Source organism: Podarcis bocagei (assembly GCF_964188305.1).
Source record: "Podarcis bocagei genome assembly, chromosome: 2".
Taxonomy (NCBI): domain Eukaryota; kingdom Metazoa; phylum Chordata; class Lepidosauria; order Squamata; family Lacertidae; genus Podarcis; species Podarcis bocagei.
Window position 1 is genome coordinate 64,333,966 of NC_138126.1, and position 60,948 is coordinate 64,394,913.

At 42.2% G+C, this 60,948-nt stretch overlaps 1 protein-coding gene across 1 annotated transcript; it reads left to right on the forward strand.

Annotated features, from left to right (window-relative positions):
- The first annotated feature begins 25,951 nt into the window (after positions 1–25,951).
- LOC308582101 (serine protease inhibitor Kazal-type 5-like) lies at positions 25,952–57,710 on the forward strand. The gene is made up of 18 exons (XM_081184958.1): positions 25,952–26,097; positions 31,853–31,878; positions 33,391–33,521; positions 34,693–34,741; positions 38,028–38,158; positions 38,247–38,307; positions 40,256–40,392; positions 41,277–41,403; positions 46,655–46,755; positions 48,342–48,429; positions 49,411–49,440; positions 49,659–49,688; positions 51,436–51,563; positions 52,838–52,898; positions 53,426–53,547; positions 55,614–55,662; positions 55,954–56,005; positions 57,418–57,710. Exons 1-17 carry the CDS (start codon positions 26,046–26,048, stop codon positions 55,957–55,959), a joined length of 1,329 nt encoding a protein of 442 aa, XP_081041084.1. The 5' UTR covers positions 25,952–26,045; the 3' UTR covers positions 55,960–56,005; positions 57,418–57,710.
- The last annotated feature ends 3,238 nt before the right edge of the window (positions 57,711–60,948 follow it).

The window sequence follows — 60,948 nt, forward strand, 5'->3', positions numbered from 1 at the left end:
TGAACGAGTGTGGCACTAGCTGATGTAGGCACCTCCCCAAGATGGAAGTGGCAAATGGCAGTGGCATACCTGCAACGTTTTGTGGTCCTGTCTCTGCTTTGGCTTTTTAAGATGTGGCAGAGATTGGACATTATGCCACACACCTAACCTGAGGGATAGTTGGTAGAACAGCAGTCATTTTGTGACTGGCACCCACGGAGGCAGTAAGTTGTGTGTGCTCTTCTATGGTAATGCTGTGTATTTTCTTTCTGTGTGCATCCACTGGTATCAGCCAGCAACCAGCTGACCCATTTGCTTTATTGCAAGGAAAACAATTACCGTATTTTGCGCTCTATAACACGCACCCGACCATAACACGCACGTAGCTTTTAGAGGAGGAAAATCCGTAGGCATGCCACCCGTAGGCATTCCCTCTATAACACACACAGACATTTCCCCTTACTTTCTAGGAGGAAAAAAGTGAGTGTTATGGTGCAAAAAATACGGTAAGTCATACCCTTTACTTTGAAGGGAACAGCTGTGCTGCTGCTTTTGCCCTTAGTATTTCTTTGCCTGTTTGATAAATGTTAAGCCCTTGGTTTTTTTGCAAATCTCCAGAATCTGCCATTTATCACAATGCAATTTAGATTGTATATTTAGGAGACAAACATGTTTCAGATCAGAAAGGAAGTCTAGATCAGGTTTCTCTAAACCTTTAAGATGTTCAGGTATTTCCTTCAGTTCCTAAACCTTCAATCTTTCCATTTGTCTGGATATACAAATGGGGGGGGGGGATATGAAGGTTCAGTGAAATCATTGGCCGGCTTCTCCTGGAGTGGAATCCAGCAGTCCCACCTGGTTACATCTATCCTCATTTTATGGAAGATCAAGGTTGCAATCCTGGCCTACACATACTTCCCCTGGGAGTAAGCCCAATTGTACCTCTTAGTAGTCAAGTATAGGATTGCCCTGCCAGAAACAAGGATTTGGCCCAGACAACCTGCAGCCTATCAAATTGCATCATGGTCACTCATAGGCGAGGGGCTCACCTTCCTTCTGCTCTTTGTGCCAAAGTGTGCTTACCCTCAGACCATAATAGTTGCTGATGGACGTATGGAGATATGCAAAGAACAGCAAAGGTATTAGCTACTGAGAATTAAGAGAGCCAGGTATTAACATCACCAGGAGATGGCAGCAGGTGAATGAAAAAGAGATTACAGTATTATATTTTGAAAATATACAATGATCCATGCAAGTCAACAATGAAACATGAAACATTCGTACTAAACTGAACACAAGCTATCATAAGTTGTGCTTCTGTTTTTGGAAGTCTTCTACTTTCTTTGTCCCTGTAAGTTTTCCTTTCCTACATGCTTATTCTGAAGGAAAGAGTGGAACCATTTAATCCAGCATCTAGTTCTCACAATGACCAACCAGATGTCTTAGGAAACCTGCAAGCAGGATCTGAGCGCAACAGCACACAAATATGTAAGCATTAAGGCCCTCAAATTCTTCTCCAGCCTGGATTTTACTCTGGTAATCCTGCTAATGCTGCAGAAGACAGAATCAAGATTCAAGATGACCTTAACAGATTGGAGAACTGGGTCCAAACTAACAAACTGTATTTTATTAGGCACAAATATAAAGTTCTACACTTACGCAGGAATAACCATCTGCACAAATATAAGATAGATTGCCAGTAGTACAAGTGAAAAGGATCTAGAAGCCTTAGTAGATCACAACAGAGTGATGTAGCAGCAAAAAAGCTAATGCTGTTCTAGGCTGTATCAAAAGAAGTGTAGTGTCCAGATCAAGTGAAGTAATAGTACCACTCTCTTCTGCCTTTATCAGACCACATGTGGAGTACTGTGTCCAGTTCTGGGCATCATTTAATAAGGATGTTGACAAACTGGAACATGTGCAGAGGAGGGTGATCAGGTTTCTGGAAACCAAGCCTTATGAGAAATGGTTGAGGAAGTTGGGTATGTTAGCCTGGAAAAGAGGAGACCAAGAGGAGATATGATAGGTATTTTCAAATATCTCAAGGGTTGTCACATGGAAGATGGAGCAAGCTTGTTTTCTCCTGCTCAGGAGGTTAAGACCCGAACCAATGGATTCAAGTTACAAGAAAGGAAATTGCGACTAAACATCAGAATACCGTCAGACCTTTTTGACAGTAAGAGCTGTTTGAAAGTGGAATGGACTCCCTCAGAAGGTGATAGACTCCTTCCTTGGAGGTTTTAAAGCAGAGGCTGGATGGCCATTTGTCATAGATGCTTTAGATTCCTGCATTGCAGGGGGTTGGACTAGAAGACGCTTGCGTTCTCTTCCAACTTACAGTGATTCTGAATCAGAAAACAATCCCCCATCCTGCTAGTTCCCAAACCCACCCATCTCCCTTGACCCCCAGAAACTGCTTCCCCTTTTGACCCAATCTGACAGTAGCAAGCTGGAGGGAGGGAGGTATCTCCTGCCTCATCTCTTCAGGGTCTGGCATGTTGCTGCTACTCAACACACCAAACCACAAACAGCTCTTGGGAAATGTAACTCTCCCAAGGGCTGCCGCCATGTCAGCTGACCTTGGGCAGGGGAAAAACATTGCCCAAGGTGGACTTCTGGCCTGACATGCTGCCATGTATCATGTGAATATCATGTGAATATTCAACATCAATATTTGCAGAAGAGAAGTGTGAGAGTTGTTGAGAGCAAGTTTGCTTCAGCGCTAAAATGTCGCTCTCTGGGTGTTTTAATTAATCAGTTAAAGAAAACAGCCACTTATCTTGCAAAGTGAAGGAAAGAAAATCCCCACATTTCAACAACAGATTACACATAAGTTATTATTATTATTACAATTATTAATTGCCCTATAAACCACCATCTGAAGGCGATTGCCACATAATATAATTTAAAACACAAATATAATAAATGGACATCTGTTTCCCCTTGCATCACCCAGACCCAAAACCACGCTCACATATTGCTGTCTCATGACCCGATGGAAAATGACTAACACTGGTTTATATTATTCCCTCTGTGTGTTCCTCTGTTGTTACTTTACATCCCAGTTCCCGCCACCACCTGCCAGGAATTGCCTTGCAATCCCACCCTTTCAAGTGGTTGCTTCCCATTCCGAAAGAATCATTTTCCAGTTTCTGCTAGTCAGCTGCAGATTCCTCCATCAAAGCAAACAAGATGGGATAAACAGGATGTGGTGAAAGCATCAGGACCCTTGTCAAGAAGGAAGGATGTTGAATCAGCACCCCCTTGTTTGCGTTCAGCCTTCCAAGGCACACCTAAGCTGGAAGAAAATATGGAGACAATAAATAAATTCATGGCTGTGTAATATCCATGAGAAAACAAACACTGACCTACACCTGCTGTCTCTATGCAAACTGCTGTTGAAATAAATGCTTTACACTGCCTTTATAAGACTAAGACAGTGGAAGGGATTCCCCTAATGAACCCCATCCACAGAAGTCCCCCTCTCCTTCCCTTGCACCTCCTGAAATTAGCATGGGGAGCTGGGAATACCCCCATCAGAGCATGCAAGGGGAGAGAGATTGTTCTAGCTGGCATTTCTGGCTGAAACGCTTGCACAGGTGGAACATTTGTAACAGGGCAACATTAAATTCCACCCACTGTCCTTTAATATAGAGTAAGAGATGGTTGAGACTTCAGGTTCCCCAGGCCATGATGGTTGCAAAGTTTTGGCACGTTGGTTTCCGTGTCTTTGATTTTCCTAACCCAACACACCCAACACCCACACCTACAGGCAAGGATAGAAATTGCCATTCATCAGGATGCAAGCATTAAGACCCAAACCCACACTTTCTCAGACCCAATAGGATATTGAGCAATGCCTTTCCCAACTGCAATACGGTCGAAACAGTTTTCATCTTATGGTTCTCTGAGCCAATCATGTGGGGTTTACTTTCCAGATATATGATATATGTTGTTCATGATCCCGACCCTTCCAGATTGGAATGGGAGGGAGTGTGGAGGTGCAGGAATGGCACTGTATATGGCACCATTGTCAGGTTTATGCATCTTTATGATATAGGACCATGGAGTTGGAGGGTGGGTGGGTGGCCTTTTCATCATGGGGGTTTCTTTGCCTGGCTAGAGACACACCAGAAGGGATGACTGATTTCTATCTCAGAAAGACTTTTACACAGCCATCTAATTCCTTCCAGTAATGCAGGGTAAAGGGTAATGCAGTTGCACAAGTGCATTATTTTTACTTGATTTCAAGTTCTTATGAAAAACGTAGGAAAACCCCAGTGCCAATGGGACAGAAATATGGCAAATATCTCCTGATGGATTTCTTTGAGCTTATCTGTGGAGGTTCTGGGTGGGTGGCAAATGTATGAATTAAAAAGTAAACATTAAGTAAGATTAATGAGACCTGCCAATACTGCCAGATCACATCAGATCATTGGTCTGATGAAATGATAAAGTAAATAAATAGTACACCACATGCCAGCTGTGCTCATGGTGAAGTCCTTTTGAAACACGAGAGAAAGGAAATTTGTATTATTATTGCTAGTAGAAGTAGCAGTGTCTATACCACTTATATGCCAAAATGGCTTCTAAGCAACTGACAACTATAAAATCGAAACAGAATTAAAATGCACAATAAGCAGTCTGTTACGTCATTAAAACATCCTTTATTAAAATCTAAACTAAAACAATCAATTAAAAAGCATAACCATTAAAAAGTTTAAAAACAGATAAAACAGATTGTGGAGGAATGTGAAATTCAAAGGAAAATGGCATCCTGATCTATGTGTGAGTCCGTGAGTTGTGGATCAAATCAGTTTTTATCAGAATTCACCCCCAAAATATTAATAAATGAATTCCTCAAGTATCCTTACCAGCTATTTGATTGCTCAAAACTCACCCTTTCTTCCAAAACATACCACCCTAAAGAGAAAAGATGTGTGGTACCTATCTTTTCTATCAACACACTGTTGGCACATATCCCCATGGGTGCAGAAACTAAACCCTTCTAACAATGCATAGAGCATTCCCTCCAACATGTTGAGGTGAAAAACCAGGATGCGTTCCTGCATGAGTCATGTGACCCACGCAAAATTGTGGCCCCCAGAAAAGTGCTTTCTTTGGGGTGAGATCGCAATGCCCCAAATGACTGCCATGCTCTTGCACACAAAAAAGGAAAAAGGAATGCCCCACTTTTGCTGGGATAGCTGAGGGGTATGGTACAGAGACTTGCTAGTCCCAGATTTAGTAGGACTAGCAGAGAGGAAATGGCCTGTAGTCAAAAGAGGCAATCAGAACATTACTATTCTGTGAATGGTTGTTTTTCAATAGCAGGCACTTCCTCTCAGTCGTATGCAAATTGGTTTCCAGCTGCTTTAGCCTAAAAGGAAATACAATGAATAAAGAGTACTTAAGCAATAATACTGGGCAGCAAGGCCCACCCCACATTCCCAACCCAATCCATGATTTAATGGGTATCATTATAATTAGAGTATATTGTTTTCAGTTAAAGTCACAGAAATGTGATGCATATAATGGGTGTTTACTCTTCTTCTCTCATTTGACAAAGCAATTACAAGTGTTTTGAAGCTCAGTGGGTTAGCAATTTTCTCTTAGAATTGACTAGAATAGCTGGTGCACTTGAAAAATAGCCATTAACTCAGGCAATATTCCACCCACAAACTGGGCAGTTATTAAATACTGAGAACTGTGATCAACTGGCACACAGGTCATAGGGACCTAGATGCCCCTCTTTCCCACAGCCCACCATCACCAGAGATCTGGAAACCATTCCCTATTTGAATGCCTCTTCAGGCATTAAGGCCCAAGTCTGGGGGAGGAGGGTGCCCTATTCCATGCATAGCTACTTGACCTATGACCAAGAGTTGGAAGGACCAAACTACTTTTTGAGAGTAGTTGGCTGAATGGCTTAAAAGCCACCTCACAATCAGGAGACTTTTGACTTAAAAACTTCCTCACAATCAGGAATCCTGAGAGTGCAGCGTTTCAAATCTTTGGGAACATTTAGCTGAATGCTCTTAGAAGTCTGCTTCTGACCTTCCCAGTCAAGTCGAGAAGGTCAGGATTGAGTGTGCCCTCTGCATACAGGGATCTTGGGTGTAGGGTTGGGGTGTGAACCCCTCCTTGGAGCAACAATAAACTGTTTTTATAGGGTGAAGATAGGGCAGGGATATGGGGGACTTATGGTCCTTCAGTTGTTGTTGGACTACAACAGTTGGCCATGCTCTCTGGGGTTGATGGGAGCTTGAGTCTATCAACATCTAAAGGGCCAGATGTTCTCATCCCTGGATTAATGGATAGGCACAGAAGACCAACTCAAAAGACCAGGGATGTGATTTAAGAAAGCCAGAGAGGGTTATCCAAGGACAGAGGTAGCAATGGCCACAGGGGTTATCAAGTCCATTCCTACCACCATTTAGATAATGTATCCCAAAATAATAATGATAGATATGAATCTAGCTTCCTCTTGGCTCCTACCAGTTATCATTAAACAAGACAGGCAAGAAACTCAAGGGGAAAGCTTGAGCTTCTGGAGCAGGAGGGAGTGTGGATGAGAGGGAAGCAGAGATGCAACTGCTGCATTAAAGACAGCTTCAGTTGTGCCTGATTTCAGTTTTGATGTTTTCAGGGTTGATTAGTACAGTAATGTTATTTACTTGCAAACAGCAACCATGCAAATATAAATAGCAATTCATGACACCTAATTAAGGCCAGTCTCCTAAGTAAGGCCATCCCATTCAAGTTTGGAGATACTGCAAGTGAAGCACAACTGGTTGCCCCCCCCAACTGGTTGCCCCCCCCAGCCTTTAATAAGAAATGTGAATGGTAAGGGGAAGGTGTGGCCCCATCGGCAGCACTCTGGCACTTGCACTAAGTGATGGTGGCATCAGGCAATGAGCCTGCATGCTGTGCATCCTTGGAGTTTCCACCTGGATGGTATTCGAGTTAAAAGCAGCTTTAACATTTACAAGGTCCTTCAGCAGAATCAAAATTCTCTTAAGAGGTAAGTTGAGGATGATCTAGGCTGCAGCTATTGCAGTTAGGAGGACAGGCTAACCTTGCTAGAAATGATGGTTGGAGGGAACCCCCCGCGAAAGAAAGTGAAGGTGAAAAAAGGCCACTTCCTTCCCCTCCAATGTACCATGCTGTGTGCAGCCTCTCTCTAGCAGTTTCCTCATCAGTGGAACTACGCTTAACTTGCCTGGGGTGTGGAAAGGATTAATTAGTTTGATTTAGTAAATCACTTTGAAGATTTAAAAGTCTTAACTGCTAAGCATTATTGCTATTAATTATTAGAGATGGGTGGTGTCTGATGACAGTACAGAGCATGCCAGGAATGCACTTCTAAGCCTTTCCTTTCTCTGAAATGTTTGAGGTGAAAAGTTTCATCACAATGAGCTGGATTGTTGCACTTCAGAGAAGCCGTGAGGCTCAAAAGAGTGGGTCCTGGTGGTTGGACGAGGGAAAGTACAAGCTTAGTCTTCCACTCAGTGGGACTGTGCCATTGGTCACTTAATGGGTCCTCCCTTTGGAAGAATAGGAATGGCACATAATTTTATTTATTGATCTTGTTTAATGAAATGTACATGTCACTTCATTGCAAGGAAACCTCTAAGCCAGTGTTTCCCAAACTTGGGTCTCCAACTGTTTTTGAAAGACAACTCCCATCATCCCTAGCTAGCAGAACCAGTGGTCAGGGATGATGGGAATTGTAGCTCAAAAACAGCTGGAGCTCAGATATAAATCAGCGGTTCTCAACCTGTGGGTCCCCAGATGATGTTGGACTACAACTCCCATCATCCCTGATCTCTGGCCTTGCTAGCTACGGGTGATGGGAGTTGTAGTTCAACAACATCTGGGGACCCACAGGTTGAGAAAGGCTGATAACGAAGTTGAATTAAAGACATGACTTGAGCCTAATTGACTTCAACGGGAATGAAGTTCAACTAACTTAGTCTGGATCCAACCCAATGACACTGAAATAGTATAATGAAAAGTATGTCTTTAAAAATGTGAGCTGTTTGTATTCATGAGCAACTATGAAGGCAGCTTTGTTTGAAATGGCATTTATAAGGCAGATACAATGCCATCTTGCACAATGAGGGATTCTCTGTCAGGGGAGGAGTATGTGAATCCATGTGCCCAAAGCTGGAATGTGTTTTGGGATGTGAGTGACACATTGCAGATGGAGGCGGTAGTAGTTAAGAGTTGCAGTTAGCATGGGTGTGTGTCTGCCTACTCGGTCTTACTTAATAGGCTACAACATTAAGCAATATGTGAAGCAGGCTCTCTAAGCAAGTGAGTTGCCACCAATAGAGCTGTGATGTCTTTTAGATAACCTAGAAATGGTCCAAGCTGTAACAAGAGAAAACAACATTTTTTTCAAGGCATGTAGAATTCAAGGCACCACCTTGTTGCATGTGTTGATCTTGCCCATCACAGATGGCTTGACGCTCATCATCAGGTTAGCAACAAAGGAAGGATCATCCAATAATTAGATAGCAACCGCAGAGTCAGGAGACCACAGGCATTTGATGTGGACACACCCTTGAACCTTTATATATCTATGTCTATTGCAATGGACATGATGGTTTCACCCAGCAACTATGAGACTAGCTGTGTCCCAATGACTGCTTCATTAGTAACAAAGCTCAGACTCCTTACTTTGGAGAGGTTTCTCTTTGGGAATTAGGTGTATTCTCCATGGCAGAACACATGTATTGTTTGCAAAGGTCCCAGGTTCAATTCCTGGTGATTCCTGGAAGGGCTGGAAAAGACTCCAGTCTGTAAACCTGAGGAGCTGAAGTCAGTGTAAACCAGTGTAGACTACAAGTCCCATAATCCCTAACCACTGGCTGTGCTTGGTGGTGCTGGTGGGAGTTGAGCAATGTCTGGAGGGCTGCAGGTTCCCCAATTTTGTGGGATCTGTTTTGATAGCAAACATTTGGTTGGGGCGTTTCTCTGAAACTCAAGGCAGCAGAGAGTCTGTCTGAAGTTGGAAGTGGTTCCAAGCATAGTATTTCCCCAATCCCTAATCTCTTGCTCTGCCCTGCCATGCAGGTTTCACTCTCACTTCTTAGCTAGTAACTCAGGAGTCTGGATTTCATCCAGTGTCAGCTGCTTGCAACACAGCAGGTATGCACCTGTGCAGCCTGCTTGCTGCTTTTTGCCATGTCAAACAGACACCTCCGTAGTGATGAGCTCATGAACCTCCTAATCCCTCTCTGAAGTGTAGCTCATCTAATTTCCTACAAATTCCTCCTCAGCTTTCCCCCCTCATCTGTCTCAGCCACCATGGCCAATAGTCAGGAAAGATGAGCATTATATAGGGGTGTGCAGCCCACAAGATTAGTCTTGTATCTGTGCTTTAAAAACAAAACAAAACAAAACTGATCTCTTTTTGATTCACTCTATGCTGTTTCCATATGGATCTGGAATTTGGGCTCTAAACTGCTGTGTATAAAAATAAACTTTGCCCCCCCCCCCGTCATACATTACAATAGGGAGTCTAAAAATGGCTATAATCGTCTCTCTTTTTGACCAAAGTGAATGAAATTTACAGGCATGGGAAACTCTCCAAGTGGATTAATCCTGACAAATTACAGACAAATGAACCCAGGGGCTTTTTGTGGGTAAGGTAAAAGGGATTCGCTACCCTCCATAATCTTACCTGTCTGGACCCTTCTGGACAGGAAGGGTTATAAAGGGCTTTCTTCTTGGGCCGAGCATTTTCCTGATTAGCAATGATCTTTCTGGTGCATTTCTCTTATTCCTTAACAGAACTCCTGCTTCCTTGCTTTCCTCGGGCATCTGCCTCTGGCTGAGTCCCATCAAGCTGTAATACAGTGGTGCCCCGCAAGACGAAATTAATTCGTTCCGCAATTTTTGTTGTCTAGCGAATTTTTCGTCTTGCGAAGCACGAAATCCCATAGGAATGCATTGAAAATCAATTAATGCGTTCCTATGGTCAAAAAAAGTCGAAACAAAGCCAAATTTGGTACAACAACAGTTTATTAACTGCTCTTTAAAGTCACACATACTGTAAAGAGCAGTTCAAAAATTGAAGGGAAAATAAATTAACTTTATAAACAAAACATGTCTTTGTTTTTAGACAAAGGAAACAAAGCCGCGAGACGTTTTCGTCTTGCGAAGCAAGCCCATAGGGAAATTTCGTCTTGCGAGGCAAATCGAAAACGGAAAAACCTTTCGTCTAGCGAGTTTTTTGTCTTGCGAGGCATTCGTCTTGCGAGGTACCACTGTACTGGCTTTCATACCAGAAGTTAACCTAAGAAATGGGCCTTTCCTTTTCCTTTATCTGGCCCCAATCCCCCCTTTGACTCTTGTTTTCCTTAATCACAGCTTAGAGTTACATCTAAATCTAATAGTAGATAGGTAGCCGTGTTGGTCTGCCATAGTCAAAATAAAAAAATTCCTTCCAGTAGCACCTTAAAGACCAACTAAGTTAGTTCTTGGTATGAGCTTTCGTGTGCATGCACACTTCTTCAGATCTAAATCTAAATCATGGTTAATGTTAACTGGCTTCCCTCTTGACCAGGGTTTACAAATGCAGCTCAAACCCTCATTTGAAATTGGGGCCAGGATGAGATGCTGGGTAACAGTAGCCATAGGTAGCACTGGTATGAAAATAGTGCTAAAACTACAGCTCAGGCAAATATCTGTGCATTCTAAGTATTGACACAGGGGTGTTAAAATCAACACAAATATAAAGATATGTAGCTGCCTTGTCCAAGTAGGTCCCTCTAACCTATTAATGTTTGCTCTGAATGACAATGTTGTGGCAGAGTCTTTCTTTGGGATCTTTTAAAGTGCATCAAACATGAGGCTTCCTGCATCTGTTCTCCAGCTGATCTGAGGTCCCACTTGCAAATTCTGTGACTTTAATATCATTTGCATCAGCTAAGAAGATAAGGAGACAGACACTGACAGGCAGACGGTGAATTGTCTGGGATAAAATGGGAGCAAATTTACATAGGCGGCCTGTTCCTGCTCCCAACCCACTGGAATTTTTAAAAACTAGAACACCAGTGATTGAAATTGAGGTCTTCTGCATGCAAAGCATGTCCTCTAGCTACTGGTCTATGGTCCCACCCAAAGATTTGAACCTGGGGCTTCTCAGTTCACACTCTTAGTAATCTAAAGTAGAGTGAGTAGACAAGGGTGGAAGATTAGTAAGGTGTGGTGGAATGTGTAAGTAGGGAACTGAGATAAGTGAGCAGGTGGCATGATGGGCACAGCTAGGTGGCTGGACGAAGATGACTGATGACTCCATCTCCTTGTGGCTCCTGCTCAGTGGCTTTAAAATCAGCTGCATCAGCTGGAAATGGGGAGACAGGGACTGGGAAACAATGACTCAAGTCTGGACTAAACAAAAGGGAACAAATTTACATAGGCTGCCTACTCCTCCTCCACACCCCCTGCCTGTGTCCAGAGAAAGGAATGAGGGTGGGTGATCAATCAATTAGCTTTGTGAGCTATGCAGCAGAGACCAGGAGTCTGCACTTAATGAGAACAAGGAAGTACGTAAAAAGGAAACAGCATAGAGTCAAGTGTAAGAGACAGACAGGTGGCGTTGTCATGGAATTTTACTTACAGTGAATTTTGAAGATTGCTGCTTGGGTAAAACTTTGGAGGAGTTTCTCTTGCAGTAAAAGATGATTATAAAAAGCTTAGAGGAATCTTTCCAAGGGTTCTGCACAATTTGGAGATATCTTTAATAGCGAGATGTGGACCCAAGGGCCTGGAAGTACAATGACACACATGTACATACACGCAATACAGTAGATCACGGCTGTCAAACATAAGAGCTACATGTCTTTTCAAGTCCTTTGAGGTCCCTTAATGGATGGAAGAGAGGAATCTTGGCTGCTTTCTCATCTCTTCCACCCCAGGCATGTGCAAAACTAAGTGAAAGGAGAGTGTCCCAATGGCAGTGGAAATGGTAGGGCAGGTGGGGCTCCACCTCTTGTACTTTCACCGCTTCAGGCAGCTGCTTTACCCCATCACATGGATGGGTTGGTTCTGATCAAGATATTTTGCAGAGTATCAACAAACAACATACTGTACCGTAAGGGAAATACTGTAAAGGACATAGATCTGCAGCAGTTTCATGGGGGAGATCTGGGGTAGTTTATGGAAAGGACCCACCAGCACAAGCTGAAGACATTTCGCTGCCTAAGATGAAATACAAGAAGGCACCTGCTTGAAGATCATAAGAATGTAAACGGAGCACTACTGGATCACACGAAGGCCCATCTAGTCCAATATCCTGTTCCCACAGTAGCCAACCAGATGCCTATGAGAAGCCCACAAGGAGCATATGAACACAGCAGCATTCTCCCCAGCTGCAATTCCCAGCAGCTGGTATTCAGATGCTGGAGGGAAGTACATCGCCATTGTGACTAGTAGCCACCGATCACCTTCTCCTCCATAAATTTATCTAACCTATCTTTAAAGCCATTCAAATTGTTGACCATCACTTGTAGCTCATGTTGTGGCAGTGAATTCCATAGTTTAACTCTGTGTGGTGGAGATAGTCAAGCTAACTAAACTGGTAGTCAAATGGTTCATCACCACTGGAGAGGGAGCAACACCCTCTGTTGCTCCTGAGGAGAGCAGGCTAACTTAAGGGGTACAGAGCAGGTCACAAAGCACACACAGTTCTGCCTCCCAACACCTTGCTACCACTCTCCACCCTTCAGCAACTGCTGCCTGAGGTGGCCGCCTCGCTCTGCCAAATAGTAGGTTTGGCCCTGGGACCCACTTTCCTACAGAAAGTCCCGGACACTTCCACTGTCTCTCACAGAATAAAAGGCAGCTTGAGGATTGGAGAGAGTATTAGCTCTTCCACTACCACCTTCTGCCTCCACCTCTTTGGCCCCTTCATCGCCAGTGTGAATGCACACAGTCTGGGGTCCCAGGTTTGTCCCGGGGTACAGTACCCACATGTCTTGTCTCCGACATTGTGCGCTAGACAAACACCACTTTCTTGGACTGCTTACAGATGTGCAAGGAGCAGCTTTGTACTGATGCAATCAGAGTCCATCTAACATGACCGGCAGCCATTACTGAAAGTCCCAGGGGGGCAATCTGATATATGCAAGTCATGCTCTTTTCCTGCTGTGCCAATGTTATACCATGCAATTGATCTTGGTTTTGTAAATGTAGATGTTTTAATTATTGTGTCACATTTTATGCTTCCCACTGCCATGCACTCTTTAAGGGGGAAGGACAGTATATAAAAATGATTAATTATCATCTTCATCCTTTTCCTTTCAAAAGACTTTTTCAGCCTGGTTTTCTTTGAGGAACCATATTAAACATGAGATGAACACGATTCCTAACATGAAAACCACACCCTTTCCTTTCAAAGACACAACTGGCCTCTTCCAATAACAAGGAAACTGCTGAACTTCTTTCCCCCCTGCACTTTCTTTCTTTAGAAGACCTACAATATGATAGCTTAAAATCCTCTATTGAGGTATATTGAAATAACTTAACACTGGTGCCCCGCAAGACGAATGCCTCGCAAGACGGAAAACCCGCTAGACGAAAGGGTTTTCCGTTTTTTAGCTGCTTCGCAAGACAAATTTCCCTATGGGCTTGCTTCGCAAGACGAAAACGTCTTGCAAGTGTTCCGATTTTTTTTCGCTCCCCCCTTTCTAAGCCGCTAAGCCGCTAATAGCCTTTTAGCCGCTAATCCGCTAAGCCTTTAATAGCCGCTAAACCGCTAATAGCGCTAATCAGCTAAGCCGCTAATAGGGTTGCTTCGCAAGACGAAAAAACCACTAGATGAAGAGACTCGCGGAACGGATTAATTTCGTCTTGCGAGGCACCACTGTACTTGGAATCTCTGATATAGCTGGTGTTCACATTTGACACCAGCTGAAAATGACATAAGAAACCCTTTTCTTTCTAGGAAGAAAAGGCCTGGCTAATTTCATCTGATTTCCCCATACTCAAACTCTAATAAATTGTTATGAAATCAAAATAAAAAATAAAAAAATAAAAAAATGCTCTCCATCTGTTTTCACAACACTTTCCGAAACCAAAGCTTTTTCTCCAATGGCTGGCTAACACTGTGAAGAATATTCTGGAAGGCAATGTGAAACCACAACATCTGCAACATATGGTTGCTAGCCACAAACAATATGTATTGTATTAAAATGAAAGTGAAGATGAATATTTTAGTTAAACCCATATGATGACTTTCCTCCCTTCATTACTGGGCAGTGAGTGGGCTTGCACAATGGTTGCCTCAGGACTTGTGATCAAATGAGGCTGTAAAAACTCCACCCCTGAAATGCATGATCTCCATTTTATCTGTCATGAAGGTGACATCCTGGTTAAGCAAAGTCAGTAGGAGGTTTGGCTGTGAATGTAATTAAGTTAGGCTTTCCCCTATAATGTATGTTTCTCCCCCCCCCCAATGCATTTTCTCATCAAAGCAATAAAGGTTCTTTCACAATGAATAAAAAAGATGAGATGTGAAATTCCCATATTGCAAGGAAGCTCTGAAAATGCTTCCCTTCAATACTGGGACCATGTGACTCATGCGAGCTTCCCAGCAGGTGCATCACCGTTGCTGACCAGGAGGGGTGAGGCAGTGGGCAGGCCAGCATGGTGCAAACGCACCAGCAGAATAACCTCCCACCACCTCACCCCTCTATCTTATGGGAAGCTAGCGTAGCAGTTCCACCCCACCCAGTGAGCTGCTTCTGCTCACCTGCTCATTCTTTTGTGGGAAGTCAGTTGCATATTCCTAATCCAGTGCAATAATAATAATAACTCAGATTCCTTCCCCTGGAAAATTAGGAGGAGAGCAACAGAGGGAGAGGAGAAGGAGGGAGGGAAACACAGAAGATATGGGTTGCATCCGGAAAAGTCATCCCAAGGATGTTTGTCTGCACAACTGGACTGCCTCTCCTCTTCCATTGAACCTCCACACCCACCCAACCTAATCAACTCTAGAAGGTCTGAGGAAAACCCAGTTCGGTTCCAGCAGGCAGTGAACATAAGAGCCCATCTAGTCCAACATCATGTTCTCACAGTGGCCAACCGGATGCCTGGGGGGAACCCCCCAAGCAGGCTTTGAGCACAAGAGCATTCTCCCCACCTGTGGGTTCCAGCAAATACTATTCAGAGACATCACCGCCTCCACGACAACTGTGGTGCGTTTAGTAAATATTAGACTTCAGACTTAATGGATTCTCTTGTGTTTTAATGCCACTCAATATTGAGTCTGCGTTTCATTCTGCATCATTGATTGTCCGTTTCAGTTCTTGCCATTGTTTCAACAGCTTTCACTATATCGTTTTATTGCGATTGTCCACGCAGCGTCATAAATCTGTATATAAAACATTTTCAATAACTAATTGAATAAATCAAACTGTTGGGATTTCCCAAGGTATTAGTTTGAGGATTACTGATAGAATGTATGTGACTCACTTTGAAATTTGAATAATACTCTTTAAACCATAATAAAGGGTGAATTATTATTACTACTTATGTAAACATGACAAATGTTACATGAATATACTCTGCACGCAGTTCAATATAAAAGTATGACCAACAGGCTGTGACATGTGTTTGTTACACTGCTCATGGATTTATTAGGACCTCTTGATGAAGATTGTACCTATTCATTTCCGTAAGCCTGATCTTATTTCCTGTCCGCATAAACCTTATTGTAGACTTATGATTCTGTAGGTATATTTTGGTATATTTTTCATAAAGAGTTTTGGCCAGGGCTAGTTTTGGGGGGTGGGGGTGGGAAGGGTAAGCAATTGGCCAGCATTGTATATTATTTTCATAAAATCACATTCAAGCCATGTATTTCTTCCCAAAACATGTGTTATCCTAGATGTAATCTTGCCCCAGACTGCTGCAAGAGAAGTTAGTCAATAGTACATTCAGAATACAATCACAGCTGGAGAGAGTTATGCAATATGTAACTGTTGGGTATTTCTGAGTCTGAAATAAATTGGTGGCCTTAATCCAGCTTTTAAATTGAGTTACTTCCATTATATCCATTATATCTTGAGCTCTAGATGTAAGATTACATGGCAAGATGTTGTCTTCTTTCTTGAAGAAGGCAGCATCTTCCGTTGAGACTAGTTAGTCAGCCAGAGGTTAGTCCCTAAAGCCAACACAAAAAGACAATAGCCTGGGGATCAGAGGGCAATAGTTGTAGCTAAATTAAAATGGTTTAATCTCAGCACTTAATTGCATCTTGCACTGGAGTCAGACACTGGGGGTGAGGATGTCTCGCTTGATAATAGCTCAGGTGTGCCAAAGCTGAGTGTAAGCTGAGGTCAAATAAAGGTAAATAGATACCAGGAAGAAACAAAGGACCATTACTAAATTGTTCAAACTAGATGCCAAGGGGCTTAAGCACTGAATTTTTTTCCAAATAAATATTTACAAACATTCCAAATCTATGGTGTGATTCCTCATGTTGACATTTGGCGCTTTTAATAAAAATTCAAAACATGTTGTTTAAATGTAAAATCATTGACTCAGAAGTAGAATTAAAATGTTTTAGGCTTGTTGATATCTCTTGGTGGTTTTTATTACATTAGCTATGAAACTGCATGAACTATCAGCTATCAAATACTGCTCACCATTGCATGTGATCTACTAATACAATTAGTGGCAGAAGAAGATGTTGGACTTTCTGGAGCTGGCAGACCTTACTGGAAAAATCTGCGATCAGAAGGAGGAGAAATATCAAGAAGATTGGAAAAAATTTAAAGATTATCTAGCTAAATATTATAATATTTTATAAGTAGAAATACTTGTAAGTATTAAATTGGCCTAGGATTTAAGATATGTGGAATTGTGTAATATTATGGATTGAGAACATGATGAAAAGTAAGGAAGTTAGTAATTTCAATTAGGTTATTATATTAGAAAATGAATACTGGAAAATTGCTAAAATGAGACTTAATGAAAATCAGTCAGGAAGGATCTGAGGAAGTCACTTAACAATGGATATTAGGTTGGACTTGGATTGGAAGAATTTTTTTATGTTTGTTTGTTTTCTATATGCTTTGTTTTTTCTGTGTTATGTTGTATCTGTTAAAAATTTGGAAAATTAATAAAAAGAAATTTTGGGGGGGAAACTAATACAATTAGTTACACGACTGCCATCAAATATTACCTACTGCTCCATTCTGCTGCAGGTCAGTAGTCAAATATTGGCAAGTATGATATAGCCATGGTTTTCAAGCGATGTCCTGGATAAATTATTTGGAATCTTGTCAGTGGTTCGTTGAAAATAAACAGCTAAGGAAGAGCTTGCCCATAGCTACTGATTTACCTCTATAACATGAAGCCACAAGGGAATATCGGGGGTGTGAACCAGTGTGGTGTAGAGTGTGGTTGGATTGTTGGTTCAAATCCCCTCTCAGCCATGAAACTCACAGAGTGACCTTGAGCCAGTCTCAATCTCTCAGCCTAAACTACCTCACAGGGTTGTTGTGAAGATAAAATAAGGAAGAGAAGAACCATGTATGTCTTATTGATCTCCTTATAGGAAAGGTGGGATATAAATGTGATAAATAGATTCTAGCTTGAACACTCAGTTAAAACTTGGCGAGACAGCGAGACCCAACACTGATGCTCATGAAAACCACTGATATACAACTGAAAGGCAGCTATCGCAAATAGTAAATAGCAGTGTATGTTGACTACTGAGCACCATTAAGTATCAACTGTCAGATACCAAATATTGAAATAAACATCACTGGCTGTCAAATACAGGCATCAAATATTCAAAGACTTTAATAGTATGCAGACAATATTTTTTTGGGGGGGAATGATTTGTAAGCATTATTTAACACTTAAAAATGCAAAGCTATACATCTCACATGCATAAAGACTAATCAACTCAACTCTTACAACATGGCTATTATGTTCAATGCTACAATTTCTCTCTATCTAATCTGGTTCCAGTATTGTACAGATTCAAAAGGATCTCTCCTAGCTGCAAGGATGGACATTAAGATAACAAATGCAGTTCAAAGTAAGCAAGTGTAAATTGAAGCAGAATAAGGCAGAATAAATAAACCCCAACTTCTCATTTACATCGAAAGTGATTCACCAGGAAAAGAATCTTGGTTTTGTGGTGGAGAGGTAAATGAAAATGTTGACTCAATATGTGGCTGTTGTGAACAAGATGAATTCAGTGTTGGGAATTATTAGTAAAGGATCTTTTCTAATCCAGGTAGTGTATGGATCTTCTCTTTGCACAGCTGCTTATAACACATGAACTCACCCCCAGACATGATTTTCCAGATTCTTCTTCCCTCCAAATTTCCATAGGTGGAAAGTGAACTGTTTTCCATGCTTTCTCCCACAAAATCCTGTTTGTTGTTAACATATCAGTAAATAGCCATCATCACACATATGGGGAATACTTAATGTCAAAAAGTATTAAAAACATTTTCCAGGACAAATTTTGTTTGATTCAGCATTAATATTGGTTAGATTGCAATTTGTCTTCCAGAGGTGATGCATACAATCCCATTGACACTGATATGTGGTAAATCAGTCATTGGAAAAATATGTCACACATTACAATTTAAAGCTTACTTTCAGGCAAATTTAGGGAGGGAAATATTTAGGGAAATATAGATGGTTGCTTAGGCTGGACTTGGACACTGCTGAACATGCAGCTCAATACCTCCTCCATCTCTCCTTTTTCTCCTTTCACCTCCTCCATCTCTCCTTTCACCTCTGGCAACACCAGCTATTACAAAATGTGTGATTGATATCATTAGGTAGATAGCACTGGCAGACAATGAAGTTGAACCAGGGGTAGAGGCAAACTGCGCCATGTTGATTTCATGCTGCATATTCTGTAATAGTAGGTAGATGTTACAGAGAAGGGAGGGTTGCTGTTTTCGGTGGCAGACACAGAAGCTCTGGAATATCTAGGTCACCAGCACATACAAGATACATTGTCATATTTTGTAGAACCAATCATCTGAACTTCACATTAGGCAATAAAACCTGAGAAACTATTATTACTTTGACCTATTGAATACCCCACCTGTGGTGTATGATCTGATTAATACTTACTCTAATCATGGTCTAGAGCAAGGCTGAAGCCTTACACTAGGGATAGTTAACATGGTACCTTTCAGGTATCGTTGGACTCCAACTCCCATCAGCCCCAGCCAGCATGGCCTATGGCAAGGGTCGGCAACCTAAGCCCCATGGGCCACAAGCAGCCCACTGGGGTCGTTTAACCAGCCCACTAGCCGTCCCTGAACCAAGCTGCCAGCTTGGTGAGTCCCTGCACACTGTGCTAAACTGGCGCAGCATGGTGCGGGGACTCGCATCCGCGGTGCTGGAAATCGCGCCTGTGCATGCACAGAAGCCGGAAATTGCATCTGTGCAGATGCAAATGGCAGAAATCACAGGCATGCATGCAATTCAGCCCACAGAAGGATCTCCGCTGGAGTGAACCGGCCCAGGCGAGGTAAACCTTGCTGACCCCTGGCCTATGGTCAGGCATAATGGGCTTTGTGTTAACAGAGATCATAGAATCATAGAATCATAGAATCATAGAGTTGGAAGAGACCACAAGGGCCATCGAGTCCAACCCCCTGCCAAGCAGGAAACACCATCAGAGCACTCCTGACATATGGTTGTCAAGCCTCTGCTTAAAGACCTCCAAAGAAGGAGACTCCACCACACTCCTTGGCAGCAAATTCCACTGTCGAACAGCTCTTACTGTCAGGAAGTTCTTCCTAATGTTTAGGTGGAATCTTCTTTCTTGTAGTTTGGATCCATTGCTCCGTGTCCGCTTCTCGGAGATGTTGCCTTGGCTGAATACAAAAGCACTGCGACAGAACTGAGTGTCTCTGAGGATGGGTGGGTGGTTACTTGAGATTAAGAATGGCAAATACACCAATTTTGGTTTCTCTCAGTTTATCATTTTTCCAATCTTAAGCACACTTCTCCACATTTGCATATCAGTTTGCAAATCATGGGTGGAATTCAAGGTAGCACTAAGCGCAGGGAATGAGGTCTGCTTGCACAACGGGGCTTTCCACTTCTCCTTCCCCCATGTGTCCTCTAAAGGTTCACCAAGACTCCAGAGCAGATTTAGGAGTGTGAGGGCACATACAGGGAGGAGGCAGGGAAGTCCCATTGTGCAAGCACACCTCAGTCCAAGCACACAACTTAACTGAATCCTGCCCTCAAAAAAAGTCCTCATAAAATTCATCCAAATTTTAGTGTGACTTCCGCCTAATATACACATATAGGAATTTTGCCTAATATACCCACTTACACAAAACAATTTTCCTTAGTATAGTGCACTTTCATGTGTTATTTTCATTAATATATGCTTTTTATACAAGCTTTGTCCTAGGAAATGCATTTTTGTACACATTACTTACATGGAAACTTCAAAATTCAGAGAAGTGCGAATTTTGAAGAAAGGCTGTTATGACTTGTTTTGGAAAGTGTGAATTAGATAAATTTGCTTTTAAATACAAACTGATTTGAATTTCTCCACCATACCTACTTGACAAAGGGCCTTTTCAGTGGTTATGATCTTAGGATGGAGCTCCCTCTCTTGGTGCAATCACCTAGAGAGACTATGCGAGACAATATCTGTTACATCTTCCAGGGCCATTTTTTATTGCGGTTTCTACACTAGGCCAGAGGCACAGGGAGTTGCAAGTGGAAGGAAGCAAATCTTTTCTGGATGGTTGAAACAATATGGGAAGTGGCACTGGGGGCTGTGAAAGGAAGGTGGAATCAGCATTTTTTTTTAAAAAAAAAGATCTCCCCACTTCCTCCTGTGAACATTGTTTTCCTACCCACCCTGTTCTGCCATTAGAAGGTTTTGTTGGATCAGAATTCTTTCGCTTTGAGGCAAGGGCTGTTGCTCAGTGGCAGAACATTTGCTTTCCATGTAGAAGGTCCCAAGTCCAATCTCTGGTATTTCCAGGTATGGCTGAGAGAGAACCTTGTCTGGAACTCAGGAAAGCTAGTTTGGACAATACTGAGCTAGATGAAGCAACGGTCCAACTTGATATTTGACAGCTAGTTATGTTCCATGAAGAAAAGAAGAAATATAACTCATAACCCAAGCTAATGAGTCCAGTTTAGAAATAATGTTTCTCCTCCAGTAATCTGAAGTGGGACAATCCATTCTGTCACCTCAGCGCTTTATCCCTTCAGTTTTGTCTCATTCTGTTGCATGCATAGACTCTACCAAAATCTATGTCACATGGTTCTCCAATCACTTTACTACACTGTATATTTTCATTTCATTTCTGTTCTGTTCAGAAACCCAGACCCTTGGTGTGACTTTGCCATGCCTACATTTAAATGGCCCAGTTCTTTGACTAGCTTTGGGAGTTTCTATAAGTAAGTTTCAAAATGGCTGTACAGCACCCCAAGACAGTAAGTAAGAATAGGGTGTGGTGGCGATACCATTTTCTGAGACTTGCTTATATACAGATTGAATACATTTTGGCTTTCTGCCACTGCTTTAGATATGGTGATTGGCAGCTCAGCCTACACACAAACCTACACACAAATGATTGTTTTGTTTAAGGAGGTTTTCCATGGATAAAGCACCAATGATTGTGTAGAGAGGCAACCAGCGGAACATTTTCATTTGCCTTAAGGAGTGAATTGATCACACATGATGTTCCACAGCAGGACATGGAAGGGGAGAGGAAGAAGAGTCAGTTTCTTATCTTTTAGCTTGTTATTCACAACACTTCTTCCCAACACCATGACGTTAAGTTAAGAGTCAAGGGTAGGCCATGAGAAGCAGAAGTAAAAAGGAAGAGTCATCACCACTTCAGAAAAGTTGCACTAATTCACACACACACACAAAAACTTATCTCCTTGTCAGACTGTGCCAAGTGGCTCCAACCTCACAAGAAATGTTCAGCTAAAATTCTCCCCGTTGATGAAAGCCTGTCATTTTAGCCAATAGGTTATACACTTTTCATTTCCTTGAGGGGAAGGGGATAAGATCTAAAAAGGATCAAGATCAAGAATGGCAGAATGTTTATATTCTGGCCAGTTACCACTTCCCAGAAGTGCCCTCTACCTGATGTTCTGTGCATCATGCATAAAATACCCCAATGCGCTGGGAGGATTGTGCAATGCCATGAATGGAATGCAATCCCTTCTTAACCCCCACAGGCGATCAGTTTACGCCCTGAATTATGAGATTTTGATTACTCTTATCTAAGATACAGATGCTGTTAGATGCAATGAAATTAACCCACTCTTGCAAATGAGTCGGTAGTCTCCTGAGGCAGTGAATATTGCACACTGTCTAGATATTGCACTGATTTTTCTCAGAAACACTTATGTTTCATTCATAGCTGTGGCTGACTTTTATTCACAGGCATGTTCCAAAATTAGAGTGCCCCTAAACATTTTTAAAGAAAAAAAAACTGGTTCCTCAACAAGCTAGGAATACACACTTTATTTCTGCTTCAACACATATTGTCTCCCAGCTGAATCAGAACAATATTGTATATATATTATTTTCCTGCATGGGTTTAGAATTAGTATGGATTTCTTTGGTATCTTATAAATATGACGTAAATGTAAATATGAAAACAAATTATTTGGGCATCTCTGTCTCATCTCCATAGAATTTTGTGGAAGAATAGCATAGGGATGTATCATCCTAGTCTAGTTCTCACTGTTAGCCATTAGTACCTTGTAAAATATAATGTTACAGGATGTCCCTGGCATGTTTAAAGCCCATAATAATGCTGACTTACATATTTTCCTGAACGTCACCCCATCTCTGTCTCCATCAAAAATTGCATCACTCTGAACCAATAAAGTTGCAAATGACTGTTGTGAATTAGAACATGACAGTAGCCAAACCAAAATTAAAGTAGCATGAATGAACACTAATCAGTGGTTTTGCCTTTATTGGAAAGCTATTTTTTGCATGAAATCTGGATAGTAGGGGGCATACTCCTTAAGGCAAACCAGATTTTGGAGTGGTTCGCCACAACTGTAAGGTTGCTTCTGAACCTGAGTTGAGCTGATATACCATATGATTTGAACTTCTGCACATGGTTGCCAATAATCTGTGCTCATCAGATTCACCACCACTGATGATCTCAGAGTTTGGCAGACTAGTTCAACCACATTGAAGAGGTTGTGTGATTTAGTTCTAAGAAATTATAGTTTACATGTAATAAGAGGACTATCTCAGATCTGGCTACCTGCCCCCCCCCCCTTCAGCACAGAAAGCCTGCTCTTTATAGCTGAAGTGCAGCAAATGGCAATTCAGGTTTTCCATGGATAGCTGTTTGCTCCAATTCAGTGGCAAAGAACAAGTTTTTGCAGGGAAAGCTCCGGAGTGAAAAAAAGGAGAACTAGGATAGGGAACTTTAAAGTGTAGAGGAAAGTTAAGTGTAAATAAGCCCTTACTGATAGTGGCTCTTGGGGGTTTCAGACTGTTAGAATATGTTACAGCAGGAGCTCCTAAAACAAGGTTAAACACTTTTCAGTTTAGCTAGGTACTGAATGCAATGCCTTGGCATCCACACCTTTGCAAGGGAGGAAGAAAACCAGAACAGCTTGGCCCCACCCATGTGACTCCCCTTTGTTCCACCCATGTGGCCTTATTGGCCCTGCCTATATGACCTCCTTGGCCACAGGCCACCCCACAAAGTCCAGGGGCTACCAGCTGCCACCACAGGTAATGTCTGCAACATGATTGTTGTGTGAAACCATGGGGGGCTGCTTCCCACCATGTGCTTGTTCTCTTCTTTATTATCACAAAGTATTCCAACTAGAAATTTGTGTGGCAGACCACAACCCTCCATGCAGGTGAGTTGCAGTTGATCTATAAAGCACACTGTTGTAGCTGAAACAGATCACTGTGCAGAGCAGCTGCCCCACCAGCGCTATTTTGTTCATGCCTTCAGAATGCCATCACTTTGTTTGAGCCTGTGAGGAATGAAAGAAGTAAAGGGAGTGAAATCTGTTGGTGAAAGGAGTGTGCCTCCTTCCAAGCTGGGCAAAAATACAGTATGCGCCAGGGAAGAAAAATAGAAATTCAATTAGCTCTCAGCAATCAAAGAAGAAGAAGAAGAAAAATCAATGCTGGTTGCCAATGCACCTTTTAAAAATACAATTTTTAGATTGATCAGAAAGCATAGAGAGTTGCTATGGACAAAATTATATATAAGGATTTAATAGCCTTACTACTGGCTGCAGTTTGTCTGGAATTAGCCAAGCATTGGTGGTACAAAACTCCATTTTTGTTGCAGTGGTAGACCAAGGTCTAGGGCACAGCACTGGCTGAAAAACTTAAAAACTGAGTGTGTAGGGGAGCCAAACATAAAGATTTGTTTGCAAATATGTGTTATCCCCTATGTCTCTGGACAACATGGACTTTTGAAACTTCCAGAGACACAAAAATCATTTTGGTATTATTTATATCTGAAGTATTTGTGGTCTTAGCCTTATTCCAAATGAACACTGGACATTGTAATACGAGCTGGTGTGCATCTTTTTCCTATGTCAGTTTGAGCTTCCACTGGATATGTTTCACGATACAGCTGGTGTAGACTAAACTTTGAAACTCACTGGAACAGCAGTTTCTGAATATATTTCCATGCCAATGTTCTTCCACAATGGTATAAAGTATTGTACATTTCAACATAACAGCCCAAATTCTCATTTTTCAGTTTGTTAGTCGCAAGCTTGGACAGCAAAAGAAATGAAAATTGCACAGTGAGCCTCACCAGTTGTGCACTTAGCTGGTATTTCAAAACAGTGGTGATAGCTGTCAGTGTAGGAACCTGGAAGATAAGCAGATGTCATCCAGAAAAACATTTGATCATATTTATCTGTTTTTCAAATGGGAATAATACTTGGAGAGATCCGATATAGATTAGTTAGAACTTGGAAACCAGGAAGCCTTAAGTGCTATTATTATTGCTGTCATCATCCAAAGGCACTTAGACCAAACCTTGAGACATTCATCTGTCACTATTGTTCTCCTGATTCACATTTTCCCCAAACAAAATCAGCCATTCAGGAATCCTGCAAACAGCAGGCTAACTGAAGGGTGTATTGGTAGCTGGGATGAGACTAGCACTGCAATCCTGTCCTCGAGTTATGCCAGCTGGATGAAGATAGGCTTGCTCACTACTAAATCTATTGTACTGGTGGAACAAAAGGTTACAGCTGTATAATAGATTCTGTTCTGTTCCACCAATAATAGGTTATGCCAGAGTAGAGAGACTATTGTGCTGGCAATAGTCCTTTTTTAGCCTACCTGAAGATGCTGAGAATTGGAACCTGGGAATTTTGTATGCAAAGCATGTAGCTGAACTCTGTGCAGAAGCAATTTGTAAAGTCTGAAAAATACTGTCATGCTACTAGACTCACTATTGTTATATTTGAGAGCTCCCAGCTAGGAATGTAATTCCTTATTAGCAACATTATTAGCTTGGAGTTGTAGCCAACTAAATTCTGCTCAGACTCGCTGAAACTAAGGGCCCCAAGTTAGTCATTTCTACCAACTTAAATGGGTCTACTAGCATTGAATGCAGCCCACAAACTCCAGCAATGCTGAGCTATTCAGATATTGCATCTGGGTGGCTCTGTTTGCTGGTAGTAGAAGTATTTTTATACTGCCCTTCAGATACAGTCTCAGGAAGGTCTTTGATTTTAGCATACCTCTTGGATGCAGCATCCTACAGCCAGGATGCTCTGCTGCTGATGAAAAATGAGCTGACCGATTGGTAAATGTCTCATTTTAACAAAATCCAGGGTGTGGCTCCCAGCCAGTCCCATCCTGATGAAAGTTATGTTGAAGGAATCATTAGAATTCAAACCAGACTGGTTTTCATGGCTAATGATGGCTGTTCTGAAGGTTATGTCACAAGGAAGGCGGAGAAACCTGTCTCCTATATGTACATATGCAATCAGAGCTTCATCTGTGTGGCTTCTTGTGAGCAATGAGCTAAGAGAATCAAAACACGTTTACCACCATTATCCTTACCATGAAGGTAGCAGGGGTCTTTGTGGCCCTGGCACTTTTCAGCCACTTTGAAGGTAAGCTACATTTGTTATAACCAGTGTCTGTGGCGGGGGATGTCATATTTGCCTAAGGAGTGGGCACTATGTAGTCCTTTAAAACTAATGATAACTAAGACATTACCTAATAAGAGAACTAGCTTATTTGAAGAGAAAACTGAGGAAAGCCAAGGACTAGGAAATACCAAACACTTTTATTTCATTCATGATAATATCAATGTTTAAAAGATGATTTATGGAACTGGTGGTGGGCATACCTTTGTTGTTGTCAAATACCTTGAAGGTTTGCAAGTGAAGAAGGTAGAGAGCTTCCTTGTTTTGGCAAAAGCAATATCTATTTTCACCTATTTTGCCTTTTGGGTGGACAGTTCAAATGGACTGACTGATGAAATGACATTCTTTTGTCAAAACGTGGTTGAGTGTTTGTATCCATGCATAGGGCAGACTTGGAATTCTTCAACTCATTCAACAGAGTTGACATTAAACAGGAATGAAGATAAAGATAGGGTGATTCTGGAGAGAGAGAGAGAGAGAGAGAGAGAGAGAGAGAGAGAGAGCGCAAATATGGACCAACCAATCAGGGCTCAGTATGGCTGTTATTGTATGTATATATAAATAGAATTCTGTATTCATTGTCATAAAATCTAGAGAATCCTGCCATCTGCAAGTAGTTGAACTTAATGTGTCTGGAATTTTCCCCCTTGCTCTTTGAGTTGTTTATCCCAATGTCTATCAGTGCCTCTTGGGCAAGTTATTATCAGCTGGTTGATTTGCCAGAGGAATTGCAGAAGCAGTGGCTATAAGTGGCAGGATGTAACAATGGACAGCACTGGACAAGTCAGGTAGACTGATAGTGATCCAGTCTGAAGGACCTGTCACTTCCAGTGACATGCAGATTGGACATTCTGTGCTAGTTTTCAGTACAACTTGATTTGCTTTCAGTTCTCATTGGCATCAGGGGGTGTCTGCTGTCTGTGGCCTGTGGAGTCTCCTTATCTAGCAGACTTGTGGTGTGGAGGGGGGCAGCAAATTTCTCAGTGCAACCATTGCATCTTAACCGCTACAGCTTCCCAGGTGGTCCCAAAACTGTGGTAAGTGGCAAGATGTGCCCATCACAAAGTGACTTCAGAAGGAAGATGTCTTGACATTATTAACTGGACCAGCATAGGTCACCTCTGCTCCATGGACCAAAGTGGAAACAAGCAGTGGCACCAAAGATTGCTTACTGAGCTGGGGTGTTAAAGAGAGATGGCAATCTTCAGATCTGTGGCTTAGTTAGGGCAGGGATGAGGAACCTCTAGCCCTCCAGATGTGGGTAGACTTCAACTCCCACCATCCCTTATTATTAGCCACACTGGCAGGAAGGCCACAAACTCCCCACCCCTGAGTTAGGGTAATAATATTTCATATAGAGAGCTCCCTGCTTTATATTGACTTGTTGCTGTTGGCATCTGTCTGTCTTGATGGACAATGGAGAGCACCTTTGGGGCTGAAGTCAAACTGCTTCATTAGCAGCACCGAAGTGAACGTACAGGGTGCAAACCTGGGCAGTGTGTATAGAGGTCCTGGGCTGCCCAGATGACAAGTCCCCCCTCTTGGCCTCACTGATGTGTTTCAAAGGAAAGCAGAGTAATATGTTTGGCACCAGCTGCAGGAATTGCCAGAAGGAGGCATACAAGGCCCCATCAAACTGTCTTATGGACTCTACTTTGGATTTGTGTAGGGTTTATGCCTTAGCCTTTTCTTCTTCTGAAGATATCCCACAAGGCAGCAGAAGTTTAGGATCAGAGTTTTCTTCTTCTAGATGGGCTACTTTCCCAGGTTGACAAGCCCCACCTGCCCCTCACTTCCCTCTACATCACATGCAGAAACCGCCTTCTTGACCATTAGACCCTCTATTGGTCTTGTCCACTCAATCCACTGCAGTCTGTCTTTTCATGTAGAGGAAGTCCCTAATTCACTGAGGGTTTGAGACTCAGCAGCTACCCTCACCTGGTTTAGTCAGCCAGTTGAAGCCATTCCTGGGGTGTGGCTTCTGTCGCATGCTGACAGCTTCTAGGAACCACAGTGGAGAGCTAAGTGCAGGGTGGGGACCAAAGGTGGACTAACTATCCCAGAAGGAGCATGATGTGTCCCCCACCAGATGCAATACCCCTCCCCAAACACCCCATATATTGACTAGGCTGCTTTATATGAAATACTAGAATAAAACAGTATAAGTTCCATTAAAAAGAAATGTAAAAGGGGAGAAAGGAAGAAAAAGAAACAAAAAAAGAGGCTGTACGACATGCTGTTCTAAATATCTAAATCAGTTTAGTTAAGGACAGTATTCTAGGCTTGGATTTGGGTTGTAAGATGTTTCTGACAAATGTTACATTAACTAATCCTTGTTAAGAACTTCATATAGCTCAGTCCCAACATTTTGAGAACCACACAGAAATATCGGCTCTGGATCCATTCCAGTCAGGCTTCTGCGCTGGTCATGGGACCGAGATGGCTCTGGTTGCCCTAACAGATGATCTTCGTAGACAGCTGGATCGAGGCGGGTCGGGGCTGCTGATTCTTCTAGATCTGTCAGCAGCTTTTGACATGGTCGATCACGAACTTCTGGACCACCGCCTTGCCGACGTGGGGATTCAGGGCACAGTCCTTCAATGGCTGCGCTCGTTTCTCTCTGGTCGGGGACAGAGGGTGGCGCTTGGGGGGGGGATTGTCATCACGCCACTCCTTGGTGTGTGGAGTACCTCAGGGTGCGATGCTCTCCCCGATGCTTTTCAACATCTTTATGCGCCCCCTCGCCCAGCTTGTTTGGAGTTTTGGGCTGGGTTGCCATCAGTATGCCGATGACACCCAACTCTATCTGTTGATGGATGGCCATCCTGACTCAGCCCCAGACACACTGACCAGATGTTTGGAAGCTGTGGCTGGATGGTTACGTGGGAGCCGGTTGAAGCTAAATCCTTCAAAGACAGAGGTCCTGTGGCTGGGACGGGGCGATATGGGATTGGGGGGCAACTCCCATCTCTTGCGGGGGCGCAATTAGTGCCAGCACCATCCGTTAAGAGTTTGGCTGTAATCTTCGACACCTCCCTTTCCATGGAGGTGCAGATTGCAGCTATAACAAAGGCGGCATTTTTCCATCTCCGCCAAGCTAAGCAGTTGGCTCCTTACCTCTCTCGCCCTGACCTAGCCACTGTGATCCACGCGACGGTCACCTCCAGACTGGATTATTGTAACTCGCTCTACGTGGGGCTGCCCTTGAGACTGACGCAGAAACTCCAGTGGGTGCAGAATGCTGCAGCGAGACTCCTTACGAGGTCTTCGCTGCGAGATCACATTCACCCGGTGCTATACCAGCTGCACTGGCTCCCGGTGGAGTACAGGATCAGGTTTAAGGTGCTGGTTTTAACCTTTAAAGCCCTATACGGCCTAGGACCCTCATACCTACGGGACCGCCTCTCCTGGTATGCCCCACAGAGAAACTTACGGTCTTCAAATAAAAACATCTTGAAGGTCCCAGGCCACAGAGAAGTTAGGCTGGCCTCAACTAGAGCCAGGGCTTTTTCGGCTGTGGCTCCGATCTGGTGGAACACTCTGTCACAAGAGACCAGGGCCCTGCGGGACTTGACATCTTTCCGCAGGGCCTGCAAGACAGAGCTGTTCCACCAGGCCTTTGGCCAGGGCACAGCCTGACTCCCTCCCTCGGCAATCTTTGCAGAGCTCTGGCCCAATGGTTGCCAGTGGCTTGAATTAATTAATTTTATAATGAATAATTTTAGAATGTTGTTTATGCTGTACTTTTGTACTGTTTTATTGTTGTTAGCCGCCCTGAGCCCGGCTTCGGCTGGGGAGGGCGGGATATAAATAAAATTTATTTTATTATTATTATTATTATTATTATTATTATTATTATTATTATTATGAATCAAGGAATTTGCAGTTAGTAGTATTATATAATTAGCTAGTGGGCAACCAGCCCAATGCACAATCTCATTAAATAAAAGTGCTTACATTTAGCACAGTTCCCATTAAAAGCCATGCTCAGGACTGTGTTTCCATAGGTGCACCATCATCATCACTTGCAGAAAGAGGAGAGACCTATATGATCATGATGTGCACAAAGTGTCACTACAAGTGACAATAAGTAACTCAGGCAAGCATGGGCCTCAAAATTATAGAAAGCAGTGAAGGAATGGGTTTCTGTGTAGTAAGTTTTAAAACTGTTTCAACCCCCCCCCCCCCTTTTGTTCTTTCAAAAGAGAGCACTTTTAAATGCGTAAAACTTGAACTGTTCAGCAAAACCATAATAAGGACACAACTGCATAAACAGTTCTCTCCCTTATCAGTTTGACAGCAAGACTGGCCTTGACTTTACCAGTAGAACAGACACAGACATATCTTATGTCCTGGCCACAAATGACGCAGAGACCCAAGTCTGCGACTAACGCCAGAGCATGTTCTCGGAAGTAGTGACCTCTTGCTTCAAGATAGGAGTAGGAACAGGAATATCCTTTTATGGTCAGGAGTGCAGGAAGGAAGATCCTTTTATGGTTGAGAGTACCAGTGCAGGAACATATGTGATGTCAACCTGCGTACGTAGGCCGACGTGGTTGGGCTCCTAGGGGAGGAGTGAGAGGGTGCCTGGAGGATATATAAACTGCACGAAACCTGTAATTTCTTCGGACTTGCTAGGGACTAATCACGCAAGTGCCTTCTGCTATCCGGAGAGCAGAATAAACTCTTTCTTTGAACCAACTCGGTGTCATTTTGACTTCCTTCCTCCTGTCCCGGAGCAACGCAGACCCAATCGGTAAACTCCAATAAGGCTACAGCAGGACTGCAAGTCCAAACCATATTTATTGAGAAATAAGTCCCTCTGATTTCAGTAAGGTTTATTTCTAATACTTAGGATTACAGGGTAATTCAGTGTAAATAATTTTCACATCAACCCAGCAAGTGTGTTTTGTGCAAGCAGCTGGTCTGAGTTTGCATTATGAGGCTCACCTGACCCCCTTTGAAGTCCACTGGTACATCTGGTGTGGATGGCTATGCAGATCTCTATCAAGGACCACTAACCTTATGCAAGAAAGCAGAAGGCTATATGGATCAAGGAAATTCAGATTAACTGAAACATCTCCTTTTTAAAAAGTAATTTTTATTAAAGATTTTATTGGTTTACAAAAGTACATGCATTTGAAACGCTGAAACAAAGAAAATCATCAAACCATTAATTCTAGCATACAACATCTCCATGATTGGTATTATTAATTGTATTATAATTTGGTATTGTTATAATGAGGCTATTATTGGATTGCTGTAACTGAAAACTAATAAAAATTACTATCAAAAGTATGTGCATTGTCTCTTTTTCAGGTTGTAAAGTCTTTTCTATAGATCAGTTACATTTGTTACGAGATGTTAGTGTTGAGTACAGTATAAGGTAGGGGAAAGAGAGTGGGGGAGAGTGCGGTGGTGAAATTTATATATTTTTTTATAGTGGACATGTGGGGTTTTGTGTCAGCGTCAACTGGATACAGTAGGTTCTCTTTCTATTCACTTGTTACATTTCCTTTGTAGTGAGAGGGATTGGGGGACAGGGTGTAGTTGGTTGTCTGTGGTTGTCTGTAGTGGGGTTTGTTTGCATTTGTGAGTGGGGAGGGTTTGTTGGGTCACCTAACTGTAACCACCTCTTTGATTGAGTCGTTGTCTTTTTAAAACTTGAATTTGTACAATGACAATGCAAGAATTTACAATCTGTGTATTTTTGTTGCAGGTGTTGCCAGTCAAATGAGATACCAGGTTAGTTCAGACTTTTCTCTTATTTTTCCTAAATCAGGCCGTGTACACACCATACATTTAAAACACCCCACCAAGAATTCTGGGAACTGTAGTTTGTTAAAGGTGCTGAGAATTCACTTGCATTTGGTAATGATTTTTCACGTGTTATTTGTGAAATGAATAACATTGCTGGAGTTTAACTGTTGCAGTTCAGCCAACATCTCTGTTGCCCAATATTTCCAAAAGGCTTGCAACCTAGGACAGGATTTCCCCCCCCCCCAAAAAAAAAGAAGAAGGCAAAAATGCACCTGGAAACTACATAATAGCCTGGTTAATACTACCTCCTGGCAACCCATCTTCCCCATTGCCCAGTCATTGTGATCATGCTTTCTAATCACTGGAGATCCTTTTGGGATTCTCTGGCTAGATTGCATTAAGAAATCCTGGTGGATTCTTAGTGCTACTCCCCAGTCTCTGACCAATATTAGTAGGTTGGAGGGTGAATCAATGCTCTATGGGGCCTCCCTGCTCTAACCAACATGTAATAGTGGCAGAACTATCCAACATGGTGGCACATGTTTTTTAAGGAGCATATGGCTTGGTAGAAGGGCATACACTTCGCGTGAAGAAGGTCCCAGGTTCCTTCCTGGCATATTCAGGTATGGTTGAGAAAGACTGAAACCCTGGAGAGCTGTTGCCAGTCATTGTCAACAACGAGCAGCAGTAGACAGTGTGGTGGGGCTATGCCATCCACTTGAACTCTATTCAGCTGAGTTGCAGAAGGGAAGAATGTGCTGGTGGTGGTGTGGTGTAAATGCGCTGATATAGCACCAGATTGCTTCTGTTGGTGTGTTTGCAGTGCACCAGTCCCACCATTGCCATACCCAACTCCACCACAACCTTGACTGCTGGTGAAGAATAACCAATGTGATGTGCTGTTGGACTACATCTCCAATGATCTTTGACCATTGGGCATGTGGGCTGGGGATGAAGGGAGTTGGAGTCTAACCACATTTGGAGGGTATCACTTTGGCTTGTTCTGGTGTAAACGGTACTGAGCTAGGTGGACCAATGGTCCAGCCTGGTCTAAGGTGGCTTCCAGTGTTACACTAGCATTAAACACAAGGCTTACAGAATCCCTGCCTCAGCTACCTATGACCATCATATTGAAATGCCCAGGTAACAGAGGGCTCCATCTATCTGCAAGTTCACCTTCACTCATTTTAATGAGATTGCAGTTCTGAACCTCTTGGTGGATTGTGTCCAGAGTTTGACTATCATCTGAGCTCCATTTTTGTTACCACTCCCCTCCAGAAATGTCTAAAATTTGAGTGGGATTTTCCATTCAAATGAAACAAACATTGAAACTCAGTGACAGAGCAAGCGAAAGCGAAAACTAGAAGAGGGTTACATTCCCCACCTTCATAGTACTCACTTCCATTCCATATAAACATACAGAACTGAAGCAATTTAAGGATTGCAGAAGCAGAAAAAGGCAAGCAAGCCTCATTAAGCGTTCCTTTATCCCTTTAGGAGGGCATGTGCCGTGAATTCCAACCATTTTTAGAGGATGGGAATTTATACTGCAACAGAGATATAGACCCTGTTTTCGGTCCTGATGGCAGGAGACATATGAACAAGTGTGTCATGTGCCGTGAAGTCTTGTGAGTATTAGAAACAACCACTTGTTTCAGAGATGCTAATGCCATGATGAGAGCTGTTATACTGGTTGTTTCCCCTATGTCTTCTCCTCCTACAGACAATTTCCTAGTTCCATCTCTATGGCAGAAACCCCTTGGCTGAGGCAAACACTGCAACTTATAACCCCCAGAACAGAGAGGTCAGTTTCATGCCCTGCTGTTTCCCCAGGCCATCAAGATCAACACCAAAAGTGGATCCAAAAATCAAGGCCATCAAGGCAGCAGGGAAGATCTAGCACACATTAGAAATCACACAGGGCTTTAGTTTCAATGCATGCAATTCTCTTTCCATGAAAGAGAAGCTATTCGGATTTAGTGAGCAGGAGTCTGCATCAATATTAAGATGAGACCTGTGCTCATTCCCTAAGATTCATTTCAGATTCGGAAGGTGCTCAGGGATGAGTGGTTTAATCAGTCTCCATGAATATGATTCTCAGCAATACAAATGGGTTCTGAAATATCCTTTTCATACCAGTGGTTTGTGTAAATGGCCATCTAGGCAATATTTCATAGAAGGTTGGCAACACTTCAGTACCATCAAGTTGTATCCAATGCTGCCCATGTACATGTAGAACAGACTTCCTCTTTGTACAATGGGACTTCCTTGCCTCCTGTGCACCCACAAAATCTGCTTGGGAGGACTGAGAAATACTCTGGGGCAAAATTTGGAAGTGTATGGGGGAACTGCAAAGAGAAGGAGAGGAAAATGAAGTCCTGGTACATGAGAGGAAATCTACTGGTGCAACAATGGTTTCTGTCCATTGAAATGAGTAGGACAAATTAGTTATATGAGTAAGACTGATTGATTTTTAATGGGATTTCTATGAATTGGGGCTAGAAATGATTGAAGGCACTTGTTATCAGATCCTATTTAACTACATCATGGAAGACTCAATAGAGAAAAGTCCTTAGATTAGAGATTCTAAGCAAATAACTTTCCTTACCTACTTTGCGTCTTGATTTCTTCTGTTCTCTTTTATGTGAGCAGTTCTCTTGCATTCCAAGAACCTCTTGTGTGAAAAAAGATTGCGGGGTTTGTATTGAACTTTATATCACCCTACACTAAAGTGTTGAACCATTTACATTTTCCATTCATAATTTCTTCTCTGTTTTTGTTTATTATCTTCATTAATAGGAGAAGGAGAGCAATTGCTGGTTGGCCCAAAAATCCTTCTTCAGCAAAGGTGAGGAGAAATTTTAAAGCTATCCAATGGCATCTAATAGCGTTGATTCCATTAGTGTTACAAGGAGGAAAACAATTTTAGATTATTTCAGGAGTTTGAAGGAGATGGAGAATAACTGAAAATTGCTCCTCTTCTTATGTGGCTTTGCCATCACCTGAGCAACGTTGTTGGCTACAACCTACAGTTCTTGCTAACAGTGCTATCCTGTGCAAACTTCCCTGGGAGTAAGTCCCATTGGGGCTAATGGATCATATTTTCATGCTCAGGCACAGAGAGCCCGCCACCTGGTGCCTCACACCATGTATAAAGATACACAGACCTACATTCATGGATCCAAAAAAGGAAAAAGGGGGGGGGGGAGGCCACAACTTTATTGATTACAGATGTAGGTGATTTGTCTCAGGCTCTGGGTGATTTCCCACTTGGTCAGCCTGTCTGCTTCCTGCTTCCTAGGGCATCCATTCCAGGAAAAGATTGCCCTATGGTTTCCATCAAATAGAAGCAGCCCATGGAAATTGCCTGGGGAGTGCTATGGTCCTCAGCCCCCCCCATCTGGATTTATGGACAGAAACACCTCTCCAAGGATTCCTTTAATGGGATACCCCAATTCCTGGAAGGGGAAGTTAAAGCTATATACTCCCCTTATGAGTAATTGCTATGAATCTGACCTAATGCTTTAACCACTAAAGTTGTGATGATTGCTGTGAGGCAAAAACCGCAAGACCAGCCAATTTGTCTGGATATAAAATTTCTTCCTGCCCCAAATACAGCAACCAAAAAATTACATAGCAAAGTGATTAACAAGGGTGGGAGACCAAAAGGGTGACTGTAGTGCCAAGGGAGAAGGCGGGCCCCTTTTTATCCTGAAGAAGAGGACCCAAGTGGAAACCAGCACAAAGTTTCCACCTGACTCTGCTCCCCCCTGCTGCCACCTCCTAAAGCCCATTCATGATTGGCCAGTTATTGTGGGTGGGTAAATTTGGATTTCCCCATGGCAGAAAGGTGAGAGGAATTTCTGAGTAGACATGTGCAGGATTGCATGGGAGGCATGAAAAATGGTATACCTGAAATATGATGATATTATGTGTTTAAGCCCTGCATTTGACCCAGTGGCTTAGCAATTGGTTTTTGCTTTTGTGCTGGAAGATATCAGACTTCATTGTCACTTGGATTGTAGCCCAATCTAATTTTACTAAATGAGATTAGAGTTACAATGCTGATACTATATGTAATTATAGTGAACACACTTCTGGAACAGAAATTGCACAAGTGGAGACCTGCTACATTTCATGGAAATTCGGGATGGTGTCCTCCTCCACAGCACATTGCTGGTTCACTAGAAATATGGTTCAGGAAGAGTTGATTTTCATCATACACCCTCTGGCTGCTTCTTATATGTACAAATATGCTTCATTACACCAACAGTAGCAGTTTCCATTCTCCTTATGTTTTATCCTTACAACAACCTGGTAGGTTGGCCTAAGAGATTGTGACGGGTCAAAGTCATCCGGTAAAGTTAACCACTCACCAGGAATTTCAACCCAAGCATCCCTGGTCCTAGCTTAACCAAAGTGTGAGGAACTTGGGGATGGGGCCCTCCAGAAGTTGCTGGACTACAACTCCCACAATCATTTAGCCATGATGGCTAGGACTGGTGGGAAATTGAGTCCAACAATATCTAGAAGGCCACAGGCTCACCAGCCCTGCTTTAATCATTGTACCACTCTGATTCTCCAAACCTGTTCCTGCCTGTGAGTATTAATAGCAATCCTAGTTTCTGGTTTGGCTCCAGACTTGGAGGGCAGATAGAACAGATAGAACAGTGCCCCCCCCCCAAAAAAACCATGTTATCAGGTATGGCTTAAAAGAAGTAAGGCTCATTACTTATCTAAAGAAGGTCTTCATGAGACCATTGAGTCCAGGGTCTAAAATTATCCAAGTTCACCCACTGCAGGGTCTCATTGAAAACCACAATTGAACCGTTACTAGTACTATGTGTTTTGGTTTCTGACAGGCCCAAGTTAGTGTGCCATGTTGAGTTTGTATCTTTTCGTTCTTGTGTTTCCGAGACTGAAATAGTAAACTTTCCAGGGCGGGTCCTGGGCTGCCTTCCCTGTTTGGAACATTCCAAGCACGTTGTTGGCACTCAATTACTGCTTAATGGGGTAATAACACCCAAGAGCGCTCCAGCTAGGGCAAGGTGTGGGACCAGGCATAAGCAAGCCTTAATTGCACCTTGTTTATCTTGGCCAATCCATTTCTTGCACACCTCTTTCTCTAGGCAGCAAATCTTGTCATTGACAGGCTTTTCTTTCCCAAATGATATCTTTGTTTCTTGTTTCTTGGTCAAATTGCTTGGCTTAATTCGTCATCATAATGCTTGCTTCTGTGTGACTTACACTTGTGCAGGTTAGACTTCATAAGGTTGTGTCTAGCATTCCAGCTGAGAGGGAAGGGTTCAGAGGGAGAAGCTGCTAAGAGAAAGGGTGGGAGAAAGGTAAAGCGCAAACTCTGCTGCTTTTCCCATTAAGTTTGTTCCCTCCCAGGAGCAGAGGAAAAGACGAACACAAGCTGGCAGCGTGGCAAGCAGTTCTGCTGTTAGTGTGTCCACTATATTTTTGAAATCTAATGTGTCTAACATATTTTTAGAATCTTGCTTAATATAAAGTCCAAAATAGACATTACACATCTACAAAGAAAACAGAATCTCAAGTGCTAGACATAATGTATTGGCTATTAAGCACATTTGCTGTATTGATTTATTTACATGGGAAAGAATTCTGGGTGCACAATTCCCCACTGAAACCAATGCTACCATTTGGTTGGTTTTGTGGCACCTTTAAAGACTAACACATTTATGACAAACACAAGCTTTCATGGACTGTAGTCCACTTCATCAGATGCATCTGATAAAAGAAACATCTGATAAAGTAGAATGTAGTCTGCAAAAGCTCATAACATCATAAATTTGTTAGTCTTTAAGGTGCTACAAAACTGCTGTATTTGCTGCAGCAGATGAACACAGCTACACCTCTGGAAACTTTCAGGTTTGTGCTCATTCTCTTAATTACTTCCAGTGAAGATTACTTCCAGGGTGCTTCATTCCTCATAAAAGACTTATTCCATTGGGTTTGGTTCAGTTAAAAGTGATTGAACATTCTGCTGATCACATGATTTTCTAAGGGACCTTAAACGCTGGATATGGGCATCCTGTTGATGACTCATGATGAACTTTATCTTCAGCGAGACTTCAAGGAGGAAAATTGATCTTCTTCTTCCACTGTAGGATAACGACTGCAGTGAATATTGGCCTTATTTCAGAGATGGGTCATTTTCCTGCACCAGAGAGAATAATCCAGTTCGCGATGCTTCTGGCAAGCAGCATAGCAATAAATGCATAATGTGTCTACAGAAGTTGTGAGTATGCCGTAATATATTTGCTTTTTAATTATATAGGGCCTCTCTGTCTGCAACAAAGTAAAACTTTATCCATTGTTTCTTGCAGCAAAAATGGAGGTACGATGAATTCTGTTGGAAAGGACCAACCACAAAATGGAAAAAATGAGGTGAAACAAAGCTTTATCCAAATTTTTATCTGGCCATTTACATTCTGCATTTCCTGCCCATGGTGACCAAGAATGAGAAGAATCAGTTTTACTCCAAACAGGTTCCAACTCTGTTCATCCAAGGTTTTGTTGCACCCTGCACATACATGCACAGTTTAGCCTCTTGTTCCATATGCAAAAGTCATGTGTGTGGTAGAGTACCGCATTATGCACAGAATTAGGAAGTTCTCCCTTATGTTCCACAGGTACCTCTTATGCAGCACATTGTTAATTATGGAACTCACTGCCGCAGAAGGCAACAATGGCCACCAACTTGGATGGCTTTAAAAGAGGATTAGACAAATACAAGGAGGAAAAGGCTTTCAATGGCAACTAGCCGTGATGGCTATGCTGTGATTCCATGATCAGAGGCAGTAATGTTGCTGGAAATCACTTTCTGGGAGAGTGTTCTTGTGTTTGGGTCCTACTTGTGGGTTTCCCACAGGCAACTGATTAGCCACTGTGAGAACAGGATGCTGGAGTAGAGGGGCCATTGGCCTGATCCAGCAGGTTATTGTTATGTTCTTAAATTGACCTGCATTATCTCTGCCCAAATCAGAGAAACTACATTTGCCTGTAATGTCATTTTGAAAAATTGCGCTCAGCATTTCAGTCATTGGATTAGCTTTTAATGATTTCATTCAAAGCTAGAAAGCGGTAGACTTCAAGGTTCTATTTCAGGCCTAGCCAAATTCATATCTGCATTAATGGATTATGTTCATCCCTGGATAACAGTTTTAGTGCATAAAGAGGTTATCTTAATATGCATAATGTTTAAAATACTGTTTCACATTTGAGGGCAATGTCCATTTTCAAGATTATTTTTATCTGTAAGCTGTCTTGAGTCAGGTATAAATGATGATGATCATGATGAAGTTTTATATTGACTATAATGGAATGTGAATTATGCCCATGCTGTAATTAAGCATGTTGGGGAAAGTGAGAGAGAGAACTTTTCAGATCAGCTGCATCCAGATCAATTGCATACTTAGAATCTACCTTTCAATGACTCATAAAGAAGAAATAGTTCAAGGAGACTTTAATGAAAGGTCCTCTACCTATCTAACTGAACAAGCAAACAAAATAGTAAAGAACCTTCCAGATAAAAGTTGGTTATTGCATGAAACTTTTTTTAAAAAAGAAAACCCTTATACTTACCTTCCTTTTAACCTGTTTTGAATTGGCAAAGTCAGTTCATCCTCATAGATTTATTTATTTATGTTTCATTCACTCACTTTACCCTTGTTCCATCATGTGGACCCAGCTAGGAGAGGATACGGGTTGTCGGTGCACATGTTCACATCATTCTTTTGCCTTCATTAAAGCTAAAGAGAATCTATATGAAAAGTTTCTCGCTGGTGAGATGTCTAAGCAAGACCAGTTCATGAAACAGTATTGAGGAATCAAGGGCAGGCCCTTTCTTGCCAGCATTCCAGCCACCTTTGTTGGCTTTATTCACTATTGATTGAAAGCATGTTGCAACTTTTTAGAAGTTTTCATCATGCTCCACAGCAATTGATGCAGGGACCTGAGTATTCTCTGAATTGTTCTGGTGCAGTTGTCTGCCTGTGATCTGGTAAGGTGTTGACAGTATTTTAAGCACATTGTTGGGAAAAGTGGGGGAGATTGCTTTTATCATCCAGATCAATTGCATGCTTTGAATATCCCTGCTAAAGAATGATAATTAGGCCGGCCGTAGAGGGCAACACCCAACAAATGTTTCTAAGACAGAGGCACTCAGGATTCCTCTGACTAACACCTCCGTCAGACACAAGGTAGTAGGTGACATGGTTCACCCTGTCACACCCTGACACCATCTGTGTCTGTGTGATGCATTTGCTGTGAATGAAGATCCTCCAGAGTTTCCAAAAATCAGACCAGCAAAGCAAACCATGTTCTTTCTCTGCAGAGGAATGATGGATGCGATGAATATCGAACAGAGATGGGACCCAACGGAGAACTCACTTGCACCCGTGAGAATGCTCCAGTGCGGGATGCAACTGGCTACACATACAACAACAAGTGTATCATGTGCTCAGAGAAATTGTGAGTGCTCTAACTCAAAGATGAAATGATGTGCTGTCATGAATAGCAAACTTCGGCATGTAGGGTACTCTCCAAAGTTTATGGGCAGTCATTGAACACAAGAAGAAATGCCTTGTGTTTAATGTATAAAGTTTATGTAATGTTAGCTATTTAGGCCAGGGTTTTATCCCCAGGGCCACATTCCCCAGCGGGCAGCTTTCCGGGGGCACATGCCAGTGGTGGGTGCAACAACTGGTGTGACTTTTTCCATAGGCTGCTGACCAGCCATGCAATGTCAGAGGTTTCCACATATACTGTTTTCCATCCAGGCAAGCAAGGGGCATTAGAACAGTCAGCTAAAACCTCTTGAGGAAGATGCACATTTGAAGAAGGTGTATTAGTCCTTCCTCCCTTCATTGAATTTGCATTATAAAAAAATTGGCCAGCCAGCACGACCAATGGTCAGGGATGATGCGTGCCGTAGTCCAGTAGCATATGGAAGGTGACAGGTCCCCCCCCACCCAGGATCTAGGGAGTACCAGGTTGGTATAGGTTGCAGTATACCAGGTGTGGTCAACTTTTGTCCTTCCAGGTGTTGCTGAAGTACAACTCCCATCATTCCTGACCATGCTGGCTGGGACTGCGGGGAGTTGTAGTTCAACAACATCTGGAAGACCAAAGGTTCCACATTTCTGATATATTAAAACAAAGCAGCTGCTCACTTCTTTGTATATGCCTGTGGGTTTGTTCTCTCCTTATGTTTTCATTTTTCTTTTACTGTCCTTGGTTTTCTTTTCTTCTTTCAATGTTCTCCTGAATGTTCAAGTTCTAACAAGTGTTTGAACATAAGAACTCCAGTTTCCAATTCCTGTTACTCACGTTGTTCTGCATTCCATGCCTCTTAGCAAAAAAGAAGTCCGAGAAGGCAGGATCGTTGGAGGAGGAAGAGGAGGAGGCGGTGGTGGTGGTGCTGTGGATACTTATGGGAACAGAATCGTTCAAGGGAATTTCAACCCAGGGAACAGCAACGAGGTGAGGAAAAATGTCGGGCAAGCTGCTACCTGAGCACTACTTTCCTAATCAAGAAAAGGGATGCTTTATCCTGTCTCTGATACTGTGCTGTAATGTTCATCGCCTAGAAAGCAGGATTGGGAAGAGAGATCACATTCTCATAGCAAATCAGAAACATGAACGCAAAACATCCAGGCTGAGCTCGTTCCAAAGGCTTTAACAGCCTGGGATAACATAGTAGAAAGCAACATGCAAATGATTTCTGAACACAAGCCACAGCTTCTGTGTGGTGTGGGAGTTGCCTGATAGGTATTGGTAGATCAGAGCCAGGAAGACAGCAAATCCATGATTGCAACATGTCATGGAGATGGCTCAATCACAGAGAGGCCTCTGATGTTAAAGAAGAATGCCATGAAATGGAGAATGAAGGAAGCTCCAGATTTGTAGGGTACGATCTAGGCTGCAGTGCCAGTCCTGAGAATCCAGCTGGGCCTCAGAGTTAGCTCCTTGGTTTGAACAACTTGTTAGTGGTCTGAGGAGGATACTTCCCCTGAGTGCTACCTTAGATCTAGCCCAGCTTTCAGTAATATTACTTACAAATTAAATAGCCAAACAAGTCAAAATTATCCTTCCTTTAAGGAAAACCATTATTAGAACAATAAAAATATCAATGAAAGGAATAACTATAAACAAAACAAGTAAAAACATCCTACAGAGATAACCACACAAGCAATGGAAACTTGCTTTCACACATGATATGTTGGCATTTAGGTTCTAATGTGCCAAATATGTGGGCCCTAGTCCAGCTTTAGTCACACAAAACTAGTGGCCTTTGTTGGGGATGTACAGCAAGAGATGCTTCTGGACAATTTGGTAATGTATTAGCTGGGCTTCCCATTGTTGGGTCAGGCTAGTGGTCTTCACATTGTTTGCTTACTAATTAATTATACTTCATTTAGTAGACTTTATATAATTCCATGAGACTCCCATTGGTTTCCTAACCAGGCTCTGATCTGGCCCACATCCAATCATGAATGAGTCATTCCCATCCATGGGGTGGGGAGCTTACACATGTTAAACTTATCCCTAATCATGCCCATCAACAATTCATATAGACCAACCAGAGATATGATTAGGGTGGCCATGCATCTTGCTTTAAAGAGGACAACTCTCTATTTGAAATGCTAACAGAGGATAGCCCTCTATTTGAAGGAGTCCTCTGTTTGAAGGGCTGTCTGGTCCAAGCCTGGTTTAAGGACGAAGAACCCTAAGGGAAAGCAGCAGAGACCTTGAAGTTACCACCAACAGTTAGCAGCAGCTCACCTGTTCACAGCCTTCATCACCATGGTGAGATGTATTTTCATTTGAATTTGCATTAGCCAGCCTGTCTAAATTTGCATTCATACATATAAATCAGTACATGCTAATTTTATTCATATCTTTGTCATATTTTGGGGTGATGCATAAGTGGCCACCCCAGAGAGGTGTCTTAAATTGTAAATAAACAGTTCTCATATTTTTAATATAAGGCTTTCATGATTTGACTAACATCAGCAACTGTTTAAGAATGAAAAGAAAAGATGCAATCTCTCCTCATGGTTTTCAATGGGAAGACCATTCATTAACCTAGCTCTGCAGTAAAAAACCAAAAAACAAAACAAAACAAAACTCCTTTGTCTCAGGATAAAACTTTCTATTTTGCAGCCAACAGGTTTTTCCGACATGTTAAGACATGTAAGAAAATCCTTTTGAATTCACTGGGGCTTACTTGTGAATAAACAAGGTTAGGCCTGTGTTGTGAAGCTTGAATGGTGGCCCAGAGATTATAGCTGCGAAGCCCTTCCACATGTTAGGGGAGCCAGTACTGTGTGCTACATTAGTCCTGTTCAGACATTCAAACACCTGTGTAATGAAACATGGAAGAGGAGCCACACTCCATAGGCCCACCTCTGACATTGCATGCACTGAGGAGTGACACATGTATAATGCAGATATCTGCAGAGGAGGGGAGGGGTTTGTGTATTCAGCTTTACATACAGAGACCCCCCTCCTGCAGATGTTCATGCTGCATTCACAGATGCCAGAGGGGTTACCTGGTGTGCATGATGTCAGTGGAAGGGTTTCTCAGCACGTTGCTGTACAAGGGACATCAGAAGACTGGCTGAACATGCAGGCCTGCTTTCTCACTCTTTCTAGGCAGGGACTGATTAAGAAAATTGTTCTTCCATTGCATTATGTGCATTACGTATCACTAGTTTCCACACTCTTTTCTTCTGCTAGCTGCTTTCAATATGGGAGGATTGCCAACAGTTTCGGGGATGGGGCGGGGCTGCAATGCAGTGGCATTGCTTGGAAGGGGCCACAGAGGCAGTTGCCCTGGGAGCAAAATTCTTAGGGGTGCAAAATTTCAACACCCAGTGCTGCCTCAATACAATTGCATGCTTCCATCTCTGGGTTCCATTGAAAACGGGTTCTCCAGGAAGTGACCTCTCCAGAGAATGGAATGACTCTTATCACTGTAGCTGTGATCTCCCAGGTGACACGGATGCCATTAGGCCACTGGTTTTCAACCAGTATGCCGTGTCACCCTGAGATGCCTTGAATGATGGTCAGGAGTGCAGCTGGCAACACTGGCCTCTGTCCCTCTTTCCTCCCCTCCCTTCTCTGATGCCCTCTTGCATCTCTGCCTCCCCAAGGCTTGTGTGGCTGTTTGTTGCAGCAGCCCTGGCTACAAGCTCCACAGGCGAATGATGCTTCTTGGGCTAGCCGGGGGGGGTGCTTCCCAGACCCCTGTGGGGCAGTGTGCGGAGGCACCTCTCTTTGGGGCAGGATGGGCACTTCTGAAACCAGGGGTGACAACCCTGGCTGCCCAGAGGACTCCCAAGTGGAGGGGAGAGGAGAGGAGGCTGAGGGAACACTCTACAAGGGAGGGGGTTCAAAAAGTGGTGAGGGGCCACTGGATGTGTAGGCAAGGGATGACATAGCTGGGCTCCTGAGCCCCACAGGGGTGCTGCAGAAAGAATGTACTTGGTCAAGGGAGCTGTGGGCCCCAAAAGATTGAAAACCTCTGTGTTAGGCAGTTGAATGTGCATGTGTACTCAATCCATTTCGCTTGCTCCCACCCCCTGCTCCATGCTGCCCTGAGCTCTGGCAACCCTCGCTATGCCACTGGTGCAGTGCCAAAATCTCTGATGATGCAGGTTCCAATCAATGCAGTTCCAGCAAGGTGGTTTCAAATACCGTGCCTCCTCTGGTCCAAAGAATCACGCATGGTGCCTCTTTTTGTCTTGCACCAACTGGTTCCAGTTTGACAAAATCTGGTGGTTCATGTTTTAAAGAATACATCATTATTTTGTAACACCCAAATTACAAGACATTCAAGCATAATGACCCCCCCCCCATTTTCAAAGCACCGTGTTGCATCTCATTGTGATCCTCGCCTGTCACTCAGATGTATCAAAATGTAAGAATGTAAGAAGGCATCATTTCCTATTCTGCCCTGTATGGTCACACACAGCATTGCTTCTGTCTCGCTGCAGTTTGTCTGTCACCAAATACTATGGTACAGTGGTGCCCCGCAAGACGAATGCCTCGCAAGATGAAAAACTCGCTAGACGAAAGGGTTTTTCGTTTTTGCGTTGCTTCGCTAGACGAATTTCCCTATGGGCTTGCTTCACAAGACGAAAATGTCTTGTGCTTTTTTTAAAAGCCACTTGAAGAGGCACAGTTGCGACGGACCATGCTTCGCAAGACGAAACACATCACAAGACGAAAAGACTCGCGGAACGAATTCTTTTCGTCTTGCGAGGCACCACTGTATTTGTATCACTGTCCACTGTGGTAAAATTATGCAATTTATGTAAATTACATGGTCATTGCATGATTCCACGCCCTTCATTTTGATATGAAGGAAACACAATGCAAATGGAGGGAAAACCTAATCATTTGTGAACTGAAAGCAACAACATCAGCAAATACTGATAGTATTTCCTGGGTGGATTTCTGTTCATATGTGGATGAGTAAATGAACACCAGCAATTTACATATCTCTTTTCATTTCCAACTGAATTTTCTAATATCTCTACTCAAAGGTCTGCCTCTTTCTCTGACGAGGGCTTGATCCTTTGCCTTCCACAAAGCACATTCCTGAGTACATTGATTGTTCCAGAAACTTCTCGTGGTTCCAGACACTTCTCATAGTTCAGCATTGCTGCATCTTTCCTCAGATTTGTCTGCATCACCCAGGACAGGCAATAAGTGGACTGATATCCTCATCAGTACTTGCTGTAACCTCTGCCTTAGGATTAATACTGTGTTTGATTGTTTTGCTCTCCAGTTCCCATCATTTTATTTAATACTGTAATGCTTGTGGTAATTTCTGTCACTGAGCCTTTCTTTAAAATGCTACCAGAACTGCCAGCTCCAGCTCAGCAAGAGTTTGTGAAAAGAGAAAAGAGTGTGTAAAACCAAAATATGCACACATTCTGGCTATCCCACAATAGTGATCACACTAGAAACAACTGTCATAAAGTTTATTCTCCGCTGCCTCAACGCTGTGAATAGTTCATTATCAAAAAGTGAGGTGCATTCCAGCTCAATAGCATTCTGTGACAAAGTGGGCCTGGTGAGCTGCCTGTCAAGTCGGAGAGCCCTCCTCTTTAATCAAATCTAGAAAGGGATAGTGGGGGGGGGGCGGAGAGAGAAAGCACACCTTCACTGGCAGTTGGGACTTGTCAGCTGGGAGAGAAGATAGCCTGAGAGAATGGGAGGGTGGGGTGGGGTGGGGGGAAGGAGAGGAAGAGGGAGAAGCTAAGCCAGGAGATTCCTTCTAAACCTGTCCTTGTCACACTTGCAATGGATCTAACCCACTTAATGATTCTAATGATGGGAATAAGGTAGTTAGAAATGGTAACAAATCTGTTTCTATTGGACTTGAGTTTAAGTACACCATCTGAGCCCTTGTTTTCCATTAGTTCCATTAGAAAGTGTTGTGCCTTCATATTGCAGAAACTTTTTCTTGTGTCCTTCCCCATGACCTTTGACCTAGCCTATTTTCTTCTGATTTATATGAGTTTAAGGGTGCACGATCACCACTCTCTTGATGGAAAAACTCTTGTGAGTTTAAGCGTCCAAGATCACCACTCTCTTGATGGAAAAGAGTAGATCTCATCTGCACAAACCGTGGTCTCTCTCTCTCTTTTTTGTGGTCTCTCTTTTGTGAACAAGAAAAGAAGTCACCCTCTTATCAAACTTGCTTCTTCTCCATTGACAGAAAAACTGCAATCCATATGGAAAAAATGATGTAAATAATCCTTGCCCCGCAGAATATCAGATTGCATCGGGGGATTACAGATCATATACCAATTGTGGAGGGTGAGTATGCTTGACATGCAAAGATCTGTGTGATAGCAGTTATGATGCCAAAGTGGGAGTTTATCAGTGCTTTGCCACAATGAGGTAGTTGGGTTTCAAATGTCTGACCAAATATTCAGGCACCCTGGGCATGACCTGCTGGTTTCTCTTAGGGACAACGGCTTTACTATCTGAAGTGTGGAATCATCAGTCTGTTGCTAATACTCAGCTCTGCCTTTTCTTGGAAGACATCCAGGAATTTCAGTTCTAAATGAGTGTTTGAAGGCTGTGGTGGGGTAAATGAGGTTGAACAGGTTTAGACTGGATCCACAAAAGCGATACATATAGATGCGTTCTTCCTTTGCCTCTGGGTCAAGTCCGCAGACTTTATTGTGCTCCTGGACCTGAGCTTAATGTTGAAGGCTCAAATAGTGCAGCAGTTAAGACCACATTCTGACAGAAAAAATACTTGTAGAGATGAGATGGGTCAAATTTCATATAATCATAGAATTGTAGAATTGGAGGGGATACTGAGGGTCATCTAGTCCAACCCTCCTGCAATGCAGGAATCTCAACTAAAGCATCCATGACAGATGGCCATCCAACTTCTTCCTGATGATTAGTAAGAATCTCCTTCTAACTTGAATCCATTGGTTCAGGTCCTAGCCTCCAGAGTAGGAGAAAACAAATTTGCTCTATCTTCCATGTGATAGCCCTTGAAATATTTGAAGATCCATGCTTCTGTAATTTGTGACCCTAACTGGCTTTGGATGTGCTCCAACCATGGTTTCCTTTAAACTTATACTTCTAACCATGAGTTCTAGAAACATTCATTTTAAACTACTAACCTTGCAGCAAGAAAGAATTGTTGGATCAAAGAAAACGCCATGTCATCCATGTTCTTGGCAGGATCAGATCCCACAGGAGAGAAGGGCAAGGAAGACCAAGTAATACAGGCAGCAAGTAATATTTGGCGTTCTGAAAAATATGCCATTGTTTTGTATGTAGCAGGTGCTGGATGAGATTGTGCAAGAATGTCCCCAATCGGATCTAACAGAAATTTCAGGTGTCTGTTTGTAGGATCGATTCCAGGGAGCTAGCAATGGAAGGAGACATTTGAGGTTAATGCAAACAGACTGGAATATCTGGGGTGGAAAAGGAGTAGAAAGTGAGACTGAGAAGGGAAGTGAGATTAGGCATATAGCAAATGTCACAGCAGCATTATGTAAACCTATGATGTATTCACAATTGGGAGTAACAGCTATAGTCTTGTTATACTGTCAGACTGGATATTGCATAGTGGAAATGGTATAGAAAGAGTAAGTAAATTGATAAAGAGTAAAACATGTCAACAAAGGCTTCAAAAGAAATTGAGGCTTTTTAGTTCAGAAAAGGATAAGAGAAAATATTTTCCATCTCTCAGAATAGTAGATCTTTCAGTTACACTGATCGGCTGACAGTTCTACACAAACAAAAGGAAGCACTTTGCTTCTTCCTGTGACGCCTAGTAATTAAGTTGTTGAATTTGTTGCCACCGGATGTTGTGGCGGCTACTGACACTTCAATTTTTTTAAGGGTTAGAAAAACTTATGTGACTTTTCTTCTAGGGCAGGACAGTCATCATACTACAATGAAAATTGTAGGAAAGGGCCCTTCCGCAATAGGCAGAAGAAAATTGCTGTTGGGGATAAGAAGGTAAACATCACCTCCTAGTACAGTTCGTTATTGGTTACATTACTTATTAGATTTATATACCACCTTTTCCCTGAGGAGCTCAAGGCAGTTTATATGGTTCTGCCCCTTCTCAATGTAGCCCCACAACAACCCCATGAAGAATCTTAGGCTAAGAGATAATGACTGGCCCAAGTCATCCAATCCAATGAGCTTCAAAGCTGAGAGGGGATTTGATCCCTGGCCTCCTTGGTCCTAGTCCAATCCTCTAACCACTACTCCACAACAACAGAATAAATCCTTGTCACAAAGCAGTAGTGGCTATGTGGGCACTCCAGTAGGGACAGAAGGATATGGTGCCCCATGCTTGTACTGTTGCTAAATAAAAATGGTCTATGTGCCCAAGTACAAAATAAGCTGTGAGGAGTCGTTCTGCATTTAATGCATCACTCACAACCTGGCTGTGGTACTCCATGCTCTGGTAAATTCCAGACTGGATTATTGCAATGCATTCTACATGGAGCTGCCCTTGAAGATGGCTTGGACACTTCAATTGGTCCAAAATGCAGTTGCCCGATTTCTGACTGCGTTCCATCTAGAACTCATATAACCCCTGTTTTAAAACAGCAACAATGGTTACCAGTTCATTTCTAGGCCCAATTCAAGGTGCTCATGCTAATGTTTAAAACTCTAAATGAGTTTGGCCCCAAATATCTGAAATACTGCCTCCTTCCCTACACCTAAGCAAAGAGGCCCTCTTGAGAGCTCCACCTACTTCAGAAGTTTGGGTGGTGGTGATGGCCTGGGAGAGGGTATTCTCTGTACAGCCCATAAGTTGTGGAATTCCCTCTCCACAGAGGTGTTTCTCTCTTCTTCACTATATATTTTTCAGTGAATGTTGCAGATGCACGTCTATACCCTAGTCTTTGAAAACTTATATATATTTTAGAACCCACTAAAATTTGTTTTAAATTGTTTTTAATGCTGTACTTTATTTTTCTGCAGCCCACCCCAGGACCTTCAGGAGAAGGGCAGGTAATAAATATAATAAATGTTGTTGTTGATGATAATATGTGAACTTCAGTGTTTGCATATATTTGTGTATTTATACATCACATTTCTAATGTTTCAATTCATTCATATATATATATATATATATATATATATATATATATATATATATATATATATATTAGAACCCACTAAAATTTATTTTTAAATTATTTTTAATGCTGTACCTTAATTTTCTGCAGCCCACCCCAGGACCTTCAGGTGAACCGAAGGTAATAAATATAAGGATGCTGTTGTTGTTGTTGATGATGATGATATGTGAACATCAGTGTTTCTATATATTTGTACAACACTTCTAATGTTTCAATTCCCACAGTGGCTTGGAATTTAAAGCCAGCTGATTCAGTACGAAGCCAGTGCTCCTGGGTTTTTGACTGTCTGCAGGGAAAACATCAGAAGCCGCAGATCCTCCCATTATAGCAATATAATTCTGAGAAGTTGCAAGTCCTGAAATCATTTCTATTCTCCTTAAAAAGCAAACAAATGCTAATCTCTACTGAATCTGGGAATTCCAGTGTTTTCTGAGGTCAAGCCAGAAGACTCTAAAGTAGAAAGGATACACATAAACATATATTTCTCCTTGCATCATGCTATATGCAAATAACTATGAGTTTCTTTCTTGTACAGTATATGTAGAAAGACCAAACTCACGTTTGCTCTGCTTGTCTGTTCATAATAAAAAAAAATCCTTCTAGTAGCACCTTAGAGACCAACTAAGTTTGTTATTGGTATGAGCTTTTGTGTGCATGCACACTTCTTCAGATTCTTCATGCACACGAAAACTCATACCAGTACTGTAACAAACTTACCGGTAGTTGGTCTCTAAGGTGCTACTGGAAGGAATTTTTTTATTATGTTTCGACTACGGCAGACCAACACAGCTACCTACCTGTCTGTTCATAATTACTCACGTACCTTCAGGCCTGCACATATAAACACACCTCCATGAATATCAGGAAAGTATGTTAATTTGTTGGAATGAGACATTGCCCTCTAGTGACTGGAAACAAACAAAACAGTTACATCAGCTACTGTTTAATAAATCCCTTGTTACAAGAAAGCGCTCCTGCGGCTGTTCCTAAATATATGGTTGTGTAAATGAAAAGAACAGATGGATGAGCCTTTCATGTGGTATGCTCACATATGTATACGCTCACAGTGATCAACCCAGGTATTGTTTTTATTATTATTATGTAGTAGATGAACAGGAAGGGAGATATCTTATAACAGAACTGATCCTTCATTCTGACAAGCTGACTCAGGAATGCACAGGGTGCTCTTGGATGAGGTGGCAGGTAGATGCGTTGATTCTCCTGCCTTGGGCAAGGAACCTGTCAATAATAATAATAATATTTTTATTATTATGTATACTCCGCCCATCTGGCTGGGTTTCCCCAGCCACTCTGGGTGGCTCCCAACAGAATATTAAAATTACGATAAAACATCAAACATCAAAAACTTCCCTAAACAGGGTTGCCTTCAAATGTTCTAGAATGCCTTGCTTTTATTGAGCAGTTCTTATCTAGCTGGCACTACACATCAGATCAGTTCCAGCTTTTTCTTTTCTTTTCTGCTGTTTGTACAGTGCAGGACTTATATTCAGTTTCTTTCTGTATTGTTCGTCATACCCATCCCTTTGGGGGTGATGGTGTGGAGGGATTATCTGAGCAAAGGCTATCAAAGAGGCCCCAAAAATTACTGAGAAGAAATTTGACCATGAAACACCTCACTATAAGAGCTGTGAGCCAATGGAACAATTGTTGTTGTTGTTTGTACCCCACCCATCTGACTGGGTTACCCCAGCCACTCTGAGCGGCTTCCAACATATATAAGGACATAATAAAACATTAAACGTCTCCCTATATGTATTTTGTCAGTCCTAAAACATTTATGATTAAATAAGTTACCTTATACTGTAGCATGTTATCTAATTTACTTATATCTATTTTCTCCTTCCAGCTGGACTGTGATCAAACTCTAGCCGATATAAAGAAGGAAGGGACTTCGTGCAATGCTCTGTGGTCTCCTGTTTGTGGCACTGATGAGAAAACATATAGCAATAAATGTTTCCTGTGTTCCGCAATTGTGTGAGTATTAGCAGTTGCTCTGGGGGCATTGCAAATGCACTCTGACTTCTAATTGTGTTTACTTCATAGCAAACTACCCAACATCTTGGTGATTTTCCAATGACATACACAGAGATCAACAAGATCCCAATTAAAGGAATGACAGATAATTCAGGATAATGGCAATGCTTATATGGATGCCATCTTTGTCATCATTCATTGGAAACCCTAGCTGTGTTTAATGATCACCTAGCCAAGAATTAAGATAGGATTTAATTCATAATGGGATGAGTGAATGAGGGTGTGTGTGAAAGAAAGGGAGAGAATTCCTCATAATCCTAACACACCTTGAAAGAACAGTGAGTCCAAACTGTGACAGCAGGTATGAAAAGCGACTGCCTCGTGTTCTTTATTCATTGATCAGCATCTCATCATAAAAAGCATATATATCAGTAATCAGGTTGCCCAAGAGTGTCCAAAGCTGTTGTGTATAGATTCTGCTTCCTCCACAAGAGCTGGTTCACACAACCATTGTGAGGTGCATATTGGTGGACATTTAAAAAGTCCACGCATTCAGCTTTGACATCCTGAACTTATCACACAACACCCAGGATTCAGCTTTTGGAACGTGATTTGCGTGTGCATGATTTTTAAAACATTGGCAGTGTAGCCCAAAATTGAAACCTGCACTTACTAGCAATTGCTTGAGTGACTTGCCCTAGTCTGAGAATAACTGTGTTTAGGGATTTCAGGCACCTTTCCTATGAGTGTTGTGCCCTTGATAGTCATGTGAAAAGATCCTCAAGCAGTTCTCTCAATACTTGGAAGCAGCATATTAGTTAGGTAGCATGACACACTGAGTGGTGCTGAGGATTGTTCTGCTTGTTTTGCTGATTTTAATGTTGTCCAATTATTGCTTGCATGCGACTAGAGGAACAACTGAAAACAACACACAATAAATACAATATAGTGCATAATGCAAAATAAAGCAGGGTGAGTGCAGTTGGGGGTGTGTCTTGGGGTGGTACCAGCAGTCAGTCAGACTGGGCCGTTGTTAACGGTTCCATCTTCAACTCAAACATATCTTAAATCAATAGTGTATAGCCCTGCTTTGGAATGCCTTGGCTGAGCCACTATGTGATTCCTCTCCCTAAGCATGACCATTTTGTACCTTCTGTCTATATGTTGTCTTATATCTGTTCTCCACATAGTCTACCATAACTTGACCATCGGGTTTACACACTTTAGGGGAGTGATAGGGGAGCACCATATAACATTTATTCTACTATTTCTAGGAAAGCTGAAGATACACTTGCGCTAAAGAACGAAGGTGAATGTCAAGCTGGTCATATAAAGGTGAGACGCTGAATAATTTGAGGGCAGGGCTAGCATTAAATGATCTGTTGAGTCAAATGGAACTACTAAAGCAGGGATGTCCAACAGGTCGATCGCGATCCTCTGGTCGATTGCGGGGCATCCCTGGTCGATTCTGATCAATTCTCCCCCTCCCGAAAAGCTCAACAATTTTGGTCAATACAATGGGTAGATCACTGCCAGGGTTTTTTAAGTGGGAGTAGATCGCAGTCTCTTGGAAGTTGGGCATCCCAGTACTAAAGGAATGGTATCTGACTAAGTGATTCTCAGAGTAAGCCCATTGAAATCAATGGAGTTAAGTTAGTCAAGACTAACTGGGTCTGTTCTGAGTGTGACTTTGTCAGATGCCACCTTAGGTTTCCAGATATGCCAAATATCAGTTTATCATTGTCTCTTCCAAACTTTAACAAAATATAAGGTTAATCAGCCATGGCGACTGGGAGGTGATGACTGAGTATAGTTGTCTTCTCCAAGTGTCCATTCTAGTATTTTTGCTGCTGTTTTGTTAGGCTGACTGCAGCCAATACCCCCAAACCAGAGGGAAAGTCCTTTGCAAGTGGAGAAGCCAGGTGGTGTGTGGAACAGATGGCAAGACATACGGCAGTGAGTGCATGCTCTGTGACAGAATCCTGTGAGTAAACCAAGCCTGCCTTGCCCATAATAATATTGAAAGGCATACAACTTTTTCATTAATTAAACCGAAATGCATATTCCCACCAGGGGTTCTCATGTACTGAAGTGGCCAGCAGCGAAGGATCCTCTTAACTCAGCACACACATTCATAGTGGAACCATTCCATTTTTACTTTTAACAGAATTGTGGGGATTACAATAAACTCAAAGTGGGCTATTTTAATCAGAATTGTTGCATTTTCCAGGTGTGTCTGGTGCTTCTTAAGGTACCGTATTTTTCGCTCTATAACACGCAGATTTTTTCTCCTAAAAAGGAAGGGGAAATGTCTGTGCGTGTTATGCAGCGAATGTGTGGCCCCTGGAGCCGAAAAATCAGGCAAAACTCAAACCGTGCTTCAGTGAGAAGGGAAACCTGAAAAGGGGAAGTGGTTGCTTTCCTGCATTCTGCCTCAGGGTCTTACTGCCCACCCTCTCTGTTTCGTTACTGTGTTTGCTCAAACGGAACAAAGAGCAGGGAAAGCCCCTCCCCTCCAGGCAAGAAGAGGGGAAAAGCAGAGCGTCCTTCGTTCTATCCTCTCCCTGCTCCGGAGGGAACAATGTTTGTGAAGGGAAGAGAGATTACAGGTTCGGCTTAAAATTCTGATTTGACTTCCTGCTTTTTGTTTTTTGAGACACACAGCATTCAAATATGCTTTCTTCCATTTAAAAGGATGAAATCCTTAAACAGTGTTTTGCCTGTAAATTCATGCGATCTGGAAGATTACAGTGTCTGTACCTCTTAAGGGATGGCAAAGCTTAGGTTTCGCTGCTAAATAGTTCTTAATGCAGTTAAAATGCTTTCTTCTGTCAAGGCAGTTAAAAAAAATACGTATATATCAGGCAGCCGGAAAACATGCAGCTGGGAGGGAGAGGGAGAGGGAGAGGGAGAGGGAGAGGGAGAGGGAGAGGGAGAGGGGGAGAGAGAGAGAGAGAGAGAGAGAGAGAGAGCGCGCGCACGCTGGCTGGCTTGTGTGGGTGGGTGGGGGGAAACTTTTGCCTTCCTTTCCTCACGTTATAGCCCTCTCCTGCATTCTTAGCCTTCTGTGTTTTTCCTTCCCTCCCCACTTAAAATGTGGTTACAAAGCATGGATCCACATGGATCCTCAGGATCTTTGCATTGGGTCACCCCAAATTCACCATCAGAGCACACAGCATGTCCATGGCTACAGCCTGCCCCCCCCAAATCACACACCCACTGTTGCCTGGGGCTGCAATGGTGCAAAAACGTGGTTACAAAGCATGGATCCACAGGGATTCTCAGGATTTTTGCATTGGGTCACCCCAAATTCACCATCAGAGCACATAGCATGTCCATGGCTACAGCCTGTCCCCCCCAAAAAAAAATCACGCACCCACTGTTGCCTGGGGCTGCAATGGTGCAAAAACGTGGTTAAAAAGTATGGGTCCACATGGATCCTCAGGATCTTTGCATTGGGTCAGCCAAAATTCACCATCAGAGCACATAGCATGTCCATGGCTACAGCCTGCCCCCCAAAAATCACGCACCCACTGTTGCCTGGGGCTGCAATGGTGCAAAAACGTGGTTACAAAGCATGGATCCACAGGGATTCTCAGGATTTTTGCATTGGGTCACCCCAAATTCACCATCAGATCACATGTCTGTGGCCACAGCATGAAGCACAAAAATGATACGTCCACTGTTTCATTCAGAATATTTTTTCCCTTGTTTTCCTCCTCTAAAAACGATGTGCGTGTTATGGTCAGGTGCGTGTTATAGAGCGAAAAATACGGTATCCTGATTCATAAAAGATGTTTTTGCGCAATGCTTTAAAAGGAGCTAAGAGAACCATCAGCAACAGATTTAATGGCAATGTTTGTACTGAGACAGAAAACAAACTCTTTCTCAACCTTTGCAGCAGATTATATTCTCAATTCTTTTTAGCATCACATCTAATCTGTGAAATGTTCTGTGACCTTACTATGAAGGCCTTTCCACCAGCGAAGTTATTAGGGCTGTATATGTGTTCACACTAATCTAGTCTCTCTCCCTTTTTTTTTTTTTTAGGAAAACGAAGTCTGAAATTGGTATAAAAAATATTGGACCATGCCCTAAGGTTTGTTCTGCTCTTACTATATATAGATTGACAATGGACACCAGAAGTTTATAATAATAACTCTTCATCATCCCATTTATTGTAGCCATAAAACTGAAGGTGGGGGGGAGAGGTTAGCAATTGTGTAAAATGTGAACTGGTCCTCTCAGCACTGGGTCAGTTTCTGTCCTACCTCTTCCGCCCTTGTGTCAGGACTCTTGCTTTGACACACACACCCCAGTTGATGTCATTTTGATGCACACGGGCCTTCAGATGTGTAACACCACCCTCTCACTATGACTCTCTTCCCAGATATAAAGGCGTTCAGGTTGCCAGAAAGCTTTAGGAAGAAAGCGTGACGAAGGTAAGAAGAAGAAGCCAAAGTCACATGGCTGTAATGAGGGAGATGAGGGCTATTACAACAACCAAACACTGCAGTGACTCGCAGTCTAAGGAAGGAAACAGATGTACACCCAGTATATACATGTCTCTAAGCTCACAGTTGCTCAAATAATGGGAATGTAGAGTAAAGGCATGCAGGCACAGGGGAGGATTGGGAATGATGAAGAGAGCTTAACCTTGTTGCTGTGTGGTGGTTAAGAGACTGTCCAATCAGGAGGTCCTTGTCATGAACTCATTAGATGGTCTTAGGCATGAGAAACTCTCTTGGCTTCACTCCCTTTCACCCATCAGTACTACCCAGCAAATGTGGCTCCTGTTTTAGTGTCACCAGGAAAGCAGTGGCTTTGAAACTTCATGTTGTCCTAGCTCAGCCATAATACAAAACAAGAAATTTCACATTGGCTTTTTGTTATAGCTTGATCCAAAGCACCAGGTCTGCAATCACTTTTCTCTTTACTTAGGATTAAGCCTCAGTCAGACATCATTTCAGATGCTTCCAGAACCAAATTCACAGAGTCAGAGAGCCCAAGCACTCTGTTCTACATGCAAGAATTTAGGAACTTATGAGGGGGCTCCTTTTTCCACATACAGAAATGATGACTGCTTTGGAAATAACTGTGGCAGTTCCATGTGTCTCCCAGAGAATATCCCTCTCTCTGCAGACAATATTAGAAATTTCTGTGTACTGATAACTGAAAATTTGCCATTTTATTGACATTCAGATATCAAATTGATCCACCTCATCCAAGCCTTGTGTTTTTGGTGTGTGTGTTTTTAGAGCCCCTAGGTTGTCATAGTATTTAATATGTGTTCCTATTGCCCCAGAGAATTTAGGAATGTGGCTTACTTTTATTTTTTACAAATAATTTTTAATTATTTTCTTAAAATTTCTCTGCGAACAATTGTGAACTGTCAATATACTTTGCAGGAAAAAAGTTACTATCAGAAAATAATGCTGTTTAAAGTTCAAAGATCATTGGCATGTTTCAACCGGCAATGTTCAGCCTCTTGAAACTGTGAAACCTTTGCAAGACAATCTGCTCCACAATGCAAGCAACAGATAGCATAGATTTCATATCAAAGTGATTTACCCAGTCCTTTTTTCTGGGGGTATGCAGGGGTACCCCTAAACATTTTGTGAATCTTTGTACTTTTGTCCATTTACTGTATTTATTTTCCCCGATTTGAACTATAAAATGGTGATTTTCTTGAGTCAAAATGAGAGTACCCCTAAACATTTTCTTAAAAGCACTGGATCCACCTAAGTACATACCTAGTATAGTTTGTTATCCTAGTAGTAAACTTCATAAAGTTTTATTTAGATAGATTTTGTCCTCTCAGAACCTCAAACTAAATTCATTCTGTTTTCCCCAGAGCAAGTGATGGAAGAATTGGCCTTCAGAATCAAGGAAACTGTTGCATTCCCAAGTGTTGCAAAGCCTGCCTTCATACTATATTCAAGGAACTATCCCATGACTATAGTACATGGGCAACAACTCTGCACTGTTCTGCATGGGGACAGGGTAACAGACCTTGATGACCCAGTCATCAGACGGACTCTTCCATTTGCTTCCTTATTGAGTTTCATTCTTCCAACTTCCATGGATGCTCCAGAACATTTTCTCACCTCCACCAATCTCACTGAGTTTCTTCAATAAAAAAAAACTTAAGAAGATCTCTGCCAATCATTCCCTTTGGCCATGTTTAAGAATATATTGAATGTTAAGAACCTTTTTTTGTCCTATATTTTCTCAGTAGGAACAACGGGTAAGTTAGTTGATTGGCAGTAGATTGACTTCTTAACCTTGATTTGATTCAAATTTTATTGTGCTTAAACCCAGTGAGGGTTTTACTTAACAAATAAAGAGATGTCCAGATCCCTTAATAGCATCCTTTAGCACACTAAAACCTTGAGTGGCCATATCTAATTATCAGGCATGATACCAACTACAGATGCAGTATACTTTGTGACTTGAGTAAGTCATGCCCTTCTCCATTTTTGTTTTCTTTACCCATAGCAAAAATCCAGACTTACCAGCCCCACAAGGTTGTTGTAAGGTCTAAGTGGGTACATTTCTTCATATATGACTTCTGCCAAGTGTTAGTTGCAAAACACTTAACATTTGCAGGCATCTGACTTTGTATGGTATGCTCATGCCATTTTCTGTGGCCTCCTCAACCAAGCTCCAGGTGGGCATAGGATGGCTCCCTAAGTTGGCAATGTGGTTGCAAACCCTAATATAAACAGTACAATTCCATTTAACACTCTATTTTGTTTGTCAGAATCAGCAACAGTAAACAATGGGCAAGCTCATAGGGTTGAAAAGAGGGTGGGGGAGAGAGAGAGAGGGAGAGGTGGATGCCTCATTGATGGTGCAGTCCTATACACACTTATCTAGGAGTAACTCCCACAAACGTCAATGAGACTAACTTCTGAGGAGATGTGCAGAATTGCAGTGTAAGAGTTGTGGTGTTGTGTTGCTCTTTTGAGGACATCACAACATTCCAAAACAGAATTATGCTGACACCAGCATTGGTTAGGTGTGCAATGATGCTGTATTAAGCTATTGAGTATGTGTGTGGTTGAGTGGGGAACTGAGGGTAATTTACCTAGGTCTTTTTCTGGGCATTTTGGCTAGAGCCTGCTGTATTGTAATCACCTTTTATAGCAATATTGCTATAAAATATTTCTTTAGTCCATTTACCTTTCATGTCAACCACATCATTGTAAATCACTCTGTTAACTGTCACAGCTGTGTATTTTTTCCCCAGCTGAGGTTTTGGGCTGGTAGTTGGAGCGAGTCTTTGGTATTCAAAGTTGGCTTCTGGATAGGTCTGGTAAAATGGCGTGTATCACTTTTTGTCCAGTCATTTATGCGCATGTAGCCATTGACACTATGGTGGTCTTTGCCAACCTGGTGCCCTCCAGATACTGGCTGCATCTGACAGGACTTGTACAGTAGTCCAAAACATCTGCAAAGGCTGCTCTATAGTCATTAGACTAACATACAGCTTATGGTTTATTCTTCATTATTATTCTCCATTCCCCTCTAGCTCTGTAATCTCAATATTATATGTAGATATTTTCTTCCAAAATATGTGTATGTAAAATAATATTTGATTTTTTATGTTTCTAGAGCTAGATTTTTAATAATAATAATAATATTTACCACTGTAATATAAAAACACTGGTCTGATATATTTTAGGTAGAAAAACAAGTCCTTGCTTGGTCCTTAAAAGACCCAAGGCACAAGCCCATGACACAAACATGTGTAAAATGTGCATAAACTCATTTCTATATGTAGATGCAAATTTCAGCTGACTCTCAGAGGGAAAGCTCCTTTAAAAGCAACTCCAACAACAACAACAACAACAACAACAAAAGATTAAAAAAAGCAGGATAGCCAAAACCCAGGTCTGAGGCCCCTACTCTCTAACAATGGCAGGTTGATCACTATTAACAGCTTTAGGGCATTTTTGGATCTAGATTCCAAAAAAGGCAGGAAATAATCCCCCCTCCCCTATTTTGCTCCCTTTCGCTTTTATTCTTTTATCCTTTTGGCCCCTGGTCCAGCTTTGTCAACCACAGTACTAGAAACCTCTAAGGAGGTGGAGAAGGGGTGTTAGAGAGGAGGGAAGATACATCACTCATGCCATCAGAAGAGCAAAATTGACTGGCAAGCAGGAGTTACTGCAGTACAGAATACTGGGCAGTTGTATCTCTTCTTGCCTCCACAGTCTAAGTCTCCATTTAAAAACTTGTATGGAACATAGCATCTAACACACTACTGGTATTTTCAAGACTGTACAGTTCAGTTTCTGAGCTGGATATGTTGGGAAATTGTGGTGAAAGCCGTGAGATTTAGGCATGCTGTTGTTTAATTTATGGCGGTGCCGCAAAGCAAATATTCCCTTAGTTCATACTGAATTGTGGTGTGTGTGTGATATGAAGTTATATTGGCAGAACATTGTGATTTAATTTTCCTTTAACTGTGATGGGGACTGTAAATAATCCCCCTTGTGACAGCCTTCTTTGTATATTTTGGCAGAGATCTTGTGCATCCTCTATATTTCTCAGCTGAATTTTATAAATGTGATGAACGTGGCTGCTGGTCTCCAGCTAAGGCACTGGCAGTCAAAGTAGTGCTCTAAGTAGTTTTCTTATCTTATTGGTGTATGTGTTCAAATACTTTTAAGTGTTCTTGTTCAGATGCTTACTGAAGTTGTGTGTTGTGTCATTAACCGTTCGATTGCTTTAAGTGCATGGATGCCAAGAATCCATGAAGACATAGTATGCTGCCTTAAAATTATATATGAAGAGTCAGGATATAAATGTAGGAAATAAACCCCAAACCTAAAAATAGATAAAACTGTTGCTGAGTGGAAAGAAGATATGAAAAGTATCATAATGGAGGAACACTATTACAAATCATTTATTTTAGAAGACTCTGCACAGCTCAGGTTTGTTACTGACATACACTAAGATAAATTAAGGGGGGAAGGAAGTCATGCTTTCCCTCTTGGTTAACATACTCATTAATGTAACCAGCAGATCTATATTTAGACTCTATATTTGCCTAGGTCTAGGGAATGGGGAGAAATATGGTTTTGTTTGCATTTTAATGAGAAACAACCCAATTCCCATTCTCGAACTAAAAGGCAGCTGTCCTTTGAAATTCTCATGACTCCAAACTTTGTGACACAGCTCTCCAACCAAAAAAATGGGCATGAACATGCATATATTCATGAAAAATGTACATGAAAATAAATATCTTCATAAACAGAATGAGGTGCTTGCAAAGATATGTATATTAGTCAAAACTTTAAAATAAAGTAGGTGAAAATCTCACAAAAGTGTTGGCAAATCTTCATAAGAATTAATAAATATATAAATTAGCAAATTG

Bases quoted from the DNA above. Each gene is read 5' to 3' on its own strand.
- LOC308582101 (XM_081184958.1), top strand. From the start codon at position 26,046: ATGAAGGTAGCAGGGGTCTTTGTGGCCCTGGCACTTTTCAGCCACTTT. The intron at 31,879-33,390 runs GTTAGTTCAGAC...TTATCCCTTTAG, and splicing joins CCAGTCAAATGAGATACCAG to GAGGGCATGTGCCGTGAATT. The intron at 41,404-46,654 runs GTGAGGAAAAAT...CTCCATTGACAG, and splicing joins ACCCAGGGAACAGCAACGAG to AAAAACTGCAATCCATATGG.